Below are 72,089 nucleotides of genomic sequence, written 5' to 3'. Positions count from 1 at the left end.
AGAAATTAGGGAAGATAAAGATGTCCCGTTATTTTCTAATGGTATATATGGTCAAACAGTCAAAAAAAAAAAAAATGGACGCCTTATACGATTCGATTCACTTTGACTCGTTTTGTCCGATTTTTGTTGCCTCACTTACTAAGGTATATGTCCCATTCTCCCCCTATGAGGCGACACATATAAGTGTTTTTTAACCACTTTAATTTGAGGCACGCCTTGAGTTGTATGCCTCAACCGATTTTTAAAACCTTGTATATATAATCACCTTAAAAATCGTGTAGCTTAAATATAATCTTTTCTTAGAAAAGGCGAATAATCATTAAAAGTACCCAAACAATAGCAAGATGCTAAAGAGGGAAATATAATAGTCATTACAACAAAGGAAGTAGTAAAAGAAAGTAGAAATTAACATAGAAGCATTAGAAAGGGGAACAATACCATTCCTCCCAGCTTTTTTCGAATTTGCCCCTGTACCTACACCAATCATACGATTTTGTTATGATTTGGTCCGCTGTTTTACTTTGTGATACTTTGATGTTCTTGAAGATTTTGTCATTACGTGTCAACCATATGTTCCAAAATGTGGAGTATAAAATCACATTGATGATTTGTCTTTGATTAAAGCAATTTCCCCGGTTCTTAGCAAACTCAATTAGGGCTAACAATTCTCGACACGACACGCGACACGACACGAAATAAATGGGTTTTGGGTTGAGTTTTTCAACCCGCCAACCCGGTAACCTGTCAACCCGTTTATTAAACGGGTCATATATGGGTTTCTTAAAAAATAAATGGGTTGACCCACCAACCCGTTTATATTCTTAACAAAAAAAAATTATTATATTTTTAAATGTATTTATGTGTCAAGTATTAATATTAATAAGTGTTATATAATATATACAATTTATTTATAGACCATTTGATTGTTTTGACATTATTACTCGTGGTGAATGGTCTAAGGTTATAAGTCGTAACCTATAAGGCTAAGTCTGTAACATGTTTCTATGAATGTTTTTAATTTTTATTTGGATGTTTAAGACTTAAATATCTAAAATTTAGACCCACGAACCCAAATCTGACCCACGAACCCGCCAACTTGTGAACTCGTATAAATAAATGGGTTTGTGGATCATATGTGGGTTTATGTTCCAAACCCGCCAAACCGTGACCCGCCAACCCGTGACCTGTATATTTAAATGGGTCATGTTTGGGTTGACATATTTTGACCCGCCAACCCGCGACACGCCAACCCGAACACGACACGATTGCCAGACCTAAACTCAATGACGTCCCATACTTTTGTAAAATGGGTGTTTTGAAAACCGCACCACCGAGAAATCCACTTGAATACTGTTTTTGAAAAATTACACTCCACCAAAAGATGATTTGTGGATTCAAAATCCGTTTCACACAAGTGACAATTTGGGTGTGAGACGATAATACCCATGTGTGCTAATATGTCTCCCACTGGGAATCTTTCTAGAACTGCTCTCCAGATGAAACATTGGTTTTTTGTGTGGTATAAGTTTTGACCAATTGATAACGGGTCCAATGGATTGAATATGTTTTGAGTCTATCAGTCACCTCAATATATTAACCTATACAACCAGTCTGTGTGAAGATTCAGTTGGAATCCAAATTTTGAATATAGAATGAACTTGATTGATCCAAATAAGGAGTAAAATTCATTTACTTCCAATTTGTAGTTTTCAATGGTTGAGTTGTCATTCCAATTCCATGCAAAAACAGTACTGCAAATTCGATCCATAACTATGCATTTTCTTTTCACATTTTCTAACTTGTATAGGTTGGGAAATCGGGATTGAAGTGTAGTGTCACTACACCAAATGTCTTTCCAGAAAAGGATTTTAGTGTTGGATCTTCGGATGAGCGAAAAAAGGCAATTGAGATCAATGTTGTGATCATTCAGACACTTCACTAATTTGAATATGTTGCTCCACATGCTAGTAGCTCCTTTCCATGACAGATAGTTGGCAGCCTGTTTTCGAAGATTATGGATACTTTCAATAACATCTACCCATAACCGACCGTGTTCCTTTTTTAATCTCCACCACCACTTGACTATGAGTGTAGTATTCTGAGCTTGCAAAGTACCCACTCCAAGCCCTCCAAATTTTTTATCTGATACAACATTTGACCAATCGACCCAATGTATTTTCCGTTTATCTTCGTCAGGGCCGGCCCTAGAGGGTGGGCAAGCTGGGCAACCGCCCCGGGCCTCGCCAAATCTCGGGGCCCCAAATAGGGATTAATATTATATATATTTTTAAAATGATAAATACTACACGCATCCCAAAAATAACGAAAGATGCTTGTAGTTCATTTGGTTTGAAGCGCAGGAATGGTTGTGGTTGTTGATCCGTGTTCGAACCTCACTGCTCCCAAAAGAGGTCCTTATATATATATATATATATATATATATATATATATATATATATATATATATATATATTACTAAATGTTAAGGCCCCTCTAAAAAACATGGAAGAAATCACCCACATCAAACATTGCTATTGTTGAAATTCTATGTGTGTAAACATATCTTTTTTTTTTATTTTTTTTTCTCAAAAGTGCCCTCTTAAAACTTTCAATTCAACAACAAAATTTCCTATTATGTTATACAAATTCAAATGGAAAGATCATAAAAAATAATGAAGGGAATATTATTAGTTCATGTCGACAGCTTCCGAAAGGAAATTAAATTCTGATTCATTAACAAAACATTATTTTTTTTGTGAGCCTTTGCGTGTGGTTGATTTAATCAATTAGATTATGCTAGGTTTAGGTTTTATTCTATAAGGTGATTTTTACGATATTTTTTATTTTATTTTGTTTTATCGTATTAACTTTATCTTTCATACGATTAGTATTTAATACAACACGCGATGCAAAGGAGAACTCATTTGCAAAGTGGACTACAATTTATAAAAATAAAGTTTCGGTTCAAACAATTATGTATGAGGGAGTAAATAATAATTAAGAAATTATATTAATAAAAATGAAAACTATAAAAACGAAGTTTGTAAAGGATCAAAGACAATTTAAAAATAGTGTATTAAGTTTTTAAATTTAACAAAATTTTCTGAGGTGCGGCAGTGAAGGGCCTAACATTTTATTTTGCCCCGGGCCTCAAATCGTCTTGGACCGACACTAATCTTCGTTGCCTCCCCAAAGAAATCTTCATCTTATTTTTTTCCAAGGTGTCTAAAATTCCTTGAGGTGCCTTGAATAAGGATAGGTAATAAGTAGGTAGGCTTCCCAAAACTGATTTGATCAGTGTAAATCTACCACCAAATGAAAATGTGTTTTCCTTCCAGTTAAAGAGCTTGGATTGGAATTTTTTAATTATCGGGTCCCAGTGTTTTTTTGGTAACATGATGGTGCCGACGGGTACCCCAAGATATGTGAATAGGAATGAGCTCTTCTGACAACCAAGGGTTCTGGCCATACATTGTAATTCAGAATCGGTGGTACAAATTCCAAAGAGTCTGGATTTTTGGAAGTTAACTTTTGAACCCAAAGATATTTGGAAGCATTTTAGTATTCTCGAGAGGCTCCTGAGGTTGCAGTGATTCCATTCTCCTAAAAATATGGCATCATCAGCATAGAATAGATGAGATATCTCAGGTCCGGAATGAGGGAGTTTGATTCCGTGAATCAAATTTCTATCTCTTGCTCCTTTCATTGCCACATTTAATCCTTCCATAGCCAGGATGAATAGGAATGGCGATAGTGGGTCACCTTGTCTGACACCCTTAGTGATTTGGAATTCTTCTGTAGGTGACCCATTTACTAGCTCTAGAGCTAGAAAGACAGTCGTATATCCAATGCCTCCATTTTCCGCTACACACCATCTGTTCCATTATTGAGTCTAGATATCCCTAATTTATTGAATCAAAAGCTTTTTCAAAGTCAACTTTAAAGAAATAAGTTGACTTTTTGTTTTCTTTGCCAAAGTAAATAATTCGTGCATCACAAACACTACTAGAAAAAGTGTAATATAATACGGTTGAAAATATAAATATAGTACGTAGTTTAAGCCTGTATTAATAGAGGGGTGTATTAGATTACATGCCTAATAGAGTACGGCTATTTAACCGTACTCTATATGTATCCAATCTACTTTTTGCAACCATCGCATAAAAGAATCTATTACACCAGATATTAGCATCTAATACACCATAAACAACCGTACTTGATGTCACATCCCTCATTCCTGCAATCCATTCCTGATTGCATTCCAACCCATTCCGGATGTGCATTCCAACCTTATTCATCACCCAATTCCACTCGATGGATGCTGCTGTGAAACACATGGATCACCATTCCAACTGCAAAATTATTGTCAAACTCCTCCCGCTAACATGGACTGTTAGCACAAGAGCACTATTAATATCTCCACTCATTTTGACAATATCAATCTCTTGAAACATGTTATCACCATTTATAATGATGTAAAAAACTCATTGTTCCTCCTGTGTGAGTTGTGACCGAAGGATCAATCTCTACAAATTACGAAGTAGTTGATAAAATTTTCAAAGAATAATGTCTAAAAAACAAAAAGAAAAGTTGAAAGTACGATAGTATATATAATAAATTTGAAAAAAAATACAATGCCTTAATAAAATCTTGCACACAAGGTGCATTAAACAAGATAACATCGGTGACCTGCTATGGTTGTGGTAATAATATTCCTTATTTCTTATATATCAAATGAGTATTCTTAGTTATTTACTTTAATCAAAAACTATAATCTTCAGGATGTGTCTATGATCTTCCATCAAAGTAATACTTTTAATTATAGTGTAGAAATGGAAATATCAAAATCAGTTATTTACTTTGAATAATACCTTCAAAAAAATTTGCTATAATACAAATCAACTTTTGTTCATGAAATTAATAAATTTCTCTTTAAACATGCCATTGTCTCTGTTAGTGTATATTAATTAAAGATAGCATTCACCCTTTTAACTGGTTCCAAATTTATTAAGCATACATGATATTTACTAAAAAAGGTATGAAATGAAACCAAATAACTAGTTAATAAGAACATCACAATAAGAGCTTTTTCATGTCAAAAAAAATTAAAATAAAATAAAAATAAAAATAAACTCAAGAAAATTGAATAAGTTATTGGATGATCTTTTTCAAAGAGCTTATTAATTAACAAGCTTTCAATGATTTGGTGGATCTATGGGTTTTCAACTAATAGACAACATATATAAGGGCCCCATAAACAACAAACTAAAATAATGTTTCTATTGTGGAGATAAAATGATCTTTTTCGTTTAAAGTTTTATAATGCAAAAAATTCCACCAAAAAGCTCTCTTATTATAGATGTTCGGTAAAAAAATTTACATGCCAACATCATCGGCTTTAACTAAACAAGAATTAACTCTGAGACAAGGCAAAGAAACTGTTGTCTTCAACATTTTAGGAGCTTCCACTATGATGGTTGATGACCTAATCTTTAGTGATTCAAATGCTTTTGATGTGAGCCATGTTTTTGCTAGTGGCTCTTTTGATGAACACATGATTCTATGAACAAAACTCCGATTATTTTGGATGCTTCTGCACTATTCAAGAAACCATAGCCATCATTCAGTTCTAGAATGTTGAAATCAACAGTCAAATTTTAGTTATGCACTAAAATAAACAAAGTTAATTCCAAGGGATCTATACCACATTACCAACAACAATCTCCATATTAACAATTCTAATATTAATTAAACTCGATAAGGATATCAAAGTTAGTGGCAAATGTAACACAAATCTCATTATCCATTGAAAATCATTAGAATGAGAATACTCTCGTTCGTAATCAATATAATCAATTATTATTATCTACCAGATACGTAGATTCATACCAATCTTGGTTTGGCATCAGTTTGTTTGTTTCAATTAATTATTTCAATTTATAAAAAGATAGGTTATATTCAAACCATAGTGAAAACATGTAGCTAAAACCCAAAATTTTCAACTGGTCATGTAAAATGATGCTAAGAAAATCAAAAAATTAGGAACAATGTTAAGAATGAACAATTTCTTTCTCTTGGAAAATCCAATTGAAGAAATGTTGCTAAAGGAGAGGGGATTTGAAGCTGAGGAGATCAGAATCATTATTGAAATGTGCAGAGATGAAGCAGATGCCATGGGAAATAGTTACGGAAGGTTCTCTGATGAAGGTTGGAGATGAGGGTGAGGAACTTGAGCTGCAAAGAACGAACCATGTGAAGAAACGTAAGTTTCATGCATATACAGTTCTCAATGTACTCCAATAGACGGAAATCAAATAACCAAATATGCAATGAATGAATAGTTTGAGCACTGAATTAGTTCTATCAATTGTTAATGTATTGCGACATTAATTAAACAATTGATTAGAAAGAATACCTGGTTGTTCAATATTGAAGATTCGACGAATTTAAATCTGAAATAAATTTTGAATCGGCGGTGAAGATACATACACGAATCTGAAATCGATTTTGAATCGGCGATGAAGAGACACTGAATTAGTTGGATTGACAATGAGTTTTGAAGAGGTGCTCGCCAGTGAAGAGAGGTGACAAAGTATGTCGATCGATCCATCAAGAGAGAGAGTGATCATTTTCGCAGTTGATGTTGTCGTTCATCGATGCTTTGATAAGTAAGCTGCTTCACCAGAAAAGAGTGAAGGCGATCTACAGGGGCAAAATGGGAAAAATAAAAATGAACGGTCAATTCAATTTTGGCGTTGCGTCAAATGAACATCCAATGTTTTGTTAAACATTCTGGTCGATGCAAAGGCTAAATTTTGTTAATAACTATAAAATAATAAATTTTAATTAGAAATATTATCTAGTATACCTAATTAACAATATTAGATTTCTTCATTTGTGTGTATTAGATTAATTTAAGCTTTTATAATACGGTTTTCATTACAACCATATTAGATGAGGGTGTATTGTATTACCTATTTTCTAGTAGTGAAGTGGCCTGTCCAGGATATTTCTAACTTCAATGTCAGCAAATTGTACTTCATCGACAATACAATCGACAACTCCTTTCAATCTATTTGAAAATAATTGGAAACAACTTTGTGTAGACATCCAATAAGACTAATGGGCCTGTAACGGAGATAGGATCCTTCACTTTAGAGACAAGAGTGATAAATGATGAGTTGCATCCCTGTGAAAATGTTCCAGTCATCTCAAAGTGCTTGATGTATCGGAAAATATCTTCTTCATGATCCCCCATTTGTTTTTTATGAGTTTAAATATATAATCATCTAGTCTCGGGGCTTTTTTAGCTCCACACCCCCAAACAACACTTTTAATTTCCTTGATGGAGATGCTTTATTCAAGGAATGAACTCTGGTTGGGAGAAAGTTGTTTGAATAAAGAGCTGATTAGCTAAGGTCTGGAAGGCCACGGGTCATGAAATTTCATGCAATAAAAGCCAAAGATCTCTTTTCTAATGGAGATTGGATCCTAAGACCAAGTTCCATTAATATGTATACCATGAATCCAGTTTTTCTGATGTTTGTTTTTTAGAATCCCAAGAAAGAATCGGCTGTTTTCATCCTCATCGCATATCCATTTGACTTTGGCTTTTTGTTGAAGATCAAGTTTTTCTATTTTCTCGAGTGCACAAATTTCGAGTTTAGCGTCCCTCCTTTGAAAGATTTCAGAATCTGAGAGAGTACATGATTCAGTGTTAAAATTTCGGGGTATAGATAAACTTGGATCAGTGAGAGTTGTGAAACACTTTCAGATTAAAGCATTTCGAGGGTACACTCAAAATCTCTAATCAGATGAAACTCACTATTTTTCTAGAATATAGAATGAAGAAGATGTTATGAATCTGTACCCAAAAAGAGAATCCGAAATTGATCATATATAACAGAAAACTAACTTTCTGTCTTAAAATTGCCATATGGTAGTTATATATAAATAACTTTATGTCCAAAAACGGCCATATTACCTATCATAAACTACCATAAAACCGGGTCTATAAATGGATCACAAAACCGGGTGTCATAAACTTCCTGTCCAGCCCGACCCCAGCTAGGGGCTGCCGCCCCTTGGACCCCGCTCCCAGGGACGCTGCCCCCGGACCCCCGTCAGTTCAGGGGCTTCGCCTCTAAATAGCAGTATACTTTCAACAATGACAAAATCAAACAAATGTGCACTCCGCACCATACTAATTTGTTTGATAATTGTCAAAGTGACATTGATCAACAAATTAACCCCATTACACTTAAATAATATTAGTGATATAAAATCACCAACATTCAGCCTTCAATTCCAGGTTATCTACTTTTCTAAGGGTTTTTAAGGACCCGGATTCATTCAGTGCTACTACCGGTCTCCAATCTTTTAGTGAGTGTTTGAGTTTTTCCATTAAGTATCTATCAAAGGCACCAAAACCACAAAAGTTGTTCCAAGCATAGTCAAAAACAGAATTGAAATCATTGTGTAGCCTCCAGGAGTTCATGAGTCTAAAAGGATGGCGACCAAACTCCATGTTGGAAGGCTTCAAGATTACCAGTGAGTGATCAAAATGTTCTCGTGGAAGAATAGTCATTGTAGTAAGGGGTTGAATGTTGACAAAGTTCTGACAAACTAGAAATTTGTCTAATTTACTAAACTTCAGACCAACATCTCGTAGGAAGGTATATTTTCTACCACCTGCATTGAACTCATGTAGACCAGTATTTGAAATAAATCTATTGAAGTCGTTAGTTGTATATTGGCAGAAACTTGAGTTTAATCTTTCACAGGGAGCTCTGACGACATTAAAATCTCCTAAAAAGACCCATATGCCATTTAAACTCTGCTTAAGCTCTTCTAGCTCCTCCTATAATTTCCATTTATCTATGATCGTTTGTGGTGCATATACATTAACAAGTGTGGTAGTACCTGGGAAGCCCTTCTAATATCCTGTTGTGGCGATGTAGTTTCTTGTTGAGACTGTTTGTGATTTACAAAGGTTCGAGGCATCCCACAAATTTAGAAGTCCACCGGAACCTCCTGTAGGGTTAATGTGATCACAGTCAAAGTTCATTAATCCCCAGCATCTGATGGTGTCAATTGAGCCAAATCGGTCACTCTTGTGAACTTGTTTCTTGATTTCCAATGAAATCCACCTTATGCGTGTTTTTTAGCCTTCTGATCCAATCAGTTTATGAGCAACACTGATGCCTCCACCTTCTATTGCTACAACCGTTCTTTATATTTTTCCACTTTTCCACTTTTTACCCTTCCACTTGTAATCCCTATAGTCACATTTATACCGATCTTTTTAAAAAATCTCATAATGCCCGCAACAGCCAACCTTACATCACTTCTTGTCACCACATCACATATTTTCACTACCAGTTTTCTTACTTTTAGTGGAACATCGTTTATCTAATGGTTAATTAAAAAAAACATCTTTTACTAAAAAAGAAAATAAACCCATATTCAAAAAGTATTTTATATAGAAATTAGGATAAATCTGACATTTAGAGTTTCTTCTAGAATCTTGGCAACTTCACTCAATTTTGGGGTGTCATCTTCATCCATGGCAGCTATTAATGGTACCCAGTATTTCCAAGAAACAAATTATAAATTTATCTTTTTTGTAATCCAAATTGCTTAGACTAGCAACATAATTTACCCTTTTTTACCAATATAAACAATGCACTTTATATTTCTACCCCTACAGACAGTTTACTTTAATAAAAAGACCTTACATGTTGCTATTTCATTATTTTTCAAGTGTTTAGAGTAATAACGATGATTATGTTTTGGTAAATTGTAGGGAAAATATGAGAAGACAATGAGTGAGAAATATGGCCCCGACCCTAGTCAGCATCACCTAATGCTGAAATATGGGAGCATTTTGGTGGCAGAGAAAAAAGAGTTGAGTTTACGGGGTAGGATCATCAGATCCGGGCTACATTATGTTGGGGACACCTTACGACTGTGACTCATCCTCCCATGATTACGCATTATCTCAAAAGAAGGTATATTGATTTACTTATTGTGTTTTCATCAATAAAAAATTAAGTATATTGATATTATGATAAAAATAGTAAAGTAAGTTACTATTAGGTACAAAATGTGTGTATATAGTATGTTCTTATAAAAATGTATGTACACTGACTATATTGGTAAAAAAGGCAAAGTTCATTATTAATATGTAGAAGATTTAAATTTGTTATTAGTTAAATTATGTTTCCATTATGGATGCATTCACTATATTGTGGTAAAACATAGTTAAGTATGTTCTTATTATATATATTGGTTTAATGAAGGGTTAATATGTTCTTGTTTCCATCTCTATTTTATATTAGTTATATATGTTTGTTGGAACATATTTTAGGTAAATGAATTAGAGAGCATGATGGAACGGGAAGTGAAGGAACAAGAGGAAATACAAGCCCGTCTTGATAGAGATGTAAAGTTACAAGAGGAGATAGAAAGTCGTTTTCTTGGACAAATGAGTAAACTTTTGAAGCAATACAAGCATGACAAATTTTCCTTGTTGAATATGTAATTATTTTTAATTTTTTCATGAACATTTTAATTTTTTATAATGCCAAAATCCATCGCTAAGCTGTCACGACATAAAATATGTCGGTAATCTGTTAGTGATTATGCGGATACCGTCGATAGTTCGTTGCAAAAAATATTAATGTGGGTGATCGGTTACTAATAACAACGGAAAAATCCATCAATAAAATTTATCTTAGCCGTCGAAAATCCGTTACAAACAATTGGCAACAAGAATATACCGACGGATTTTGGTCTGTTGCAATTCCCTCAGTAAAAACAATTACCGACGGTTTTGCCGTCGGTAATGCTCTTTTTTAAATAGTGGTATGCTCACAGGGTATTAGATAAATTGTCTTCATCAAGGGTGACATGAATATGAATGATGATGAGCATCCTTTACGCCACCACGAGGTTCTGTCTTTGCGAATAGATTCATAAAATAAAAATGGTTTTGTTCTGTTTGTTTGTTTTTTTATGTATTATTTATTTTTTTGTTATGAAGGGTTCACGGAAAAAAGAATAAGAACTTCATCAATAAGTACTTTTATTATCATTATCTATTTTATCTTTTGATTTCTAGCTGCTTGTCATTAAGCATTGCGTAATTTGAAAACATCTTAACAAATAGTGAAGAAGGAATGAGTACGAAATGCATAAACTATTGGTTGTCGGCTTTTGGTGGAAGTGAGGCCACACTTATCTATGTTTTCTCTTTTTTTTGTTGTGATACTAATCATCTAAATGTCTAATACAATATTCTTGTGGCTACAAAGTGATTAAAATAGTTACCCGATTCACACAAGATTCACAAGATACATATGGAAAAAAAATTAAATCTAAAATATATCTTCATTTCATGTTATATCTTCTTTTCTTTTAGATTTTAACATTCTTTTCTTACCAATACTAATGATTAATGAACACATGTGCTCTTATTTATCCTTCAATTACAAGAAATAGCAATGTACTTTAATTGATTTGATTATTATAGCATCTTACTTCTATTTTCTTATATTACCACATTAAAATTTGAAGAATCTAGCCAATTAATGAAACATAAGTGCATAACAATCTCAAAGTAAAACTTGTTCATGTGTTAAACTACTTTAAAGTCTTCACTCCTCATCACCATAAAATGTTTAATAATTTAAAAAAAAACTAAAATAAATATTTCAAATAGTAGATTGCTACCAACTTTTGACCGATATTTAGCCTGACCGAACTTTATGCCCAATCTTCATTTTGCAAGTCATTAGACCTCCGGCTTAGCACCTCAGTGCCACCTAGGTGATAGCCTACAATAATTTTAACAACATTGGAGGGCAGTAGAAAATAAACAAGAATGCCTCTACAGTCAAATTTGTGTTATGCATTTAAACCCACAAATAGGTAACTCCCAACAAACAGTAAGATGATAAGAATTCACGAAGATAACCAGAATATGATTGCTTGATTGAAATACTAAAATTACAAGATATGGAATAGCACTTTGAGAAGCGATCACTCTCCACGGGAATGTTCTCACAATAATCGGCTCCCTCTCAACATGGATACGCCACTTACCTAAATAGAGATTATTCTGGGGCTAATCCCTATTCTGCCCTTGGTCATCCCATATGGTTCCAAATTGTGTCCACGTCATTTTCCATTCCACTACTTGTCGGCTTTGCCTTATTCCTCCTTTTATAGGTGACAATATGGTTGGGTATATTACAATTTTGCACATAAGATATGTGACTTATAGTCATTTATTCGTATCCAGATACAGGTGGTTGCATTAATTTTTTTTTTTTACAATTTTAATTGTAATTGTAAGACGATTATTCAAATATACAGTCCATAGACAACCATAAAACCGAAGTTTTACTTTAGATTTAATCCATCCATGTCTCCCTTGATTATAAAGACTCACCAAAGATTCATTTTTGTGAATCGACCGAGGATGGTTTCATCTTCTTATCTTGAAAACTTGTGTAAACTAATGCTGATCAACAAAAAAAAATGTTGTGTCAGCAACCCATATACTTTTATGTAGACATCCTTATTTTTCCCTAAAAAGATGTCCATATTGCACTAATTGATAAAAACAATATTCAAACATACTTTGATTTTATACGCTTCCTTAAGTTGGAATGCAACCTCAGCAATTTTAGGTCGTTCCTCCCGAGTTTCTTGTAAGCATTGATATGCAATAGCTGAAAACATGCTTAATGTTCCTGAATTGATATCTTTCTTTATTCTTTGATCAATAATCTTATCCAACTCTCCATTTTTGTAGCAGGTTCGAGCCAAATGATGTAGGAATCGCCACTCATCATGGTAACTGGAAACACACGCCAACCTTCCACACAAAACTTCAAACAAAACCACACCAAACGAATAAATATCCGACTCTTTTGTTAAAAACCCTGTTCTTATGTATTGTGGGTCAGTATAACCATATGTGCCAGCAGGGTTAGTGATCACAAAGGTGTTAAGTTGATTTGCTAAACCTATTCTAGCCAAACCAAAATCCGAAAGTTTTGCATTCCAATTCTCATCCAATAACACATTCGCACTTTTCACATCACGATGTATTATTCTGTGTTTCTCAGCCACGTGGTTATGAAGATAGTCCAACGCATAAGCAACACCAATACATATTTTATGGAGTTGTGACCAAGATAGCCCACCCGACATTCTAGTGTCACTTAAATATTTGTCAAGGCTTCCATGGCTTGCATATTCGTAAACAAGGATCATCTCCTTGTTATCATCACAAAATCCGATAAGTTTTATGATGTTTTTGTGTTGATACTCTGAAAGCATTGTAACCTCTGTTCGGAACTCCTTGCTGCCTTGAAATCCGGAGACATCTAGCCGTTTTACAGCAACGAGTTGGTTTACATGATCTGCCCAGGTGAGGATTCCCTTATAGACCCTTCCGTAACCACCCTTCGCGATGAAATTTTTTTCGTTGAACTCTTGTGTACAATCTTTTATCACATGGAAGGGTATTTTGAGGTCTTTCGGCTGATTCATTGGAACATAATCTAAAATAATTAATATTCAACAAGTCTCACACAACTTTTATATATATATATATATATATATATATATATATATATATATATATATATATATATATATATATATATATATATATATATATATATACCGGTTAAGTTAAAGTTTTTATACATGTTACAAAACAGTTTCTACATGGAAGAAGCCATCAACTATACCCAAAACAGTTTTTAGGTGGAGACGCTGTTTTAAGAGTACAGTTAACAGAAAGAAATAGCAATGTTTAAAGAATCCAACCAATATATCAATGTCAATAGCATATAAAGCAACTCTTTTGGTATTAATCGATATATATGTTAAAAATCGTCTTGATGAGAAAAAACTGTAAGTATAATGTTCAAATTTATTAGATTTTTTAAAAGTACAACTCCTTACTAAGTAAAAGAATGAAACCTACTTCTTGCATTTAGTCAAACTGGTATTTTTATGATGTCAGTAAATGAAACCCACATCGAGCTTGTCCATCCGGTCTAAATATTTTTGTACTTGGTCTTGGACCTTTTACTCACAACCTGACTTGGTGAAAATTGAAAGTTGGTTATATATAGCAATATAAAGGTCCTTTATCTACATAAAATAATTTGCTTTGTGGTATGCCTAATTTTACTCAAAACACATGATAATGATAAGGATATGAATCTGATGTTTTTCTTTTTTTAATATATGTACATAGGCCATTAAATTAGATATACATTAATTAATATATACGACAATCTATGGTGAAAACTATTATAATATAGGTAGTTATTTATGTATAATATGATTTTGTATTTTCAAATATATACTTTGTTTATTTTTGTATTTAGTTTTAACATGGAAAGCATCAAGTCCAAACACTATGATTTTTTTTAAAAGTTAAGACACACAGATTCATCTAATCATGCTCATAATTATACACCTTTTTGTCCACCACATGAGTTGCACACTCGACCACTTCCTTCACATGACAACTGGATATTGCTAACACAAAAGCCTTTTTGTCCAAATAGATTGATAAACTAAAGATACATCATAGATTTAAGTGATTAATTGTTCATCGGGGGTTGCTTCGATGTGGATCCCAAGTCTTTGTGGAAATGTCCCAAAGAGTTAAAGAAGGTGCGTAAAATAAGATTATTGACCTGATTGGTACGAGGCATAGCAGCAACTTTGGGGAGGTTAGGAAAGTAACGTGGCCGTTGATAAGGTTCCTCTACAACAACAAAATTTTTCCCATGTCTCTTTAACGCCTTTTCAACATCCAGCTTTTGCTGCACCCACACATTCGCATGCAAATTATAACTCCACATCCCTCAAAAATAAAAAACCTTAATCACAAATATTAATGATTCTTGAAACAAAAGTAAACAAAACTGAAGTACTTAAGTACCTGCACGATGTAGTGGGACACAAAACTTTGTTGTTTAGATGTAAATTAGGCATAACTAATGCATTTAAGATCTAGTGATTGATAAGAGTGATGTCGTGATTAATGTAGTTTAGGTGTTACAATCCTTAGGACACCCAAATTCTCAAAATATTTCGAATGTAAAACACTAACATGAAAATGAACTGATTCGACATTTTCATTTATGTACAAATTTGGTTTCTTTAATCATATTTTGTAAATTCATGGATTGCAAAGAAAAAATACATACACTCACACAGGTTGACTAAAGGAAATATTAAATACTTAGGGAGTACACATTAAGTATTTGTGGATGAGAGAGAACATTAGATAGTTGGGGTACACAAGAATGTGACAAATTTAGCCATATCGGATGTCTCGTAGGAATAGGACTAGTACATGTTAAATGGTTGAAATCAATTACGATGACTTAAAAATGTACGGAAAATACTTTGTTTTCCCATTGAGTGAAACTAAAATATAAGTGACTTAGATAGAAAATTAGTGGACGCCATGTTATTAGGGCTGAACGTTGAAATCGGTTACCTATTTTTGGAAGACCTAATGCAAAATCAGCAATTCTTGAATCGGAGCAGATGGAATCGGTTCTTGTTCTTGACATTTTCGAACTGTTACTACCCACTTTGTATATATCTTAACACCAAACTCTATTTTCAGATACTTATAAAAACAAATGTTATTTGTTTAGACTTTTATTATGTGGTGATGATTAATACAAAATAGTGAAAATAAATTTTTTCTTCCAAATTGCAACATTAAACTAACATTTCAAAAAGATAAAAACTATAAAATCCGTTATCAATAAAAACCCCATAATCGTATCTAGATGGTGATCGATCGTTTAAATAAAGTCAAAATTTCATTATGTTTTTTAGCAGCCGTTGCAACCTTGTAGGTGTATTCAAATTAAAACTTGCACCGAACAAAATCATAAATAAAATAAACAAAATGTAGCACTTTTTCTTAACATTTTGAGATGCTTTACCGCATTGACATGCCCATTTTAAAGCGAACATATTCAACCATTTTGAGGATTTGGAATGAAGAAAAAATTAGCAAGCACATCTAAAACATAAGTTTTGACATACTTTGTTTATTTTTGTATTTAGATTTAGCATAAAAAGCATCAAGTCCAAACAGATTGATCTTTTTTTTCTTTCTTTTTACAACGGATAAGACACAGTCATCTAATCATGCTCCTAATTATACACATTTTTGTCCACGACTGGACTTAAACCTTCAGCCACTTAAGGGGGGACACATTTCTAACACACCTGAATAGTGCTAAGCCAAAAGTTTTTTTTATCGAAAACTGGTTTAGCTGTCCAAACATATTGATAAACTAAAGACATCATAGATGAGTGATTAATTTTTTTTATAGGGGGTATGCTTCGATGAAGATCCCAAGCGTTTGTGGAAATGTTCTAAATAGTGAAAGAAAGGGTGTCAAATAAGATTATTGACCTGATTGGTAAGCGGCTTAGCAGCAACAAAATTTTTACCATATCTCTGTAACGCCTCTCTAGCATCTTGCTTTTGCTGCACTTCCCACAAATTTTGCATGAAAATTATAACTCAATATCACTTGAAAAAACCCTGAATAATCAATGATGATTCACGAAACAATAGTAAACTTGTATACATATCTTTGTTATGTATTTCATATTTGCATAATGTAGCAACACACAAAACTTTATTGTTTAAAATTCATTCGATGTGATATCTAGTAATTGAGAAGTGTAAGGTGTAACTAAAGCATTTGAGGTCTAGTATTGGTAAAAGTGATGCGTAATTAATGTAATTTCGGTGTTTCAATCCCTTGTACACCCATATTCACAAAATGTTTGGAATGTGTGAAACACTAACACAAAAATGAGTTGTTTTTACATTTTCATTTATTTATGTATAAATTTGGTTTGTTTAATCATATTGTGTAAATTTATGAATTACATGGATACATATTTTTCAATAGTGAATAGGGGATAGTAGCGATGAACTACATATATGCTATGTAGCGATAGCAATGAAATAGTGTTCGTTATTTCATGTTTAGCGACAAGTTAATAGTAAATTAAATATGCAAATACCATAACTATGTTAGCAATTATAATATAAAAACAAGTAAACTATAGTCATTATTATCTAAAATAAATAAACTTTAGTCATTATAATCTAAAAAATGTTGCTTTAAGTTTTTGGGTTTACATTCACTGAGCAAACATAATGCAGTGCAGACTTTAATACTTAAAAATATGATCCGTTTTTTATACTTTAATAATTTAAAATATCATCCACTCGGAGAATCAAATATTCTTTCTTATTTGAATGCATGAAATTAGATAATACCTTATTTGAATGAATGAAATTAGATAATACTTTAATAATTAATACTTGAATAGAAGAACCATAACATATCGTATGCCACTTGCCAAACTCTAATAATAGTTGTTAGTAAGTAAAGAGGATAATTCATGAAAGTACACACACAAAGACACATTATTTATGTAGTGCGATCAAGGTTACCTACATCCAAGGGCAAGAGGGAGTATTCTTATTCAAGAGTTCTCAAATAAAGATTACAAGTACAACTTAATAAAGATCGGCCTACTCACTAAGTATTCAAGATACAAAGATACCAATAAATGACTTAGTAGACATCCATATTTACAAACTAGGGATCATACCAAAAACCCTAATGGGCCAAGTCCATTAATCCATAATTCCATGAAAGGTGTCAATCAAACACAATCTTTCATACAACTTCTTCAAGAACCTTCAACCTTGAGAGACAATACATGAGCTCCAGCCATTCCCATGGAGTGCACCATGATGCCACAAGAGTGCATCATTCTCCATGGGGCATCCACCTTGAGCACCTTAAACTTTCGAACAACTTCGGACTTCCTTCAACACCTTAGCGTACCTCACAGCTAGAGGGGTACCTCATCCAAGCCAATGACGCAACACGTGACACCAATGACGACTTATGTGTCATGATGGCACACTAAGCCTGTTGGTGGAGCACCATCCTTCCGGTAGTACATATACAGCATATCAACACTAAGAAACTCATCAGGGTCACCAAAGTGGTGCATCATGACCACAAGGTGGCACACCTTGACCAAGAATGGAGCACCTTGTGCCTTTGGCGGTGCACATTGTCACTTAGTGGCGCATCATGTACACGGTGCTTCTTCTAATGCTCTAGTGATATGTCAGATGCTCTATCCTAACGTCAAATGCTCCATCTAGATGCTACATTAAATTTCTAGATGCTTCATTAAATTTCTGAATACCCCATTGAATATCTAGATGCTCCTTTTAATTTCTAGATGCTCATTAAATTCTAGATGCTCCATTCAATTCTAGATGCCCCATTAAAAAAAAGATGCTCCATTCGATTTCAAGATGCGCCATTAAATATCTAGATGATCCATTTAATTTCTAGATACTCAATCGAATTGTCAAATGGTCCAACTCTCATTTCAGGTCTTCAACTCTCAAGTCACATTTAACAATCTCCATCTCTACTTGAGCATTTTCTGAATAACTCCAAAAACCTAAAACTTCCTTTCTCATCCCGCTATCTTTCCCCAAGGGGACTTAACACCTACGAAATTCAACCAAGTTTAAACAAAGCTTGAACTTCAATCTAGGAATCAACCTTGTAAACATGTCGTCTAGATTATCCTTGATTTCAATCATTTCAAATGTAAAACCTATCACAAGACATGATAGGTTTCTCCAATTTCAAACCAATACTTTGAACGAGGCCATACACCACTGATCTTCTTATCACCAAATCACCATCATGGTCTGAGTCTACTAATCTAGCCAAGTCAGTATGTCGAGTGTTAACATGATACACCATACAAACATCAAATGGATCCTTCAAGTGTTGCAAGATACACTTGACCACTTCCCAATAAACTTTCCTAAGATTATATTGAACTACCAAAGGAGTACCAATAGGTTTGCAGTGGTCAAAATAGAATGACTGAAAGACTTTCTCAATGTAGTGAGAAATGTATAACCATACCGCTCTTCTACCCCTTTAAATCTTAGTCCATTATATCTTCTTTTTAGCTCCTAAATCCTTCATCACAAACTCATTCTTCTTAAACTCCTTTAAGTTATCTTTTTCGACATCACCATCTCTAGACCCTTCTTCCATAGGTTGTACACGGGATTCCTCACGTCTATGATGTTCTTGACAAAACAGTGTGGGGTTTCTTTTGCCAAATCCACCTTCTAGCTAAGACCCCAATCATTCCCTACGACACTTGTACCACCTCCTCTCTGGTTATACATATAAGATTCATCAAAGGTCACATCTCTACAAATAAATGTTCGGTCTATATGCTCAATTATCATTTTATAATGATGATTTCCAATAACATATAATCCTACAGGGTCACACCTTTAGCAAGTTATCATGTATTCAATATTTATTAAGAATTTTATTATTAATAAATACATTCAACTCTTGTATTTAATTTTGTAGAAATTGTTATTTTTTGAAATAAATATTTTAGAGACTATAACTTGTTATTAAATCATATAGTATGATTTAATATGGTGTGTACATTATTTTGGACATTTATAAGCTCACTAGATAAATGTTGTACAAATGAGAGTTAACGCTTAAAGTGTTAGACACTTCACTCCTCCCTTCTCTCCTATCAAATCAATGAGATTCAATGAGCTATGGTAGGTTGGTTGTTAACTTCCCTATTACACAAGACATGTTCCTTATAAAGTTATCAATTTGCATTAAATAGAAGATCGTCCTTTAAGACCTATATGTTTGTGAATATAAGAGAGTTAGAGGATTTCATTTTAGGATTGCTTATTTATTTTCTTCCTCAAACCCAAGAGCTCCCTAACCCCCCCCCCCCCCCCCCCCGTCTCTCTCTCTCTCTCTCTCTCTCTCTCTCTCTATATATATATATATATATATATATATATATATATATATATATATATATATATATATATATATATATATATATATATATATATATATATATATATCTTATTTCTATATTTTAAACTGTAGTGAAGATAGTAAGTTCTTAAGTGGTTGTCCCTTAAGAGAAAATGGTGTTTAGTTCTTAAAGGCTTAAAAAGTACTTAATGCAAGAAGAGAACTAACATTCTTAGTGACACATACATGTTGGTGATACCTTTAGACAAGATGAAGTTTTTTTTTTGTCTTTTTCCATCTTCATCAACTCCCCAATTGCCAAGTTGGATGAAAGTTTTCAAAGCTTTCCATCTAAACATCCTATCGGTGTTTATAATATTTCTAACTCATGTAAATGTATCACAGGGTTTGTTTTAAAATGGTCTTAAAATAATGGTTATTTTAAAGTCGCTTCTATTTTCCGTAATAAGAAAAGTATCATTTTGAGGTATAAAAAACTATCAGTGGTATCAGAGCCTCTTTTACATGTTAACATATTTATTATTATGTTTGATAACCTTTTGTTTTGGAAAATATGCTTGGTATTTCTTTTGGAAAAGAAATGACCAAATATATTTTCTATGGAAACTTGTTGTTTTATAATTGTTATTTTATGCTAGCAATTTTTTCATGCATTTTGGTTGCATAAAGTTGCCTTAGAAAAACCAAGTGTTTGTTTGTTTGTTCTTATGATGATATTGTGTATAAACAAGTCATTAGGATGCTTCTGTTGTTTTGGTTGTTATTTATTTATTCATAAAGATGTATTTGATAAATAGGTTATTCTTCATTTGTTTAATTGTATGTAATAATTTTGTTTAGACTGGTTTTATTCTTTTTTACAAATATAACAAGATGAAGATATTACCAAGTTTGGAAGATTGTTCCATGTTTTAACCACTTATGAGTAATCCTAACTTGAGTTTGTATACTTAATTATGGTCTTAATGGTGTAAGTCTAATGTCATCACAACACATGGAGTCTTGAAGTCTTTTTTGCTAGCAAGAGTTGTTTTGGCAAGTGGGGACTAGAAGACTTTTTGAAATCTCACTTAAACTCTATATGAATGACTTAATAATTATTGTGCCAGTTCACAAAAATTATTACTTGTAAATGACTTGGTTTATACATCATTTGATCCATGCTTATGATATTTATTTTATGTTAATGCTATGTGTATTAAAAGGATTTTTGCATTATAAATAATATTTTATCATAAATTAACATAACTTGGAGTTTGAGAATTAAATATTTTGAGTATAAGGTGAGATGTTTAAAAATGAGGTTTTTTTTTAAAAAGTATTTTTTAAATGTTTAAAATTGAAATTTTTTATTGTAAAAGTCTTAATAATTGAAAAGTTGAAAATGGTTTAAAATATGTTTTAAAGTAAATCTAAACTCCATGTATTTTATAATGAAAGAATGTTTTATTAAAAATACTAAAATTTGATTTACAACTTTATTATGTAAAGCAATAATATTAGATATTATTTTTATGTCAACACTATATATATATATATATATATATATATATATATATATATATATATATATATATATATATATATATATGATATTGTGTTTTGAAACATAACTCGTTATGATGATATTATGTTTATGCATACTGTATATGATTTAGAACATAATTACCATCACATGGTTTTGGTTTCTCAAAATATGATTGTTAAACATAAGATGTTAAAAATGAGTTATATTCTACAAATTCATCACATCAAAAAAAATTTGATTACTAAAAGGAGATTTAAAATAATGATTTTAAAACTCATCAAAACTCCAAGTATTAACAATAAAATGAAGTTTTATTAAAAGAATATAATTGGTTTTAAATGCACATAATCACTAAACCTTAAGATAAGATATTAGTTTGTACTTGATCGCGACTAAAGGGTTAAAAAAATGAAGTTTTATTTTGAACCAAAAGAACATTATATAAGAATTTTTATTTTTACAAAAGGTAACATGAATATAAGAATTAAATTTTTTACAAAAGATAAAATGATTTGTTAGATGCATGCAATATTCATGAGACCATGTTTTTTAACTAGATTTACGAAACATATGTAAAATGATTTCTTAAAATGCAAGTCAATGTTGTCCCTTTTGAAGAACACTCATGCGTCATTTACATGGTCATCATGGGCGATGTGTCACCTAACCACTTGCCTTTTTCTTAAGATGACCGAGGTTGTTTTTATTTTTATTTTAGTAGGACAAAGGTCATATAATTGCTAGTTAAATGTCGATGCCATACATTTTTCAAGAATGATGACTTGATCGAGAATCTTGTATGATAAAGGTCACAGAAGCATTAGAGGCCCAATGCGTAAATGGGATCAAAAAGGTTATGTTAAACAACAATTGTTTTAGGATCCTTTATGGTAAGAATTACTTTTAGTGAAATTGGTAACCATTGTCTACCTCGTTGGATCATGCAACATCCTAAAATTTAAGACTATGTTCCTAAAGTAATAAAGTAAATAAATGAATATATATATATATATATATATATATATATATATATATATTACCATGGAATAACTATATCATTAATTTATATGAATTTTAGATAGTTAGAAGTGAAAAAATAACATTTTAAAGTTAAACGGTCAAAAGTGTCAAATTGCAGAGTGATTTGACCAAAGGTCGACTCAATTATTGGAAAGGACTACAAAAGTTATACAATGGAGGGATGAGGGCTCAGTATGTCAAAAATAAGTTAAAATCGAAAAATATGTTTTTATGTTGGAAATTGAAAAAATAAGCAAACTTGAAGGACCAAATGGTAAACTTTTAGGAAATAAGATGTACAATTATTCTCTTATGGAAGAAAAACATGTTTGAACTCCATAATTCCTCCTCTAATGGTGATTTTGACCTCAAGAGCTCCTAGGGTTGATTCAAGTGGAGATTGGAGTATTCAAGGAAAAGGAAGAGGGATAAAAGGCTTAAAAGGTATAATTTCTCTCCCTTTCAACCTAGAAATCGATTTTGTGAAGTTGGTTAAATCCCAATGTTAAGGTTCATGATAAATATTGATTTGGGTTTGGTTTTATAACCTCTCTTGATTGGTTTCCATGGTTTAAATCTCAATTCAATCATCCTGTTGATGGATTTGGCAATTTCGGCAAAAAGTTCCATGAACCCTATAAAACCCAAATTGGGGATATTGCAATTGATGATGAAATGATATTGGATTCTATGACCTAGATGGTGTTTGACAAAAATAAATCCAATTGGAATGATCAAACTCATCCATGATGGTAAAATCATGTATAAGCTTGGATTCAAATGGATTTGGGGACAATATGATGAAAACAATTGAATCCTATGTAGTTGAGGAATTGTTGAGAAAATGAATTTCATAATCATAAATGGATGCTATTAGAATGATTTTGATGAAAAATACTAAATGTTGATTGATTATTGGATGAATCCATGGAATTTGTGGTCATAAGGGCATTTTAGGAAACCTATGGATAACCACATAATGATTGACATCTAAGAAGTTAAAGACATTCATTAATGAATTAACACTTTATAGATGATATTGGAGCACAAAAATGAAGGGATACTAGTAAGGTTCTCGCTCTAGTGATTGTTTTGGCCTAAAGGGAAATTTGGGAAACAAGGAATGGAATTGAGGATTTCATTGTTGGATTAAGTAGTTGCAATGACATTAGTGGTGGTTTTATGTACTTGACAACACCCAATGATGTATTAAATGATTTGGAAATAATTCATATCAGTTAAAGAGTCTTTTTGAGCAACTTGAGCTCTTAGCCCTTTCATTTGAGTGTTTGTATACATTATAAACTTACAATTTTGATTTAGTACTTAATGAATTAAGTTGAATGTTTTGACATGATAAAACACCCTGTAGTATTGCTTAGAAGCCTTTAAAGGTGTTACAAATGGTTACCTAAAAGACCAAAACCACCCAAGTTTAAGACTCAAAAAGTGACTTTTTGGGTGTGTTTGGGCTGTTTCACGACTCGATCTGCATGATCAAGCATGTGAACCACACACATGTATCAGAGTGCCCAACTCGATTTTCTCCTACATCCATAGTTTTTCATCAGGAATGGTTTGAAGCAATTGAATTTAGGAATGGAATCTTTGCGGGGTATTTTGGTCATTTTAGTGACTTATATCCATATGTAGTGTAGGTAGCATTTAAAGAGGATTGATCTATGGAAAGGAACTAGAAGAGAAATAGTTAACCTACGTGTGATTGATGTGAGTATGTGTTGGCATTTTCCCATTTTGGGGTACAAGAAAAATGATTTTATGATAATGAAATGCAATGCTCTGATATATGAAACGTTTTGAAATGAAATTGTTAATTGTTTTTTAAAAGAATGTTTTGAAGGTAAGAATGTTTTGAAAGTAAAGAATATTTTGGAAGAATGAATGTTTGGTATGTGAAATGTATCTTTTCAAAGTATATCTTCCTAATAACATATGATACTAAAAATGATGATATGAGTATTGTTAATGTGGAAAGTGAAAGATGAAAAGAAAGTAAAAAAGGAAAGAAAGCAAAGAAAGAATTAAAGTTGCTCGGTCCATAATGCCTCATAAGAGGTCTAGAGGAATCTAATGGGGTGGCACATCCCCTTCACGAATTATATGTCCCAGTTTGCACGATGCCTTAGTGGATTGAATTGTTCTTTCTACCTAGGTATACACTTGGGGGTACCCTAAGTAAAAAAATAGAAATTGTTCAATACCGGAATTATCCCTTAATGATAAAAGAGAATGAAGTGTGAGAAGATGTCTTTTTAAATGAAATGAAAGGAAAAGAAATGATAAGATATGAAATGATATTTATGACATGTATGAAAAGAGTTTTCCTGGAAAATGATTGAAAATGTTTTATGGACTAAAACTATGTTATGCTATGTATGAAAAGATTTTCATGTAAATTCTTTCAAATGTTTTGGGTCACAAACCCACGTAGCTCACGAGACATTATTGTAATACGTATCTCTTTTTAATGTCATGTATCTTAGGTTATAGTCAAGGAGAAAATTGATAGATGGAAGTTAAAAAATTGGAAGATAGAGAATGGATTGGAAATTGTTAAGTTCATCATTTAATGTTATTGATGTAATTCATATTTGCTTGCTATGGTTGTATTGATGTTTAATAGTAACACCCAATGTTTTAAATGTAAATATTTCTATCGGACCGGTTTTGTTAAATGTTGGTTAACACCCGAAATCATTTTATAACCACAACTTTGAAAAAGTTTTAAGAAAAAAATTGGGGTGTTACAGATTAACTGGAAGAGATAAATATCACCTAACCATTTACTTGTTTCGTAACTTGGATCTTTTACGTTAACTAATTAATGTTTTGGAAACAGTAAAAGCTTATTAATTTTTTAAGAATTAAATATTGAAAAATACTAAATGAAATTTTGTCAAATTATGTAGATGACTGTTAAAGCCACTCTTACACCCATGTACCACCTTTTCTTGTTGATTTATAAGACACAATAACATTCAATGATTATAATTTCTACGACTGGTATCATGCCGTGAAAATTGTTCACAAGAACGAACAAAAATTATACATTCTTAAAGGTCCCGTTCCTAAATAACATTTTCCAACAAGTCTATATGATCATGATGCTTGGTGGAAGCATTAGTGTGATACTCTTGACGTGTCTTACATAATACAAGGAACAATGACCCCTGACATGCAGAAGGTCTTGGAAAATTACGAAGCATATCAGACGTTTTTGTCAAGTGAGGAAGATATTCATTCAGAATAATAGAACCTGGTTCGAACCTGTTCACGCATTGGATAATGGCATGGTGAAAGAGAGTAACAATGTGTTTCGTAAGAGGCATATGATTCATAAATGGGAAAGAGAACATAAAACCAACAAATCAAGAAAGCACCACAATGATCAGTCTTGTTTCTGTTGTTGAGAAACAAGATACTATAAGAGGAACTGCTTATCTTATATCTTTGAGTTGAGGAAATCTGGTACAACTAGCAGTTTAGGGATCTGTATGATAGAACTATTTAAATTTCACTATACACTTGAGTATATGATACTAAAATGACACTAATGATTGATATAATGTGTGGATGTTTAGAAGACATAAGCAACTGATTACACGTAGATTGGTATTCCATGCTGCAGACAAGAAAATGTTCTTAAAACCGAGGTTGTCAAGACCGAAATCCTATGTAGGATCGCTTTTGGGTTTACAAGACCGGGATGAGATCCAAAGATCCCATAAAAAAATTCACTTATAGGTTAAAAACATGAAAAATATCTCCAACATTCATTTTTTCGTTCAAAACCTATAGATACTTCAATACGTTAGTCACCAAAAAAAAAAAAGATAAACGGTAAACCGGTAAAGAGTAAAAGTCGTAAATTGGTAAATTCAGTTTTTTTTATTGTTTTAATGTTTTTTTAAATTTTTTTCAAAAACTAAAATCAAGGGAGGGTGGATCGGATCGAATTCGGATTCTACAATCCTATCTACGATCCTATGATCTTACTTGCAATCCGACCCTAGATACGATCTGACTCATTTTTTATACCTAAGATCATACGATCAAGATCGCGATTTTGACAATATTGGTTGAAAAGTGATGGAAGTCTTGATTACCAAATAGTGTGTATTTGATTATAAGCAATAGTTGTTTACTTCATGTTATGACTAAGAATATGTAGTAATTGCAAATTTTGAAGCAATCTAGAATGAAAACGTCTAACGGATGTTTATATTCATGTTCTAAAACAATGTATTATATGTTAAGTATATGTTCTCATAATGTTTTTTATGAAGTTAATATATATGTTTTCATAAGTCTAAAGATAAAACCAAAGTAATCAAACGATATTTGATTCAATCTTATCTATGACATTATCATCTTAACCATATAAATAAGAAACACATAAACCAACTTAGAAAGATGTCATTTTGATGGCAAATGAGTATGATTCATTATGTATATGTGAATCCTATTTATATGGAAAAATGATTTAGAAGCTTCTTTTCTAATGGTAGTGAAAATGCAAAAGGTTTGCTAAAGAATTATACATAGTGAAGTATGCAGTCTTTTCAATCCTATAAATAGATATGGTGATAGATAATTAATTAACTTTACTAACGGCTTCATTTTTTTATTATTGAAACTTTTGAAAAGCTCAAACTATTTCATAGTGAAAGATTAAATGATCAACTCAATGAGAGCATAAAAAACCTTTTACTCTAATAAGGAAAATGAGTTTTAAACGAAGTCTTCTTCGATCATCTTTAGGAGTTGTGGAATTGGATCACAACTCATTCCACTTCGAACATCTTTTTATGTTCAAGATAATGAATCAAACCTTATATGATGTGGTTTCCTCTATGACGACTTGAAGAACTTTTTCCTTTAAAATTTTGGAGTCATGCTCACCGCAACATATATATTTTGAATATATATATTTCCATCCAAACAAGTAGATCAAATAAATTAATAATACTAAGGATGAAATTTTATATCTTTATCTAAAAGGTATAGAGTTATGGAGCATATGTAAGACATGAAGCTTAACTCAACCTAACATCTTCTAAGAGCATTTATGTAGAATATCCAAAAAGATTGTATAAGGTAAAGTTTCTACAATCCTACTATCGTCATTCCAGAAGACATATCCTTAGAAAGTTTCTCTAAGTGGGAGCAATATGTAACTTTAAAGGTTAAAGAATCATAAACTAAATGCATCATAGTTGGTAATAGACTTAATTTAAATGTATATATTGTAATCTTTGTAAATCAGGAAGTCAGTTGTATTTTTCCTATATATTGTTTAATGCATAACTCACCAAATCAAGGTGATTATTAAAAATCTAATATGGTATCAACCATCTAAACCCCACCCGCAACACTCCTCTTATTATTGCTCTTTCGTTCGTCGATCACAATTTCTGATAAAGAAGATTCTCCTCTTCCCCTCTCCACCGTGCTTCACACGCTCACCATCAAACTATCATCTACAAATTACCTTCTATGGACCAAGAAAATGCTTCCTCTCTTAGCTTATCAAAAACTCACCGGCTATATGGATGGGTCGATTCCCAAACCTTCTGCCACTACGGGTACTCGTAATCAACAAATCGAAAATCCCGCTTATGCACCATGGATCGCTGCAGATTAGAGGGCTCTCATCCTTCTTTAATCTTCGTTATCCGAAGAAGCAATGGCCGAAACCCTTGGCTATGACACATCTCATGTCGTTTGGAAAGCCCTTGAAGCTACATATCGACATGAATCTCTCGAATGTACTCACACTCTTCAAGATTCATTACGTCATCTTAAAAAAGGTAATTCTCCTATTTTGGATTATTCTCGCAAGTTGAAGGCTATTTGTGATCAACTTGCAGCAATTGGTCATCCTCTTGATAATGATGACAAGTCTCATTGGTTTCTTTGTGGTCTGGGTTCTTCGTTTGAGACTTGTTCCACAACCCAACGGCTGATCTCTCCACGACCATCCTTCCATGATCTTGTTTCCCAAGCTAAAAGTCATGAGATGTTTTTAACATAAGTCAATGATTCCACTGTTGGTCCTGTTGCTTTTAACACCATTGTCAATTATAATCAGTCTTCTAACCGGGGTCGCGGTGGCGGTAGTCGTTCCTCAAATTGTGGTGGTAATTCTTAGAGAGGTCGCGGTCGTGGTAATGGTTCTCGAAGGCCTCCTCATTGCCAACTATGCCAAAAAGATGGTCATTATGCCAACCATTGTCCTGATTTGCACATCTTTGCAAGCCGACCTATTGATGCAAACCTTGTTAAGGCTTTTAATTCTCAATGCCACCTTTCTTCACCTGATTGGTTTTTCGACACTTGAGCTTCTTCGCACATGACTCCCATTGCCTCGCACCTCAATACGACTGTTCCTTATAATGGTAATGCATCTGTTTTTTTCGGTAATGGTACTGATACCAAAATTTCTCATATTGGCACCTCACATATATCTCCTAATATCTCATTATGTGATGTCCTTGTGGTTCCTAATCTCAAAAAGAGTTTATTATCTATTGGGAAACTTACTGAGGATAATGAAGTTGATGTTGTTTTTTCTAATCCTGTATTTACTATTCAGAACCATCACTCAAAGGCGACACTAGCTTAAGGCAGGCATAAACATGGACTTTATGTTTTAGAGCATGGTCAACAAGTTTTTTTGGCAGCACTCTCATCTAGGTATTTACAAGCTTCTTTTGAAACTTGGCACAGTCGTTTAGGCCATGTGGCATATGATATTATTTCTGTTTTGAACAGACTGGTTGTTTAGTTACGACTTCTATTTTACCTAAACCAAACACATGTTCTTGTCATTTATCCAAGAGTAAATGCTTATCATTTGATCTTAAATTTGCAATGATCTCTACATGTTTTGGATTTAATACACTGTGATTAGTGGGGACCTTCACCTATTACTTCCTTTGATGGTTTTCGTTACTATGTTATATTTGTCGATGATTACTCCAGATTTACATGGTTTTATCCATTGAAGAAGAAATCTGATTTTTATATTGTGCTTGAAAGTTTTGTTGCATTGGTTTAAACACAATTTACATGCAAGTTAAAGGTTTTTCAATCAGATGGAGGAACTGAATTCACTAATGGTCATGCTAAATCAATTTTCAACTCAAATGGCACTCATCATCGTATGTCATGTCCATACACACCTCAACAGAATGGCAGAGCTGAATGCAAGCATCGACACATTACTGAAACCGGGTTAGCAATGATGTTTAATTCTCATGTCCCCGCTACATTATGGACACATGCTTTCAGTTTTTCATCCTATATTATCAATCGGGTTCCCTCCAAGATTCTTGGCAACAAGTCTCCCTATGAGCTTCCCTTTGATACTCAACCATCTTATGGAAATTTTCGCATCTTTGGTTGTTATGTGTATCCATATCTCAGGGATTATTCTTCTCACAAATTATCTCCACGAAGCACTCATTGTGCATTTATCGGCTATAACACACAATATAAGGGTTATCAATGTCTTCCTCTATCCACATGGAGAATTTATATCACTATGCATGCTCAATTTGATGAGACTTCTTTTCCTTTTTCGGATACTCAATCTTGTGATTCGTCGGCTGCTCTTCTGCTTTCTACATATTGTGATGATTATACCATGCCTTCACTTCCTTCTATGTCACCTACATCCACAGCCGATCCTATGATGCTTACTTCCTCTCCATGTGCTCTGTGTCCTACTGATGACCCGCCGACAGCTCCTCCCTTACCGGTTGTTACTCCGGCTGCCACGCCTGTTGGTTCTCATGTGCCGACACCACCAGAAACACCTCCATCTTCGCCATCTCCTCCTGTTGGTCATCCAATGTGAACACGTGCCAAGGCTGGTATTTTTAAACCAAGACACATTGCTAATGTATCTTACTTTGACACTTCCTCTTTTCATTAAGCCTTATTTTCTTCCAAAGAACCCAAGGGTTTTAAATCAGCATCTAAAGATCCAAAATGGTATGCTGCTATGTGTGATGAAATGAAAGCTCTTCATCTAAATTCCACTTGGGAACTCATTCCACGGCCTTCTCGTGCCAATATTGTTGGGTCTAAATGGGTGTTTCGTACAATATTTCATGTCGATGGTTCCATTGATAAACACAAAGCGCGTCTTATAGCTCAAGGTTTTACTCAAATCCCTTGTTTGGATTACTCTACTACCTTTAATCCAGTTGTGAAGGCATCTACTGTGCGAATTATTCTTTCTCTTACTGTTCTTCATAAATGGTTATTACATCAACTAGATGTTACAAGTGCCTTTCTCAATGGAGATCTTTATGATAATGTTTATATGGAACAACCATCTAGTTTTCTTGACTCACGCTTTCCTAACCATGTGTGTCGCTTAAAGAATGCTCTTTATGGCCTTAAGCAAGCTCCTAGAGCTTGGTTTCAAAAACTCATCTCTTTTCTAATTAGCATTGGGTGTTCTTGTAGTAGAGCTGATCCATCCTTTTTTGTCTTCAAAAAGGATAATATCCTTCTTTATTTATTGGTGTATGTCGATGATATTATTCTCACTAGCAATGATGCTTCTCTTATTCGTCACTTCATTGCTCGTTTAAACAAGGAATTCTCCATCACTGATCAATTAAACTATTTTCTTTGTCTTGAGGTCTCTTATCACTCAAATGGGTTATTTCTTAGTCAATCCAAATATGCTCATGATATTCTTGCACGTGCTCATTTACTAGATGCTAAACCAGTTTCCACTCCTCTATCTACCTCAGCTTACTTTACTAGTCAAGGCATTCCTTTTTCAGTTCCTACTTTGTATCGCTCTCTTGTTGGTGCTCTCCAATATCTCACCATCACTCGTCTTGATCTCTCATATGTTGTTAATCAGGTCAGTCAATTTTTGCATGCACCTATGGAGGATCATTTTCAAGTTGTTAAGAGGATTCTTCGTTATGTTAAAGGAACCATTTCATATGGCCTTACTTTCTCTCATGCTACTACTCCTATGATTTTGGGCTACTCTGATGCTGATTGGGCTCGTTCCTTTGAGACACGTCGTTCAACATATGGTTATTCTATTTTTCTTAGTGGTAATCTAGTTTCGTGGAGTGCTAAGCAACAACCTACCGTGTCTCGCTCTAGTTGTGAATCTGAGTATCGGGCTTTGGCTAATGCTGCTTCTGAAACTATTTGGATCACTCACTTACTTCGTGAGCTATATGTGCTTCCTTCTGGCTATCCGACACTTTTATGTGACAATTGCAATTCACTTTTTCTGAGTCCAAATCCTATCTCTCATAAGCGTGCAAAACATATTGATATCAATTATCACTTTGTTCGTGAACTACTTTTATCAGGGAAATTCCACACTCACTATGTTTCTACCCATTTGCAAGTTGCTGACATCTTTACAAAGAGCCTTCCAAGACCATTGTTTGAAGATTTTCGAACCAAGCTGCGGGTTGGACTACCCCCTCCTTCGCTTGTGGGGGGAGGGGGGATACTAGACTTAATTTAAATGTATATATTGTAATCTTTGTAAATCAGGAAGTCCATTGTATTTTTCCTATATATTGTGTAATTTATAACTCACCAAATCAAGGTGATTATTAAAAATATAATAGTTGGAACTAACAAGTCAAGAACAGTGTATTAAACTTGTTCAAATGGTTGATTGTACACTAATAAAACACAAAGTGTTCGTGGATATGGTAGAATTCATCTAAAGCTAGAGAAATTTAATTTCTCATATATGATGTTGAAAGTTTTATAGTAAGCACTTCAAACTACTAAATTACTCTATCGGATTCTAAACCTGACAAATAGATTAAAGCCATGAACACACAGAGATGCATTCATGTATGATAATCAAGTATAGGCTTTATTAATCTTCCCCTAAAATGGTTATAAGGAGTAAGTGAGTTTCCAAATGAAAAGCATACATGGATTTAAATCTACTTAGACTTAAATTCAACATCTCATATTAAAAATCTTCATTTTATAAGAAAAATCACAAAGTGTGATGTCATTATAAATTAAGATGACTCTTGTTTTTTATTTGAAAACTAGTGGTAGCGTAATGAATTTCCTATTCTTGTATGTAAATAGCATATTAAGTCTTGGAATATATATATATATATATATATATATATATATATATATATATATATATATATATATATATATATATATATATATATATAATGGAAACTTAAAGGATGACGTAAAACTACATTGATTGTCAAGATCATGAAATTTTCAAGATATAAGACTTTAAGAGAGTTTTTCTATCGAATACCACATACATGATTTTGAGCATGCCTCAAACTCCTAGCACAAAGGTGAGGAAGAGAGAATGATTGGATTCCATATGATGTTTCAATTACATTCATCATACGCCATGTTATGCATATAAACTGGATACACCGTATGCTTTTAGCATGACAAAAAGACACTAGTGTAATCCGAGAATAAGTTATAGGATGACTTTAGCGAATATTCTAGAGTACTTACGAAGAACTATATACATATTTCTTATTTGCGGAGTATTTGAAAGAAAACGAAGTGTAAATTGGTACACATACACCAACTTCTAAATAGATTAAGATCATCATCGATCACAATCAGGCGTGTACTCATTATAAATGAAGGAAATGTTGCATAGAAAGGAGCTCCAAGAAAAATTTAGTTGCAATCACACTATAGAGTCAGAATAGATTGTTGTTTAGGAAACCGCGTATGATGATGCTTGGATAAAGAGTTCATTTATGACTATGAGTAGTCCCATTATGCATATACTGGTATCAAAGTCATATTTAAGCATCTGAAACATTCTCGAGAGCTTTCTCTTATATATGGCATATGAATAAGACGAAAAATGTTAGTATTCGCAAAATTTGTACATATCAAATTACTCAAATCCACTTAACGAAACCCATTCACTAGCTAAATCATGAAAGTTACGCTAAATCTATAGGACTTTCTTATTCTAGTGATTGGATTTGATTGAAACTTAGTATTTGGATACTGGAACAATATAAGAAATAAATATTGAAATATCTTGATATATTGGATATGATATTTTCATTAAATACTTGTTGTGTTCTATATTATTGTGACATCCCCAAGTTCACGGTTATTTTAAAACTTTTATTTATGCTTATTTGAAAATCAGAGTATTCATTTTAAATAATAATATTGCGGAATTTGTTCCCAAAAAACATGATAAATATATTATCAAAGCCTTTCTAAAGAAATGTATTTTGTTTATATTAAAACTTTGGAATGTCATCATCAATACAGAAACATAAGTATAAACAAACCTTACATTCATTTACACTAACGATCTACATCTCCTTTTAATCTCTCAGTGCAATGTGTCCTCGTATCGATACCTGTGATACAAATAAACTGGGTGGGTCAGGTTGGGAAACCTGATGAGTACAAAGGGTTTTCAACCCACAAAAATAAAGTTATTCTGTTTCTTTAGCAAATAATTAACCCAATTACTCATCCCCATTATCTTCTTTATTTCCTACGGATCTACCCTAAATATCATCTGTCATTCACTCATTCATTCCTAAGGAATAGGCAGGATGTCCATCGATGTTAGGGTTTATCTAACAGGAACTAATTCGATAGCTGCCAAGGTTCATTTGTAGGGTACTAATTCCATAAATATCAAAGTTAATCTGTAGGGTACTATCCATAGCTACCAACATTCATTTATAAGGCACTAAGTTTATAGTTGCCAAATGTCTGTGTATGAGGTACTAAGTCCATAGCTGTTAGGGTTTTTAGAGTACATCTGGTGAACACATCATTCACAAGACCTACAGGTTGCAAGACTACTAGTATTCCACCGGACTCTCTAGAATAGGTTGTGGTTGTCATCTATACTTTACTACATGACTGGGCGATCGCTTGGGTCATCGCATCTCATCATCTTTTACCTCGCATCATCTATATCATCTTTCATCTCTCATCATTGATCTCATCTTTCATCTCTCATCTCATTTCATCTCTAATCTACTTATCTTTGCCCATCATAGGTATAAAATAAATATACAGTTTAAATTGAATAAAACATGTATAATTTGTTCATCCAACATAGATATCAAGAACATAAATAATACGCACAAATAGCACGTAATTTATATTAAATACTTCATATCTATGTGTAAAATGAAAGTAACTATGCACTCACTTGTTAAAGTGATGATTCCAAACTCGGGCAGTGGTTTGCTTCTAACAATTCTATTTTCCTTCAATGAAACCTAGTATCATTATCCATAGATTTAATAAGTGTTAAACAATACTTTTCAACCATTATGTACAAACAGGGGCCAGACATGAAACACCGGAGGGCATAACCATTTTGGCATTATAGCACTTCTGTAATCCAAGAACCCTATGCGGCCCTTCAAGCCAGATTCTTCGTACCATAAGTAGTTAAAATATATTATAATAACACTTTTTATATTATATTTTATATATATATATATATATATATATATATTGTTTATAAGTTCATAATAACAAGAATAAACTTAAACATAGGTTATACTTAGAAGAGGGTAATCATATGTCACTTACCGGGAGGTTCGGCTAGGAAGCAGGCTCCGCGGGGGCAGAACTTCCGAGTCGAAAAGCTCTTTTTCTCGGAGCCTTCGGGCGCTCTGGAGCTTTCCTCTAGCACCTTGAGGTTACTAGGGCTTTGGGAGGGTTTTGTGAGGCTTAGAGAGAAGTTAGAGAGAGAAGTGAAGGGGTTTTGGTGTGAGAAATGAAGGCACTCTCACATGATATTTATAGGCTGAATTTTGGACCTACTCGTTGAGTTGGTGCCACATTTCACCCTCTGGTGGCAAGGCTTGGGGAGAAAAGCAATGTCCAAATTAAGCCACATCACCCCTTTCGCGTCAGCACCATTTCGACTTCTAAATTCCGTAACTTCTCATATGAGCTCCGTTTTCAATGTTCTTTATATCCACGTATAGGTGGAGACGTACACAACTTTCGTTTAGACATCGTCTACTAATTCTCGACCGATTTTGAATTTAACAGTATAAGAAGATTACATTGTTAACGACTGTGTAAAATTCATAACTTCTACACACTGACTCTGTTTTTGATTGTATTTTTATAGTTGAGCTCCTAATAATGAGATCTTAAATTTTTATTTAGGTTGTGTTGGCTAAAAATCGCTTGATCTGAAATTCGAATTCCTGACTATATATTGTTATGCGAAATCTTAGAAAAATCATAACTTCCTCATACGAAGTCAGATTTTGATGTTCTTTTTATGCATGCTCTAAGTTTAACCTATATTAAAACTTTCATTTAGATCTCTAAGGCTAAAAAATAGTTTATAGAAAATATACTTTTTACGATTCCCAGTGTCGTGCCAGTTTTGCCATAAAACTTCGACAGTCATAACTTCTTCGTTATAACTCGGATTTTGGCATTCTTTACATGTACGAAACCCTTGTGACATATACTATAACCTGGTTAAGATTATTTATTTTAAATAATATTCTATCATAAAGTCATTTTTAACGCTTATTGTCTCTAAATTGATTAGCCCGAATCTTAGGGCGTTACAATTATCTCCCCTTAGGATGATTATGTCTCGAAATCATCAATGAAATAGGGCTTGTATAATGACTCCATGTGTTATCTCTTCATCCTAGGTAATAACTGTAACCTCTATGTTCCTTCGAATGAGTATCTAACTCGTGGACTTCTTGACTGCAGGCGGTGCTCAATCTTGTACATGCTCTGCGTACTATGTTCGACTTTCAGTTGTAACCTTCAAGTTACAAAACCAATCCTTATTGGAGACTCCTACTTCTTCTTAAACAGACTTAACTATATAGAATTTCTTTACTTTCATTATCATGACAGACGGATGGCTCATGTTCTCATAACCTCTCATCATATAAAGGAATGCTTCAGGTCTTTTAGAGTCAAATTCCATAACGTAATATACCTTCCTTCATGTTCTAATGTGATATAATCACATTCTAGCATGTGGCAATTCTAGCTACAAGCTGCTTTCTTTAACAACGATCACGACACTTCTATTGATCTCTTCGATTATCTTTCACTTCAATCTTCCGGCTTAAGTCAGATGCTACATCGAACTTGGTTCTCTAAATCGCGTAACATACTTATCTAAGTCGAACTCGATTTGATATGACCACTAGGGTCGGAATAACAATCATCTTCTTAGTCATTATCGAAACAATGGTAATGACATAATTCAACAAAACGGAACCAATTACAAGCTTCTTAGTAACCTTGTGACTTTCCGTGATCCAAGTGTGAGTCCTGTGCTTCCGGTACTATAGACCTCTATTACCACTCACACCTACTCATAATCATCCCAATTATTGTCTCGCAGTCCCCAAGTTCTTATTTCCTAAAATTCACAAAACAATTTAACACATACGAATATGTCCAAATAATCATAAAAAAATCCCTAGACTCTAGTAGGACTTCTTCTATGCGTATCTTAAATCATCAATTCTGCTTCAACTCGGTTGGTGGTTAAAAATTCCAGGTGATGACATAACTTCATGGATTATACCAAAATTCTTTATTTCTGCCAATCGAAAGTGTACTTCTCCCGTATCAGACGTATTATCTATTTAGATGTATTCTAAAGGCAAGATACCTCTCTTACTATATCTCCCGACAGGTATCATTCACTATCGTAAGCCATCTCATTTCCTCCATCTGCTTAGTTCGCTATGAGTCTTCACCACGACGTTATGTTCATAGAAGCATGCGTTTAGCGTATCGGGATGAGAATATAGATAGAGAATGTTTAGACGCATATTCCCCCTTATTACTTCAAAAAGTTATATGTCAGTTCTAATATCATAATTAAACATTTATAAATCTGAACACATAAAGTTTCCAAATGCGGTCGGCAACAGACCATAGATCAAATCAAATAACGGCATCATAAATCATTTAGCATATAAAAGCATTTTAGGCATCTTCCCTGAATAAGCTAGTGCTTATGTCTATTTAGGTTACTACCTAACATATATTAGACACATTCCTCATGATCATCGCTTAGCACTCTAAGTTTAAGTCAAGAAATAAATCATTATTCCTAGTTCGCTTAAACTAATGCTCTGATACCAAGTGTGGCATTCTTAAATTCAGGGTCATTTTAAAAATTTTATTTATGCTTATTTGAAAATCAGAGTATTCATTTTAAAGAATAATATTGCAGAACTTGTTCCTAGAAAACATGATAAATATATTATCAAAGCATTACCGAAGAAATGCATTTTGTTTATATTAAAACTTTACGATGTCATCGTCAATACAGAAACATAAGCATAAAAAGACTTTACAATCATTTACACTAAGGATCTACATCTCCTTTTAATTTCTCAGTGCACTGTGTCCTCGTATTGATACATGTGATACAAATAAATTGAGTGGGTCGGGCTGGGAAGCCTAGTGAGTACATAGCGTTTTCAACCCACAATAATAAAGTAATTATATTTCATCAGCAAACAGTTAACCCAATTACCCATCTCTATTATCTTCTTTATTTCTTAAAGATCTACCCTAAGAATCATCTATTAATCACTCATTCATTCCTAAGGATAGTCCTAAGGAATAGACACAAAGTCCATCGCTGTTAGAGTTTATTTAACAGGTACTAAGTCCATAGCTGCCAATGTTCATCTGTAGGGACTAATTCCATAGCTACCTATATGCATATGTAGGTTACTAAATCCATAGCTTCCAATGTTCATCTCAATGGTACTAAATCCATAGCTACCAACGTTCATTTATAAGACACTGAGTCCATAGCTACCAAATGTTCGTGTATTAGGCACTAAGGTGTTGTTTGTTTTTTCAGAGGCAAAATATTTGTTGTCTGTGGACCATATCTGCAGACCTCTGCAGCAGAAGAGGTGAACCAAACATGTGCAGTCTGAAAAAAGAAGACTGTTTGTTTTTTTAACATCTGCGAGCTACTAAAATAAGCTAAAATCTAAATAAACTGATTATTCTAAATAAACCAATAGTATTGGTTGCAAAGTTATACCTAAACATTGTAATTGTGAATCAAAGAATTTGATACATAAATGGATAGAAATAAACTTCGATATTTTCAATTAAATCAATTAAAATCGTACCATAAATATTTTTCTAAGAAATTGACGATACTGTATTACATACTGTTTTATAAAACTTGGCACAAAAAATATAAGAATATATTATGATTTTTTTTTCATATTTATATAAACAACTTCAATGACCATTATTGTAATTAATTTTTATTTACAAATTTGTCAAAAATATCATGTTTGTGTCATCGAACATTTTTTTTAAGTATTGTAACTTTTTTTTTTCAAATTGTTTATCACTAATAAAGTTGGAATCAATATAAATTAAAAAAAAAACTAAACAAAATAAAGATATATGTGTTTTTTTAGGCTAGAAGATGTTTGAAGATGTTAGAAGACTCTGGTCCACATCTGCGCCAAGAAGAGGGCGCACATACATTTTTAGGTTTGTAGTCATCAAAAAACAAACAGTCTGCGAAGACTAATGTCTGTGCGTGGTCTGTGTCGCGTAGACAAAAGAGGCTAAGAAGATCTGTGGGCAAAAAACAAACACCACCTAAGTCTATAGATGCCAGGGTTTTTAGAGTACATCTGGTGAACACATCGTTCACAACACCTACAGATTGCGAGCCTGCTAGTGTTCAATTAGACTATCCAGAATAGTCTGTGGTTGTCATCTATGCTCTGCTAGATGACTGGGTCATCGCTTAGGTCATCGCTTCTCATCATCTTTCATCACTCATCATATATATATATATATATATATATATATATATATATATATCATATATTATCTCTCATCATTCATCCCATCTTTCATCTCTATTTTCATCTCATCTCTAATCTACCCATCTTTACCCATTATAATTATAGGTATAAAATACATATATGGTTTAAATTGAATAAAACATGTATAACTTGTTGATCCAGCATAGATATCAAGAATACAGATAATATGCACAAATAGCATGTAATTTATGTTAAATTCTTCATATCTATGTGTAAGATGAAAGTAACTATGTACTCACTTGTTAAAGTGATGATTCCAAACTTGGGCAGTGTTTTGCTTCTAACAATTATATTTTCCTTCAACGAAACCTAGTATCATTACCGCTAGAATTTAGTCTAATATTTATCGTAACTATTTACGAGCGATATTGTTTTATAATTGTTAGACAATACTTTTCAACCACTATGTACAGATAGGGGCCAGAAATGAAACACCGGAGGGCAGGACCATTTTGGCATTATAGCACTTCTGAAATCCAACAAGCCTATGCCGTCCTTTAAACCATATTCCTCGTACCTTGAGTAGTTAAAAAGATATTATAATAACACTTTTTATAAATTGTTTATAAGTTCATAATAACAATAATAAACTTAAACATAAGCTATACTTAGAGTATGGTAAGCATATCTCACTTACCGGGAGGTTTGGCTAGGAACGAGGCTCTCCAGGGGCAGAGCTTCCGAGAGAAAAGATCTTTTTCTTGGAGACTTCAGGCACTCTAGGGCTTTCCTCTAGCACCTTGAGGTTACTAGGGTTTGGGAGGCGTAGAGGGAAGTGTGAGAGAGAGAGAGAGAGAGAGAGAGAGAAGTGAAGGGGTTTTGGTGTGAAAAATGAAGGCATTCTCCTATGCTATTTATAGGCTGAATTTTGGACCTACTCGTCGATTTTTGGCCTCCAACTCGTCAAGTTGTTTCCACATGTCACCCTTTGGTGGCAAGGCATGAGGAAAAAGCAATGGTCCAGATTAAGCCACGTCACCCCTTTCGCAGCAGCACCATTCCGACTTCTAAATTTCACAGCGTTCACATATGAGCTCCGTTTTTGACGTTCTTTGTATCCACGCATAGGTGGAGACGTACTCTACAACTTTTGTTTAGACTCCGCCGGCTAATTCTCGGCCGATTCTAAATTTAATAGTATGAGAAGATTACGTTGTTAACAACCATGTAAAATTCATAACTTCTACATACGGACTCCGTTTTCGACTTTCTTTTTATTTTTGAGCTCCTATTAATGAGATTTTGAATTCTCATTTAGGTTGTGTCCGCTAAAAATCTCTTGATCTAAAATTTGAATTTCGGGCTGTATATTGTTATGTGAAATCTTAGAAAATCATAACTTCCTCATACGAAGTCAGATTTTAACGTTCTTTTTATGCATGCTCTTGGTTTAACGTATACTACAACTTTCATTTAGATCTATAAGGCTAAAAAGTAGTTTATCAAAAATTCACTTTTTACGATTCCCGGTGTCATGCCGGTTTTGTCATAAAACTTCGTCCAGTCATAACTTCTTCGTCACAACTCGGATTTCAGCGTTCTTTATATGCATGGAACCCATGTGACATATACTATAACTTGGTTAAGATTATTTATTCTAAATAATACTCTATAAGAAAGTCATTTTTGACGCTTATTATCTCTAAATTGACTAGCCCGAATCTACGGGCGTTACAATTATCATTTTTCATCCTTTAATAATCTAGTTATTCTAAATGTCTATAGTTGTTCATAGTTGTGGGAGCATCTATTAAATAAGACAAATATGAATTCGATTGGTTGATTTTCATGGAGATTAATATAACAAATGGTTGTAACCCAGTTCATATGTACTTGAACTGAGAATAAATATTAGCTGTGATCCACATCAAGATCACTTCATGGATTGTAGTTGTGAGTGATTTTTATCAAAGGTAGCATCTTTGAATTCTTCGACCTGATATACATATTGGGGACTCGAGTATATGAATTACAATTCTTTGACATGGTTAAACATTGTTCATAATCATGCAGTTACGAAACCATCATTGGGTAGTATGAACCATATAAGATACGTATGTAGTCAAGATGAGATTTGTTCCTCTGATTCATTTAGAGAAAAACATCTAAGCCTTATTGAATGTTCAACATAATATATTTAGCAAAGTGATAACTGATATAACACATTATATACCAATTATAGCTATGAGCTATTGGAAATTAGTAGTTGCTAGATGCCACCTCTTCATGTTTTGTTGGGGGCAGTAGTTTGTTGCTAGACTTCAACCACTGTCTATGTCAATCTATTATAAATCTTGTGCAAGAGGGAGATTATCGGATCTATATACTCAAGAATCATTTTAGAATAATGTTTTCCAATAACATATGATCATATAGGGTCACATGGTTAGCAAGTTGTCACTTATTAAATATTTGTTAAGAATTTGTTTATTAATAAATACATTCAACTCTTATATTTAATTTTGGAAAATTTACTAGTTTATGAAAATAATATTTAATTGGGAAATTATAATTTTATGAAAATAACATTTTAGAGAGTATAACAAGTCATTAACTCATATAGTATGATTTTATATTTTTTGTACATTATTTTGGTCCTTTATAAGTTCACTAGATAAATCTTGTACAAATGAGAGTTAAGGCTTAAAGTGTTGGACACTCCACCCCTCACTTATCTCCTTTCAACCCCATAAGCTTCCATGAGGGATATGTAGTTGCTTTTCTACCTCCCCCTTATAGAAGACATGCTTCTTAAAAAGCAACCCCTTTGCATTTAATAAAAGCATTGCCATTAACACATATGTGTGTGTATAAAAGAGTGTTAGAGACTTTCATTTTAAGGTTGCTTCTTTCTTTTCTTCCTCAAACCCGAGAGCTCTCTCTCCCTCTCGTCTTTTTATATTTTGAAGTGTAGTGAAGAGATTAAGTGTTTACATGATTCTCCTTTAAGACTAAATGGGTGTTTAGTTCTTAAATGCTTAATAAGTACTTAATACAAGTCGAGAACTAGCATTCTTAGTGACACATACTTGTTAGTGGATACCCTTAGAGAAGATCAAGCTTCTTGTCTTTTTCCATCTTCATCAAATCGCTAATTGCCAACTGAGATCATAATCTTTAAAGGTTGTCATCTAAACATCCTATGGTTGTTTATAATCTTTCTAACCCATGTAAATAGATCCTTGGTGGTTTTGTTTTAAAATATTCATAAAATAATGGTTATTTTAAAATCACTTCGATTTGTCGTAATAAGAAAGAATATTGCTTTTAAGCTATCAAAAAACATCATAACAAATTTTGGAGTCTTTCATTTCTCTGTACATCACAGACAAACATTTACTTTAAGATGTATATCCTAGAAATATGCATGGTATATCCATCGAATCCATCTTACCACCATTCAAATTAGCGTAAGAAGGGCATCTAAACATTCATAAACCATAATAATCAGAGGGTTTCCTTAACCACACCTCTTGAGTTTTCTTACAATCAATTACAGCTAATAGAGATCTATTCACCAGATAGCAAGTAATATTTACTTCCGCCTAATTATTTTTTGATAAATTAACAAATAGTCGGATGCTCCTAGCATGCTACATCAATGTTTGGTTCATTTGTTCTGCCACCCCATTTTGTTGTGGTGTATGTCGTGCAGTGTGATGCCTCACTACACCTTTTGTTTTATAGAAGTTATCAAATGAATTCTTGGAGAACTCGGGCCCATTTTTTGTTCTAGGTGACACTACCTAGTTCCCATTCTGCTTTTTTAATCATAGTCTTCTACTCCTTGAACCGCGTAAACACTTTATCTTCATCCTTTGTCTTCAGAAAGTACCTGAAACCTTTATTGAGTAGTTCACAAAGTATTGGCATCCACCATGAGACTTCACTGGAAGGGATCCCATAAATTTGAATGAGACTACTCAAGGATCTCCTTGCTTGATTGTTGAACCAAACTAAACTTCACCGTTTGTTGCATTTTGTAACACCATAAATTTCCAAACAAATTTTTCATATAAAATTTCATAATTCTCATAACACATTTCACAAAATTCTCACATTTGTTCTGATATGCAGGGCCTAATAAGAAATAGGGATGTGGAGCATGGGAAGATAAACTTGATCATGGGAAATAGAAGAGTGTCGTCTGTCACGAGGATTGGAGTTTACTCTTTAGTGCTTAATAATGAATTAGGACTAGATTTAAATAACTTCCGATAAACTTCTAAACCCACATGTGAATCCCCTACCGAAAATCAAATCTAGATGTTTATGCCAAAATGAATTCGTGATTAGAAATCTAGAAACTTCAGGTGAAGATTTACTTCCGATAGATTTCAAATTAACCTTCAAAAGCATCAGGTGAAGAAATCGAATCAAAATTCAGTCATCCTATGTTGATCTTCTGCGAAGCAATCGAAATGGGGTTTCTGAAATGGACAATGGTTTCTGGATCACATCGATTTCTAAATAGTGTTTAAATAATTAGGGGAATGCAGCGATGATGGTATAGTGACTCCGATTCACATCATCTGCGGTGGTCCTTCTCCAATTCACGATTTTTTAAAAAGGTTGTTGTGCTTCAGTGTTGATGTGTTGTTGTTGGTAAATTAACGAAGTTTTTGTCTAGTGTTGTGGGATTTCTCTCGTGTAGCAGTGATGCAGGGGATTGAGTAGGTGTTGATCGAACGTAAATGAGATGGTGGATGGGGATGAAACGAGGATTTGGAGGGGGGGGGGGGTCTTTCGTTTTTTTTTTAATTAAAAATGATAAATAAATAATAAAAAATCAACAAAAAAATTATTAAGGGTAAAATAGTCATTTTGTGTTTGATAGGGACCAAATGCGTAACAAAAATACAATTGAAGTACCTTCCGATTTTAAAAAAAAAATTATTAAGGATCAAACGTACATATTGCCCTAAACCACAGGGACCATTCGTGTAATTTACTCAATTATTTTATAGACATTTTTTTATTACTCCTTTGCATTTGTAAAGCTTATAGCGATTTACCGTTATTATCAATATTATTATTCAATTACTAGCATAATTTCAATTTTAAAATCATTACTTTTGGACGGATAACGGATTTATAGTCTATAGTATATTAATGTGTACAGTGTATTCTGTATTACTCTTCACTCGCTCAAATCTTATAAAGTAATATTAATTGACAAGTTTATGTTGAAATCTTATAAAGTCATATTAGATAATTGACAGGATTATGTTTATGTGTTGTTAATAGTCCAGCCTTAATTGTTTTAATAGATTAAGACAGCAAATAAAACTTGTTTTGTGTAATTTATCTTGGTAATAGTATTATAATCTGTGACATTCGAGTTACATCATAAAAACTTTGATTGAAGATTCAAATGTTACTATCTACAATTTAATTTAATTTGATAAAACCACTCGTGAATTCAAAGTTGTGAAAAAGATGGTGTGAAACAGATTATGGACCTGATTGGTGGGAGACCGTTGATAATTGTCCTCTACAACAATAAAATTATTCCTATGACTCCGTAACGCTGCTCCACCATCATCCCTTGGCTTAAGATTCCAGAAATCTTTTAACGAATTAAAAGGAAACATCCCTCAAAAATAAAACACTGAATAATGAATAATGGTTCCTGAAACAATAGTAAACATGTATACATAATGTATACCGGAGTCAACAACTAAAAAAGTAAAGGGGAAATTACGGAGAGAGTACCAAATTGAAGAAACTATTACTCAAAACGTAGTTGTAGAACACGAAGTTTCAGCGTTTGAATTGGTAAATTTTAGTCAAGAAAGTCGACGAAAAATTTATAGATAAAAAAAAGATGATTGTTTGCGTAGTGATAAAACCCAAAACGACCAATGAATTTCCTATTTAACCTGGTGAAGTAATGAAAGAATAATTAACGGAATTAAATAATGTTAGAGAACAAGCACTAAGAGATATTGGGGGAGGGACATGATACTTGCTGGGTGATTCGTTTTTCATTTGATCGGTATCCGACTCACAAGTCACAACGGCTCAAAAATGAATAATTTATTATAGGGATGTCAAAAAGTCCCGTGGGACCCCGTTCCCGTGGGGGCTCCATCCCGTTTGGGGGATTTTTTTAAAAACAAATCGGGGGCGGGGACGGGGGTGGGGTCAAGGTTAACCCCCGTTTTAATTTCGGGGGCGGGGGCGGGGGTAGGCAATTCCGTTCTGAACTCCCCATGGGGACTCCGTTAATAAATTACACATATATTTACATATATTAATTATATAAATATAATAAATTATAACATGATTTTGAGCTTCCAAAATTCATCAAAAAACATGTTTTTAAGTTGTTAGTATAATTTTTTAAAATGTCATAACTTTTTTATTTTTAACATATAAAATTTTGTTATAAATAATTATTTGTTACCTAAAAAATAGCTTATTTACACTAATGACATTACAAAAATAGCCAAAAAAATCGAAATTACAAAATTAGCCAACGATTTCGCAGATGAAGATGCCCCATCTGCGAAATCAGCATCTCATCTGCGAATGTATAAGCACCTAAAGCACAGCTGTGCTTTAGGTGCTTGTACATTCGCAGGTGGTTTTATTTATTTGTTTTTTAATTTTTTTCTGTATATATAGGGGTAAATAGGCCCATTTGCGATTTACTCTCACTGTATCTGCGAAATGGTGGATTTTTTTTGTATTTTCTTTTTTTGTATTTTTTTTTAGTTTGACTATGAAATGAATTGGTTTGACTACGAAATCATGTTGCTATATAAAAAGTTTTGTAGAAAAATATCATTTTGGTTGTTATTTGTTTAGGAACTTTCTCTACAATTTGCTCAAAAAATGATTGAATATTTGGTTTGTCTTGTAACCGGTGGGAGATGACAAGTTAATGGAACTAATCTGGAATACATATGTCCACAGGAAGGTATTTCTGAACTTGCTTTGATATTTTCTGAGTATATTAGTTATAGTGATTTTGTATCTTTGGTAAGAAGCAAAATTGGTTTGTTAGACAAATATAGAATTAGTCTTGGTTTCCACCATCCTGAATTAAATTATTATATAGCTATAGTTGAAGACATGGATGTTAGGATGTTGATAAACATAATTAAATGTAGTGGAGGAAGGGCTGTGAAAGTGTTTGTGGTAGTTGATGAAGTTGAGGAGGTTAATGAGGGTGGTGAAATTGGAAACCAGCTTGTTGGTAATTTATGCAGTTATAAAGGGAGCAACGATCCGATAGGTACTTTCAATACTCCTAGTGTACCTCAGTTTCACAGTGTTGCTGAAAATGTTAATGTTAATTATTCACCTATTCACTATGTGGATTCTAAGAATTACAAGCATGTTGGTGATGATGATGTTGGTACTTATCTTGATGATGTGGGTGGTCGTTGTGATGATGTTGCCGAACAAGAAGTTAAAGTTATAAGTAGGCGTGTGGTAGATAAAACTAAAAAGAAAAAAAATTCAAGTCAAAAAAATGAAAAAATCATGTTTACGGGCATTATGTTGATGTTGGTGATGTATGTTTAGATATAACCGAGCTACAAAGCAATTCCGATAGAGATGAGTTGGGTGATGAAGTTAAAGCTAAGTTTCCTAATAACCTTTTTCACGGTATGCCCCCTGTACCAGCATGGCCAGTTGATATTAATGAAGATATCCCAACACAGATGGTAGACATGAATCTTCAAAAGATTCAATGTGAGAGTATATTTAAGAACAAAGAACTTTTAAAGCGATGTATTGGTAAAAAATGTCTTCGAGAAGGTTTCCAGACGAGGACAAGTAGATCCACCAAATCAAGGTATGAAGTTGTGTGTGTTTCGAAAAATTGTTCTTGGTTACTAAGAGCAAAAGCAATTAAAAATTCTAATGGACTTTTTGTCACACCCCAAAAATCAAAGGCGGAAACATTTCCGAGGTGGACTACCACGTTGTGTATCAAATCCAATGTACATAGTAAGCAAAGTAAACAACCATTACATTACATATCAAAGTTTACATTTGTTCAAAAGTAAAGTTGTACATTTGTAATACATAATATATATGAACAAAAGTAGAGACGAGTCTTCTGTACGCTCCGTCTTCTCCAAAAGATTTGCCAGGTACCTGTCTAATGTGGACCTGAGAATACAAGCAATTTGAAAATCAGCATAAAGCTGGTGAGTTCATAAGATGTTTGCTTTGTGAAAATGTACGAGTTTCTTTTTGTTTATTGAAAAGTTGTTATCCAAGAAAATCCCATATTTTCTTAAGAGAGAAGGTTAATTTATTGTTAGGTTACACGATTCTGGTTATGTTTAACTATGAACCCAGGAAAGTCCCATACTTTCCTAATTGTACATTACTAGTTGTGAAATATGTAATGTTATTCAGTTTGCTACTCTTTCTAGTTATATAATTGTTACCCAGGAAAGCCCCATGCTTTCCTGCATGTTGGTTTCTAATGTGAAAGATGTTAAAGATGTAAAAGATGTACACGTGATTAGGTAATGTTTTGTTTTCCCCAGGAAAGTCCCGTACTTTCCTAAAAGTAATTGTTATTTATTGAACTTCGATATACTGATTTGTTTCCATTCGTACCTATTGTATTATCTAGTTATGCTGATATTCTAATGGTAATATTTCGGAATGTACTTAAATTCACATCTTCATATTCCTGTTCTTATTCTTAATTAGTTATGATTGTACTTATTCGTATTCATATTCGTATTCGTTACTGTATTCGTTTCCTTATTCCTACTCCTATTACTATTCGTATTCGTATTCGTATTCGCAGTCGTATTCGTATTCGTATTCGTAGTCGCATTCCTATCCCTAATCCTAGTCCTAATACTATTCGCAGTCGTATTCGTATTCATATTCGTATTCGCAGTCATATTCGTATTCGTATTCGTAGTCGCATTCCTATCCCTAATCCTACTCCTAATACTATTCGTATTCGTATTCGCAGTCGTATTCGTATTCGTTCTGTTCCTAATTATAGTTTCGTTATCCATTCTGTTCCTAGTTATAGATGTGTTATTCGTTCTATTTTCTAGTTATAGTTTCGTATTCGTTCTATTCCTATTTATAGCTTCGTGTTCGTATTCGTATTCGTAATTTGTTATAATTGGGAATTAGTATAAGTTATTCGTATATTATGAAACATAGTTTAGATTAGAGCATTTTATCGAGAAATCTATGATTAGTTTGAAAGTTAAATTCGTAATTCGAACTATTTGATAAACACAGTTTTTGCTATTAGAACATACAAAATGAAAACGTTTAAACTGAAAACAATGAGTTTGAGTAAAAGATTTCCTTGTACTTTTGCTTGTATTCCCCCCCTAAAAACACTGAAAACAGTTGAAAAAGGGTAGGGGTATGAACTCACCGGATGAGAAATGTGGCGAATTCGGATGCTAAATGTTGGTCCGGGGCTTGCAAACACACGAGGTTCCTAAGTATAATGTAAAGATACACATTTGTATCTAATTAGGACCTAGATTGATTATTTGATAAGGACTATTGCTTGCAATCGCGGAAACACTCCATTACGAGTGTTTGGAGGGACCCGGGTGGCGTTTAAGGACGGGAATTGAAGCGAGGGACTTGGGACTTGAGTTTACTCCCCATGAATAAACTCATACAATAGTTTTTGGTCCAAAACACCCATTCCCCATGAGTTTACGGCCGTAAACTCATGGTAGGGTGGTTTATGGTGCAAATTTGGGTCATAAATGGATATGGACACTTGGAAATGCTTGGATTAATTTTTCTTAAAGCTTGGATTGAATTAAAAACATTATTTACAATACATAAGGGAGTTTACGGCCTAGGCATGGGGTCTTTGGCCGTAAACTCTCAAATCTCCAAGATTTAGTGTTTTTAAGGTGTTAAAATCAATCACATGTGATTCTAAAAATTCCCACAAGCCTAGAAATGAGTTTAGGGCACCATTTGACACCCTTTTATGAGTTTACGGCCATGAGACATGTTCTATGGCCGTAAACTCTCAAATGTGGGGTTTTGATGTTTGTAAGGCCTTAAAACTATTTTTGGTTGGTCCTTTGATTTATTCCAAGGCTTTTGGTGGTGTTAGATGGCTTTCAAACACCCTAGAATTGGATTTGCACCATGTTTCATGGAGTTTACGGCCCAAGCACAAGCCTTGGCCGTAAACTCATGTAAGTCCCCCAAAAATTGATGTTTTAAGTGTCCAAATGCAAAGATCTATGTTCTATAATTCATAACTAAGACATATGAGTGGTTTGGAAGGGTTTAAGGGCATGAAAACCCTAGATATATGAGTTTACGGCCCAAGAATGATCCTTGGCCGTAAACTCTTTCAAACCTCACAAAATTCATGTTTTAATTGTTTAAAGTCCATATCTTGAAGTCCCTTAGCCATATCTAAAGTCCAAATGAGTTTAGGAAGGACTTTAAGGGCTTAAAACCCTTCAAATTGGTGTTTACGGCCTAGGCTTCCTGGGCCGTAAACTCATATATGTTGTCCCATTTCATGATTAAATGTCGAATTTGGAAGCCAAATAAGCCATACAATGAGGTTAGGAAGTTACCTTAAGGATTTGAGGCCTTAAAATTGAGATTTGGACCCTAATCTTGGATTTTAGGAGAGAGGTTAGAGAGAGAGAGAGTAGAGAGAGAAGGAAAAAGCTTCAAATGAAGGGTTTAACACGTTTATATAGTTCCCAAAACTTGGACGTGGTGGAATTCTACCCGATACCGACATTAAACGGGGCTTTTGGTCGCACCCGATTAAGTTACCGTCACCCGGCGGGAATGTTTCTAACTTTTTGAAATGAACACTTTTGGGTTAATTTTATGAGTTCCAAGAGGTTTGGACACTCAATCAATTATAATAACATATAAATTTAAATAATTAACCCGAAGCGAGAACGAAACAAATCGATTGACGGCGAAGTCTCACGGGTAGAACAAGTTTTCGACGATGGAAAACTTCGAGTTGTTACATTATCCCCCCGTTAGAGGGAATTTCGTCCCGAAATTCAAAGATTTGGACTCAAATTGCAAGTTGAAAAGAAAATCGTGGTTGAGTTTACTGCTTCGGATCTTCACGCTTCCACGTGGAATCGAGTCTCCACTAGACGTTCCAGTGAACCCTCACTATCGGGAAGCATCTAGGTTTCGTTGGGTAGATATTTCTAAAAGACCGAGACGTGACGCACCATAGGAATGTCTCTAAGTTTCGAGGTTAATCGAAGTTTGTAGGTTACGGGATCAATCCTAATGAGGATTTCAAAAAGTTCTACGTTTATGGAGAGATTCGAATGAATAGATAACAATTTATCTTTCTAGGTTAGAGTTGAAAACGAACTGCAAGCGAAATGATCATCGAAAAAGAATATACCTGGGGCAACTGTGGGATCGGTGGATGTCTCACCTTGTCCTATAGCTAGGACTCTTCCAGAGTTGCCAGCTGTTGTTGCATTGGGGCAGTTTCTCTTATAATGCCCGACCTTTCCGCAACCATAACAGACTTGATTAATGCCCGCTCCGTGAGCTTGATTTGTTGGTGTTCTACAATTCCGCGCAAGGTGACCCTCATGGCCACAATTTTTGCAAAGTTTTATACGACAGGGACCGGGGATATAGTGGTGGTAACTGCACTGGTTACACCACGGGAGGACACCGTCATATCCGGTAATAGGTGCTCGAGCTGAGGAACCGATGACGGGTACAACAGCAGGGGTAGTGCAGCGTGGACTGTCACCATTTGTTGTTTCTTCGAGTACTCCTGGGAAGGCTGATATTTATCCCCTGCCTCCCAGTACTTTCTTTTCTCACCACTTCTTTCTGTCGTCTCAGGAGTGGTGGCTGCTTCCTCTACGTCCTCACTATGGTCAATCAAGATTTGCGCTAGGCATTTGGCGCTGTCGTATGTATCCGGCCTCGCAGCTAAGACGTTCCCTTTTGTTGGCTGGGTTAATCCCCAGATAAACCTCTCAATCTTCTTACTTTCAGGGGTAACCATCCCTAGACAAAGAAGTGCTAAGTCATCGAATCTGGATGTGTAGGCAGCGATATCGGAACCTTTCATCTTCAGATTCCAAAGTTCATGCTCCAACTTCTGGATTTCACCCCGATGGCAATACTCAGCGTGCAGAAGTTCTTTCATAACTTCCCAACCCATAGCATTGGCTACAGGTAGAGTTAGAGATTTGACTCGGCTGTTCCACAAAGTCAGGGCTTTGTTGGTGAGAGTGCAAGCAGCAAACTTCACTTTGTCGGATTCTGAACAAGCACAGATCTCGAAGATGGATTCGATTCTTTCTAACCATCGAGTTAGAGCAATGACACCTCCTGTGCCATCGAAGAATGTAGGTTTCGCATGCATAAAGTCTTTATAGGAACACTCCTTTCGGTGTTCCTGGCTATTTTCCTGGTTTTGAGGTTGGGGACCACCTCCCGAACTACCGGGGTTTGTTTGCGACACGGCTGCTGAAAATGCTGCAGTTAAAACTGACTGAAGGGTTGCCAGGTCGATTTGAAGAGAAGGTGGTGTTTGAGGAGGGTTGTTGTTGTTCTGCGAGCTGGGTCTCTTTCTTGGAGGCATCTTGATCTAATAAGATCAGGAAGAGAGGATGATAAGCCCTCTAAGTTGAATCAAGAGATATGATACAATGGATATCTCTTTATGGCATACATAGAATTCTATTAAGCGATAAAGCAGGAAGGATTTATCAAACAGATAAATTATCGCTAAAGAAATGATTAAGGAGTAACGCTAGCATGATAAATTCTATAATGGATTTGGCTCGAGAAATACTCCCATAGTATTTCATGATTCGCTGCAGCGACGACTCATTGTTTGGGTATTGGGTAAGTCTTAGGCATGCTGCGTACCACAGTCACTCCCAAGCACATGTTGGCTGTGTCTTGCATGAATATAGTTGGCCAGGCTATATTGATACTAGACACGACTACATAACTGCCCAGGTTTAACCGCAGTGTACAACACCCATTTACTTATGTTATGTTCTACTTGTAGTTACGGATTTTCGACTGTCGGGTATACCTGTATACTTTTGAAAATATTTATATTTGAGGTATACTTTTAGTTCAGAGCACTTAGGCCCTTTTGTGTTTATAGTTTTATACCATGTAAGGTTTGGTATACTCCATTCACTATAAACAACGGCTCTGATACCAATCTGTCACACCCCAAAAATCAAAGGCGGAAACATTTCCGAAGTGGACTACCACGTTGTGTATCAAATCCAATGTACATAGTAAGCAAAGTAAACAACCATTACATTACATATCAAAGTTTACATTTGTTCAAAAGCAAAGTTGTACATTTGTAATACATAATATATATGAACAAAAGTAGAGACGAGTCTTCTGTACGCTTCGTCTTCTCCAAAAGATTTGCTAGGTACCTGTCTAATGTGGACATGAGAATACAAGCAATTTGAAAATCAGCATAAAGCTGGTGAGTTCATAAGATGTTTGCTTTGTGAAAATGTACGAGTTTCTTTTTGTTTATTGCAAAGTTGTTATCCAAGAAAATCCCATATTTTCTTAAGAGAGAAGGTTAATTTATTGTTAGGTTACACGATTCTGGTTATGTTTAACTATGAACCCAGGAAAGTCCCATACTTTCCTAATTGTACATTACTAGTTGTGAAATATGTAATGTTATTCAGTTTGCTACTCTTTCTAGTTATATAATTGTTACCCAGGAAAGCCCCATGCTTTCTTGCATGTTGGTTTCTAATGTGAAAGATGTTAAAGATGTAAAAGATATACACGTGATTAGGTAATGTTTTGTTTTCCCCAGGAAAGTCCCGTACTTTCCTAAAAGTAATTGTTATTTATTGAACTTCGATATACTGATTTGTTTCCATTCGTACCTATTGTATTATCTAGTTATGCTGATATTCTAATGGTAATATTTCGGAATGTACTTAAATTCACATCTTCATATTCGTGTTCTTATTCTTAATTAGTTATGATTGTACTTATTCGTATTCGTATTCGTATTCGTTACTATATTCGTTTCTTTATTCCTACTCCTATTACTATTCGTATTCGTATTCGTATTCGCAGTCGTATTCGTATTCGTTCTGTTCCTAATTATAGTTTCGTTATCCATTCTGTTCCTAGTTATAGATGTGTTATTCGTTCTATTTTCTAGTTATAGTTTCGTATTCGTTCTATTCCTATTTATAGCTTCGTGTTCGTATTCCTATTCGTAATTTGTTATAATTGGGAATTAGTATAAGTTATTCGTATATTATGAAACATAGTTTAGATTAGAGCATTTTATCGAGAAATCTACGATTAGTTTGAAAGTTAAATTTGTAATTCGAACTATTTGATAAACACAGTTATTGATATTAGAACATACAAAATGAAAATGTTTAAACTGAAAACAATGAGTTTGAGTAAAAGATTTCCTTGTACTTTTGCTTGTATTCCCCCCCTAAAAACACTGAAAACAGTTGAAAAAGGGTAGGGGTATGAACTCACCGGATGAGAAATGTGGCGAATTCGGATGCTAAATGTTGGTCCGGGGCTTGCAAACACACGAGGTTCCTAAGTATAATGTAAAGATACACATTTGTATCTAATTAGGACCTAGATTGATTATTTGATAAGGACTATTGCTTGCAATCGCGGAAACACTCCATTACGAGTGTTTGGAGGGACCCGGGTGGCGTTTAAGGACGGGAATTGAAGCGAGGGACTTGGGACTTGAGTTTACTCCCCATGAATAAACTCATACAATAGTTTTTGGTCCAAAACACCCATTCCCCATGAGTTTACGGCCGTAAACTCATGGTAGGGTGGTTTATGGTGCAAATTTGGGTCATAAATGGATATGGACACTTGGAAATGCTTGGATTAATTTTTCTTAAAGCTTGGATTGAATTAAAAACATTATTTACAATACATAAGGGAGTTTACGGCCTAGGCATGGGGTCTTTGGCCGTAAACTCTCAAATCTCCAAGATTTAGTGTTTTTAAGGTGTTAAAATCAATCACATGTGATTCTAAAAATTCCCACAAGCCTAGAAATGAGTTTAGGGCACCATTTGACACCCTTTTATGAGTTTACGGCCATGAGACATGTTCTATGGCCGTAAACTCTCAAATGTGGGGTTTTGATGTTTGTAAGGCCTTAAAACTATTTTTGGTTGGTCCTTTGATTTATTCCAAGGCTTTTGGTGGTGTTGGATGGCTTTCAAACACCCTAGAATTGGATTTGCACCATGTTTCATGGAGTTTACGGCCCAAGCACAAGCCTTGGCCGTAAACTCATGTAAGTCCCCCAAAAATTGATGTTTTAAGTGTCCAAATGCAAAGATCTATGTTCTATAATTCATAACTAAGACATATGAGTGGTTTGGAAGGGTTTAAGGGCATGAAAACCCTAGATATATGAGTTTACGGCCCAAGAATGATCCTTGGCCGTAAACTCTTTCAAACCTCACAAAATTCATGTTTTAATTGTTTAAAGTCCATATCTTGAAGTCCCTTAGCCATATCTAAAGTCCAAATGAGTTTAGGAAGGACTTTAAGGGCTTAAAACCCTTCAAATTGGTGTTTACGGCCTAGGCTTCCTGGGCCGTAAACTCATATATGTTGTCCCATTTCATGATTAAATGTCGAATTTGGAAGCCAAATAAGCCATACAATGAGGTTAGGAAGTTACCTTAAGGATTTGAGGCCTTAAAATTGAGTTTTGGGCCCTAATCTTGGATTTTAGGAGAGAGGTTAGAGAGAGAGTAGAGAGATAAGGAAAAAGCTTCAAATGAAGGGTTTAACACGTTTATATTGTTCCCAAAACTTGGACGCGGTGGAATTCTTCCCGATACCGACATTAAACGGGGCTTTTGGTCGCATCCGATTAAGTTACCGTCACCCGGCAGGAATGTTTCTAACTTTTTGAAATGAACACTTTTGGGTTAATTTCATGAGTTCCAAGAGGTTTGGACACTCAATCAATTATAATAACATATAAATTTAAATAATTAACCCGAAGCGAGAACGAAACGAATCGATTGACGGCGAAGTCTCACGGGTAGAACAAGTTTTTGACGATGGAAAACTTCGAGTTGTTACACTTTTCCAAGTGAATAAATTTGTTGATGTACACACATGTTCTTCAACATTATTGCAACCTAATCATTGACAAGCAAACAAATATGTTTTGGGTGAATATGTTGCTGATGTTTTGGCTGAAGACTATAGTAGAGTTTATCGGGGAAAAGAAATTGTTAATGATATGAATGCTCAATTGAATATCAATATCTCATACCATCAGGCATGGCGTGCGAAGCAATATGCATTGTTGTCGTTAAGGGGTACAAAAGAGGATTCTTTTACCAAACTTCCGGCGTATTGTCACAACTTGGCCAAACATAATCCGGGTACTGTCACACATATATTAAAACAGATGTTGATGATCGCTTTTAGTTTTTGTACATCGCACTCAGTTGCTCGGTTAGTATTATGATATTATATTAATTTTTTAATATTTATTTTGGTGTATTTGAATAGATATACAATGTATTGTAGGTACGCGCTTTTGTCAATTTTTGTAAGTCGAACCGAGTAGTAGATGGAGCTCACCTAAAGGGCGAGTTCAAAGGTACCATGTTACTTGCAGTTACTAAGGACGAACAAAACCAAATATTACCGGTTGCATATGGTATATGCAAAAATGAGTGTACCGATTCTTGGACATGGTTTTTACAAAAACTACGTGATTGCATAGGAAATATGCAGGAGCTTACAATTATATCTGATAGGTCTCCATCTATAGCAACATCCGTTGCCAACATTTTTCCTCACGTTCACCATGGAATATGTGGTGTCCATTTGTATTTCAACATAGTATCTAGATTCGGCAAGAGTAAGACGGTTAAAGGAATTTTTTGGGAGGCGTGTAGGGCGTACACGGTTGATGATTTTGATGCTGCCATGGATGTTATGAAAAAGACAAAAGAACCAGTATGGGAGTACATAAAAAGTATAAATCCAGAAACTTGGTCAAGAGCACATTTTAAAGGGAACCGATACAATCTTATGTCATCCAACAGTGCGGAGTCTATAAATGCATTATCTAAACACGCATGTAAGGTGCCAATACTTATGTTGATCGATTTTTTTTGTGCTACAATCCAACAATGGTGGTTTCAAAGACGTAACTTTGCAGGTATTAAGTAAATTTTTAATATTAATGTTTTATTAATTTTGATGTTATTGATCTTAACTTCTTCATTTTGGCTCTTTTTTTAGCGGAAACAACAACAACACTTACCCCTTGGGCGGATGAAATTGTAAAAGAAAACAAGAAAACTTTTACCAAATGGGATGTTCGCATGATCTCAAATACGAAATGCAAGGTCAAAAATGGGGCACAAAATGTGATTGTTGATTTCAAACATATGACATGTACATGTAGGCATTTGCAACTTGATGGGATACCTTGTGGTCATGTCATAAGATGTTTAACAGTGAACAATTACCAAGACTGCTCGAGGTATGCATTAAATGCTTACTTTACCGAAACACTGAGGAAAACATATGAGGAATCAATAAACCCTCTGCCAAAGCCATCCGAATGGGAGATCCCCGATGATTTGATGATTGTTAAGCCACCAATAATGGATAAACGTCAGCCAAGCTGGACAAGAAACACAGACCGCATTCCATCCCAAGGCGAGGGTCCAATTATAAAAGAGTGTTCTACATGTGGTCAAATAGGACACACGAGAAATAATTGTACTGGAAGGGCATCCAGTAGCGGAGCACGTCACATAATTTCTACTGCAGAAATGGCATTTAATATTGGTGGTTTAGTGAGTTGCTCACAAACCTATAACGCTGATTTTGATATAAAACAACCTTGAAATGAAGACTAATGACGAGTTGTTAACTTATTATGTATTGCAATATTTTTATTAAATCTTACAAGACATTGCTATGCTTTCATATTTTTGTTTAGTTTGTTGATTATAACAATTAATGAAGCCTTTATTTTATAAAATATAGTTTGTAGAATTTTTTTAACAATTACAACTTGTTATTTAAAAAAAAACAACAAACGATCCTTTAGCAACCTAATCTGTATCATGATAATATTACAACAATTTTGTAACTAATTTTTAAACTCAGGGAACTGCAATGGGTACTTCTCTTTCTCCATTGTTATATAGTCATCCCTAATTCTCATTTTGTCTTCCAAACGATCCCTTTTTACCATTATGTGTATCAACTGCTCATCCTTCTCAGCAAGCCGTTTTTCAGTCGTTTTGATTGCCTTCTTACTCTTTTTTATCCAATCTTTATGCTCTTTGATTTTGTTTTTATTGAGGTCTATCCTTTCTTGAGCTTGTTTGCATTCCGATGCAATATAATTAGCAAGTTGAGTGAGAAGTCGGGATGATTCTTTGTCCTTCTCTTGTTGTTCTTCAACCTTCTTCAATTCTTCAAAATTTTCATGTGACATATATGGCCCGACCGAAGAGGGTGTAAAAAAAGGGTCTACCGAATCACAGTAGTAACAATCTACTTCGTTGCATGAGCAAACTTCAAATTTTTGTGAGGAACTCATAATAAAGTCGACATTTTAATAAATTTGATCTATAAGCGGTATTTATACATACTAGACAGTAATGACAAGTCCAACTTTGAAATGACTAGACAGTAATGCCAAGTTACTGTAGTAACCTGCAAATCGTAGTGGTGCCCTTAAGTGACATGACATAAATGACAGTTTGACATGATAAATCACTGCATAAATGCTGAAAATTCTAGTCCAAATGTAACCATTTCATAGTCAAAGTTTTAATTCGTAGTCTATTTATTTATATAAATAGATGTTTAAGATCTAAAAACCAAACACCCAAATCACCTAAACGAAACGAACTCCCATTATTAGAAATGTCGTCGAATGCAGCAAGTTCTTCGAATGAAGTACCTGGTTCCAATTCTGAAAGGCCATGGACGACAAACGAGGTGTTAGTTCTAACACGTTGCTGGCTAAGTGTTAAGGATGGTGTATCGTTACTTGCTCCCCCGCATTGCCTAATTGGTGATGAATAGACTCGCATAACATCTTTGTTTAACCATGAGATGGGAAAAGGACAAAAAAGAGAAAAATCAGATGTTGTTACTAAGTGGATGGATGTAAAGGAAGAAGTGACATGGTTCAATTGAGCATGTAATTATGCGAAACGTAACAATGTTCGTTATCGGGATGAAGAAGAGTTCTTGGAAGTTGTTACAAATTTTTACATCTGTGAGCATGACGGCAGAGACTTCGAATATGAGGAAGTTTGGAAGGTTGTTAAAAATAAACAGTATTTCATGTAGACCGCTCTAATTTTTGTTAAGAATAACCCATGGACTTGTGTTTTACGTTAATGCTTTGTTCGTATTATGTCGTTGTTTTTCATGTAATTGTTGTAATGTTTGTAATGGTTCATGGAATCCTTGTTAGAAATGTATTCTAATGTATTGTGAAAACTAATGCAATGGGCATTTGTTAATTCAAATTAATCATACGAGTTGCTCACATAATAAAGTAAAATAGATTTTAAACAAATGAAATGCATACGAAATACATGAAAATAACCTAGTACATGAAAATAACCTAGTACACACATAATAAACTAAACTAGATTTTAAACAAATGGGATATATTTCAAAATATTCCAAGGTGCTTCAAACTGGAATTCCAACCCGTTACTTAATGACTTGTATTCCTCCTTAGCAGCTTCCAAGATGACATCCTCAGTAGCATTTAAACGGGTGTCGTCAATTTTGGTATAAAGATCGTTGAATAATAGAACTTCGGTTTTCATTTCATACCATCTTGCTAAGATGTCTAGTTCGTCACGATCGTTTCTTGTAGCCATTTGGTTTTCAGCATTGAAAATATTGGTTAAACAGCTCCAAAACATTGGATCGTTCAACTTGCTTGTCTCGTACACATGAATATAAGCATGTGTAAGAACCAAGAACTCTTCATTGCTCCATGATATAGAAATCATTTTGATTGAAACTAAGAGAGTAGAATATAAAAAACAATATTTGAACAACTGTATTGGTTTATTTAATAAACTATTTATGTAACATAAGGTCAATTTATAGTAGTTTCTACACAAAATCGCAGTCCAATCTTCTAATATGTCTGCAATTCATAGTCAAAATTAACTAACGAATGCAGTGTACTATACTTATAACACAATAGATCACTGTTCGAGTTGACAAGTCATCCCCGGTCGAATGACAACACAATACATTGCTGCTTGAATTGACAAGCCATTGCATCAGGAAAGTAAGGAGTCGTTATAAATAGATTTTAATATCCATTGTAGTTGTTTCTTATTACTTTCCTCCTTGCAATTATGGACTCACCACATACATGGAGGAACGCAGAGGAGGTCGCTTTGGTTCAAGCTTGGATTATAACTGTAGCGGAGGATTTTCCACCTGGTCCCCCACAAGTTCGTGCTAGATCATTTTGGTCTGGTGTCTGTCATTTGTTTCACCATTTAATGTGGCGTACTCAATATCGAAGAAGAAGAGATGTCAAAGCGAAGTTTCTGGATTTGAAAATGAAGGTGAAAGAATTTCAACGTATTTACAATGAGTTGGATAACGAACATGCAAATACGGATGAAGACATTCTACGGCAGGTGGCTTTGGAACTATACCATTTTGAATATGATGGTAGCGAGTTTACCCACTTAGATGCATGGAATCTTTTAAAGAATGTCCCTTATTTTTAATATGCATGTTGGTTAAGTTAATTGTTTTTCGTTATTTAAGTTGTTTGTTGTTGTATGTGTCACACCCCCAAACCAAGGATGGCGGAAACGTCTGGGGGTGGAGGACTTCATGTACAGTATCACAACAACGTGTATAATAGTGCTCAAAGTAAAAACAACCACCATAAATATAATTGCAAAAGTTACACCAAAGTATATGTTTACATGTTTCAAAAGCAATTACATTATGATGACAAAATAAATTTGTTGACGGTTTAGCGTCCCATCCTCAAAGCGATGAAGTTTGCCTGTTTCACTGACTTCCTGAGAATACAAGTAGTTTTAAAGAGTGTCAACACAAAGGTTGGTGAGTTCATAAGAGTTTTGTTTGAAGTAGAAACCGTTTTTCCTTGTAAAATCGATTTAGTTTGATTTCCAGAAAATCCAATATTTTCTTAGTTAAGTATGAATAGAAATAATCCTGCATGATGCATTAATGAACCCTAGAGTAATCCGTAGAGTTCCTCTATAATCGTCCAACATATATAAGTTATATAAGGTTTAACTTAGATAAAACGTTGAATATAGTGGGTCTGCCCCAGGTCCACAACCCAACGAGGAACAGGAGATGAGGCGGGCACCACCAATTCTAGGCCAATCAAGACTAAACTCTTATATGACTCAAACATATACGCTCAGCGACCATAGTTGAAGTCTAACAATTCTAGAGGAAATATAGTTTAATATCATAATAACTTTGTATAGAGACCCGGTACTTTGTATCTGTACCCCTTTTTGTATAGAGACCCGGTACTTTGTATTTGTACCCATAGAGATAAAAGGTGATTTTAAATCAACATAAAACTCATTTAGGTTTTTAAAAATAAAATCCCGTAAACTTATGGATTGTTCCCTATGTGAGCCGTTATAATCATACTATGACTATGTGAACCTGCCACGACGTTCTCAGTGTCGCGAAAAATGAAATGACATTTGTCACCCGTAGACCTGCAGATCCCACTGTAGCTAGCAGCGAGGTGTGGGGTGTCAATCCCAATATAGATCTATATACAAGTATCACGTTCTCCCTCCAGGAGATTCTGATTATAACTACCAGGAATTATATCCCGCACTCGGACGTACGGGGAGAGAGATAGAGAAACTCACAATATAGGATAACAAGTTTACGTGAAATGTGTGTGAAAATAAATATTTCTTGTATGAATGTACCCTTCTTGTACGAGTGCGTAGAGTGATGTATCATAAACTATACCTATTATAGTTTATCTAAAATGTATGTACTATGTATGAACTCTTTTATGGAAAAGTATTAGTGTAGTGAATTTATCGAACTCTTTTCATAGTTTAATAGTGCGTGTTCCAAAATGAATGAATAATATTTAATATGAATGTTTTAGTTTCAGTCTATAATGATAAACTAGCAAGAAAACTCATTCAAATATTAGAACTTATGATTATACACTTTGCTCAACATAATACAAAGTGTTATGATATTTACATGCTGTTGGCAAAATTTAGCAATTCTGCCCTGTTTTGGAAAAATCATAGAAAAATCATACGAAGTCGAAAACTAGATCCGTAAATTCTGAGAGTTCACAAAATGTGTCTAGTTTGCTCATAATTTTTATCACAATTTATAATGACCTCTAACTTGGGTGAAAAAGTCCATAATCACAGACTGGTCCGGATTGTTGTTTGAAATGATAGGCAGTTTTGTAAAAATCACCATAAATTGTAGAAAAATCGTATGGAGATGTGCAAGTAGCCATTTTAAAGCTAAAAACTTGATCTATTTGCACCTTGTACAGTTTTGAAAACAAAAATAGTTAAGATGCCCAAAACAGTCCGTGAATGGAGTTGAACTTTTCTGATGAAGGCTGTTAGAAAAATCTAGTTATGTTCTTAGTGTCTTAACTTGTATCCCCCCCCTGAAAACTTGAGAAAACATGAAAATGTAGGGGTATGAACTCACCTTGAGTGATTTCAGTAGATACGTGTTGAAGATGGAAAGTGTTCAACCCAAGAACACTTGAAGAATCACTTGAAGATTCGAAGCTCTAACACAATTATGAGAGAGTTTGTCTAAGATATCCATGATTTGAGTGGAAATAAATGAGATAATCATAAAGAGAATGGATTATGCTTACCAAATGTGGAGGAAAAACTCAAGATCAGCCCTTGAATCTCGAATTTCTAGAGAGAGAAAGTGAGAGAGGAAAGAGTTTGATCTTCTTGTGAAATGAGAGCAAAATGAGGGAAATGAGGAGAGAGGATGAATAATCAGTCCTCAAAAACTCGGGAAGAGGGTTAATTGAGTGGGAAAAGACGTTGATGTGACCTAGGTAAGGTGGGGAGGCATGGTTGGTCAGAGAGTGGGTGTGGGGCGGTTGCTTGTGACTGCGGATCAATAACACTACTTTGAATGCGAAGTTGGATTTAGCTTTGCTATAAGTTTCAATCGATTTTGAGAGTATTGTTCGCATTTGTATGAGTGTAGTCGATGAATTGATAAAGCTAGAACATATGAGTTTTGATTCGCAATTGGATTGATGATTGAGGGATGATTCGTGAAGAAAAACGCGAAGTCAAGGACTATGAAATTGTTGTTTTGCAAGAATTTAAAAAAAACTCGATTGTGGAGTTGTTGATGCTCATTTTGCGAAAGTAAAACAATCGAGTGTTCGCATCTATGAATCAACTTGAAGTCAATTGGGTTAATATTCGCATATGGGTTCAACATATGAATTTTTGATTTCGCAAGTTTAGAGTTCAAGAACTAAACTGTATTCGCATTTGGAATGAAAATTTTGTGAATCGCATTTGATTGATTAGGTTAAAATGCGAAGGGATGCGAAGGGTGTAAGAATGAAGATGCGAAAGTGATTAATGCGAAGGGATGCGAAGGGTGTAAGAATGAAGATGCGAAAGTGATTAATGCGAAGGGATGCGAAGTATTTCACAGTAGAATGCGAATTGGGGAAGAAAACAGAAGATTTCAAATATTGTCCCTGGAGTTTCGCATTTTTTTTTTTTTTGGAAATAAATACTCAACTTCGCAAATGGGGTCATAAAATGATGAAATTGCAGAAGAGTTTCGCATTTTTTGGAAATAAATACTCAACTTCGCAAATGGGGTCATAAAATGATGAAATTGCAGAAGAGTTTCGCATTTTTGGAAATATAAATGAGAATATATCTTTTGTTGTTTTAATTAAGGAAATAAATATTTTATATGAATACTCACCAGGAAAAACGCATATCATACATTCCCGATGAGTATGCATCATTGTTTTATCAGTTTGGCTCGCCACGTACTACAGTTTTTAGGTTAAAGAGATCTAGTTGTACGTACTTTTCGATTCATGTTTTCTTATTAGAGTAGTGGGTTGTTTAGTAAATACTGAACGTAAGTCCAAGTACACAAGGGTTAGTTGAGCTGAGAGGTTTGACTTGTTGACTTTATTTGACTTTGAATTGACCAGAATTTGACGGTTGTCACATCATCCCCCCGTTAAAGGGAATTTCGTCCCGAAATTTGCACTTCGAATGGGGATCCAGGAATTTAGAGGAAAGATGGGGATGACTTTTCGTAGTACGAGAATTTGATTATGGTAAGGAATAACTCGCCCGATGTCACATGATTACTACTATGCATGCTTTAATCGATGCTAGATTTAGCATATAGAGAAATTCGGGATCTAAATGTCGATGTTAGGAACACGTACTGATATTTGCGGGCAGTTCCGGAGTGGTTTCTCCTTCGGTGATTGCAAACACCCTCCCGCCACCACCAGCATCTCTTGTCCTTGGGCATTCCCTTATAAAGTGTCCCGTTTCTCCACACTCGTAACAGGTTGGGCTTGCTCCAGAGCCGGGTACCTGGTTGATGGGTCGTGCTGGTGCCTTACAGAAACGAGCAGTGTGCCCCTCTCTGTCGCAGTTTTTGCAATGCAACTTTCGACAAGCCCCAGTGTGATGGAAGTTACACTTGTTGCATTTTGGAAGTGTTCCTGCGTATGGTTTCATGGGAGTTGGTGTGGTGAGGGTTGTGGCAGCATGAACAGCAAGGATCTGTTGCTTCTTAGCGAGGCCTTGGGTTGATTGGTCTTTCTTGTTGTCCCAAAACTTTCTTTCGTTGTTCCCTCCTCTTGCTTGGGTATGGGTGGTTGCCATAGTGTCATGGCGGGCATGGTGGTCAATGAGTTGTTGTGCTAACTCCTTGGCGCTGTCGAAGGTAGTTGGTCTTGAGGCGAGCACGCTATCTTGAATTTCGGGGGACAATCCCCAGAGGTAACGCTCCAACTTTTTGTCTTCCGGGGTGACCATAGCGGGACAAAGGAGTGCTAGATCACAAAATCGGTTGGTGTAAGTTGTAAGGTCGGAGCCTGCCATTCTGAGATTCCATAGTTCTTGCTCCAGCTTTTGCACTTCACCTCTTGGGCAATATTCCTTCAACATCATCTTCTTTAAGTCCTCCCAACTTAACGAGTTAGCCACTGCAAGCGTAAGCGACTTAACTTTGCCGTTCCACCAAGTGAGAGCTCTTCCGATGAAGGTGAATGTCGCGTACTTGACTTTGCTCGCTTCGGGGCAAGCGCAAATCTCAAAGATCGCTTCGGTCCTCTCGAACCATTGAATTAGTGCGAGGACACCCCCACTTCCATCAAAGGAATCGGGTTTGCCATTTGTGAAGTCCTTGTAAGTGCATTCCCTTGTGCGTCCTGCACTATCCCCGTGGTTAGGGTTTGTGGCTCCAGATCCAGCACCACCATTGCTATTTGTGCCAATTTGTGACATTGCAGCTACCACGGCTGCTGTCACTGCAGCTTGGAACATTTCAGGATCAAACTGGGGAGGTGGCGTCGGAGGTGGTGGCGCTGTGCTGCCCGAAGGTCTGGGTCTTTTCCTTGGTGGCATTGTTCTGTCATGAGTTTGCAAAAAGGAAAAATGATCAGATGATAAGTTTCTACTAGTAAAGACAAGTCAGTTGTTATAGAATTTGATTTTTCCTGCATTTTTCTTCGATTTAAGAATTCCTTATATGTAGTTCATAAAGGAAGTCCATATGAATGAACTTCACGAGTTAGTGGGTTTTGTGGTTTCTCTTAGATTTTTCACGAGTGTGTTCAAGGCGCTTGGTGCGGATCGTATGTATTCTTGCATTTGCATCAACCTTTGCGATACTATGGAGAGTCGTTCTGCCCAGAATCTCGTTTCGGGCAACTCTATGGACCAGGATTGGAAAAATTGTATCTGTTTGAGCTTCCTTCGTTTATGTTGTAGAAGCTTCGTTCTCTACTAAACGACATATGTTGGTCTTGTTCTTTGCTCCAGGTTTCCAAGCCCTCTACCCAAGGAGGCGTCGGGCCTTGAAAAGTTGGACAAGGGTTAGGATTCGGAACAAGAGTCATCGGGGTTAAGTTCTCCACTTCAGGGTCGGAATCAGAACCATCAGCATAGCCTTCAGCTTGGTGGCCATCTACAGGGGTTGGGTAATCATTCTCTGGCTCCTCTCCGAGCCATTTGGTATTGTCGTGGTTAGGGTAGTACGGGTCGTCGTGTGGATGGAAATCCAGCCATGATATCTTCGCGAGAAATGGGGATATAAGAAACAATTAAGCAAACGTACTAATTAGTTAATTATACGATGATCTTTATCAGGTACTTCAACAAATTGTTTAGTGCATACTAATTATATGTATTCGGGACAGGATAGACCTTCGAATAAGCGACCCTAACTCTAAATCCCCAATCCAACGAGAACAGGAAGTAGAGCAAAGATCCACAGATTCTAAGTCTATGACGTCCTGGATACATAAAATTTTAATGTATCCACTAAGCAACTATTGACCTATTGATAAAGATCTATTTAGTTCTCACATATGTAATTTTAATAATGCCAAAATACCCCTATGGTATTTCATTGTGGTAGTGTTGGTAAATTTTTAGACTTGTTGCCACATCACAACCATTCTTGGGCATATGCTAATCACTCCTCGGACCAGCATAGTTGATCAGGCTATGCTATTCCCAAGACTGATCATACATCCCCAGGCTTACCTGTGATGTCCAACAATCTTTACTTTTGTTTTGTCCTAGAATGATGCTGACCTTAGTATGTATGCATGCATGTATACTTTTAACAAAAGTTATTTATTCTTAAAGGTATAGTGGTTTTGAAATCTTAAAATCAGAGACCTTAGTCCCAATGCATTTATAGTTTGTATATCTTATGTGGTTCGATATACTTAGTTCACTATAAACAATGCTCTGATACCAATCTGTCACACCCCCAAACCAAGGATGGCGGAAACGTCTGGGGGTGGAGGACTTCATGTACAGTATCACAACAACGTGTATAATAGTGCTCAAAGTAAAAACAACCACCATAAATATAATTGCAAAAGTTACACCAAAGTATATGTTTACATGTTTCAAAAGCAATTACATTATGATGACAAAATAAATTTGTTGACGGTTTAGCGTCCCATCCTCAAAGCGATGAAGTTTGCCTGTTTCACTGACTTCCTGAGAATACAAGTAGTTTTAAAGAGTGTCAACACAAAGGTTGGTGAGTTCATAAGAGTTTTGTTTGAAGTAGAAACCGTTTTTCCTTGTAAAATCGATTTAGTTTGATTTCCAGAAAATCCAATATTTTCTTAGTTAAGTATGAATAGAAATAATCCTGCATGATGCATTAATGAACCCTAGAGTAATCCGTAGAGTTCCTCTATAATCGTCCAACATATATAAGTTATATAAGGTTTAACTTAGATAAAACGTTGAATATAGTGGGTCTGCCCCAGGTCCACAACCCAACGAGGAACAGGAGATGAGGCGGGCACCACCAATTCTAGGCCAATCAAGACTAAACTCTTATATGACTCAAACATATACGCTCAGCGACCATAGTTGAAGTCTAACAATTCTAGAGGAAATATAGTTTAATATCATAATAACTTTGTATAGAGACCCGGTACTTTGTATCTGTACCCCTTTTTGTATAGAGACCCGGTACTTTGTATTTGTACCCATAGAGATAAAAGGTGATTTTAAATCAACATAAAACTCATTTAGGTTTTTAAAAATAAAATCCCGTAAACTTATGGATTGTTCCCTATGTGAGCCGTTATAATCATACTATGACTATGTGAACCTGCCACGACGTTCTCAGTGTCGCGAAAAATGAAATGACATTTGTCACCCGTAGACCTGCAGATCCCACTGTAGCTAGCAGCGAGGTGTGGGGTGTCAATCCCAATATAGATCTATATACAAGTATCACGTTCTCCCTCCAGGAGATTCTGATTATAACTACCAGGAATTATATCCCGCACTCGGACGTACGGGGAGAGAGATAGAGAAACTCACAATATAGGATAACAAGTTTACGTGAAATGTGTGTGAAAATAAATATTTCTTGTATGAATGTACCCTTCTTGTACGAGTGCGTAGAGTGATGTATCATAAACTATACCTATTATAGTTTATCTAAAATGTATGTACTATGTATGAACTCTTTTATGGAAAAGTATTAGTGTAGTGAATTTATCGAACTCTTTTCATAGTTTAATAGTGCGTGTTCCAAAATGAATGAATAATATTTAATATGAATGTTTTAGTTTCAGTCTATAATGATAAACTAGCAAGAAAACTCATTCAAATATTAGAACTTATGATTATACACTTTGCTCAACATAATACAAAGTGTTATGATATTTACATGCTGTTGGCAAAATTTAGCAATTCTGCCCTGTTTTGGAAAAATCATAGAAAAATCATACGAAGTCGAAAACTAGATCCGTAAATTCTGAGAGTTCACAAAATGTGTCTAGTTTGCTCATAATTTTTATCACAATTTATAATGACCTCTAACTTGGGTGAAAAAGTCCATAATCACAGACTGGTCCGGATTGTTGTTTGAAATGATAGGCAGTTTTGTAAAAATCACCATAAATTGTAGAAAAATCGTATGGAGATGTGCAAGTAGCCATTTTAAAGCTAAAAACTTGATCTATTTGCACCTTGTACAGTTTTGAAAACAAAAATAGTTAAGATGCCCAAAACAGTCCGTGAATGGAGTTGAACTTTTCTGATGAAGGCTGTTAGAAAAATCTAGTTATGTTCTTAGTGTCTTAACTTGTATCCCCCCCCCTGAAAACTTGAGAAAACATGAAAATGTAGGGGTATGAACTCACCTTGAGTGATTTCAGTAGATACGTGTTGAAGATGGAAAGTGTTCAACCCAAGAACACTTGAAGAATCACTTGAAGATTCGAAGCTCTAACACAATTATGAGAGAGTTTGTCTAAGATATCCATGATTTGAGTGGAAATAAATGAGATAATCATAAAGAGAATGGATTATGCTTACCAAATGTGGAGGAAAAACTCAAGATCAGCCCTTGAATCTCGAATTTCTAGAGAGAGAAAGTGAGAGAGGAAAGAGTTTGATCTTCTTGTGAAATGAGAGCAAAATGAGGGAAATGAGGAGAGAGGATGAATAATCAGTCCTCAAAAACTCGGGAAGAGGGTTAATTGAGTGGGAAAAGACGTTGATGTGACCTAGGTAAGGTGGGGAGGCATGGTTGGTCAGAGAGTGGGTGTGGGGCGGTTGCTTGTGACTGCGGATCAATAACACTACTTTGAATGCGAAGTTGGATTTAGCTTTGCTATAAGTTTCAATCGATTTTGAGAGTATTGTTCGCATTTGTATGAGTGTAGTCGATGAATTGATAAAGCTAGAACATATGAGTTTTGATTCGCAATTGGATTGATGATTGAGGGATGATTCGTGAAGAAAAACGCGAAGTCAAGGACTATGAAATTGTTGTTTTGCAAGAATTTAAAAAAAACTCGATTGTGGAGTTGTTGATGCTCATTTTGCGAAAGTAAAACAATCGAGTGTTCGCATCTATGAATCAACTTGAAGTCAATTGGGTTAATATTCGCATATGGGTTCAACATATGAATTTTTGATTTCGCAAGTTTAGAGTTCAAGAACTAAACTGTATTCGCATCTGGAATGAAAATTTTGTGAATCGCATTTGATTGATTAGGTTAAAATGCGAAGGGATGCGAAGGGTGTAAGAATGAAGATGCGAAAGTGATTAATGCGAAGGGATGCGAAGGGTGTAAGAATGAAGATGCGAAAGTGATTAATGCGAAGGGATGCGAAGTATTTCACAGTAGAATGCGAATTGGGGAAGAAAACAGAAGATTTCAAATATTGTCCCTGGAGTTTCGCATTTTTTTTTTTTTTTGGAAATAAATACTCAACTTCGCAAATGGGGTCATAAAATGATGAAATTGCAGAAGAGTTTCGCATTTTTTGGAAATAAATACTCAACTTCGCAAATGGGGTCATAAAATGATGAAATTGCAGAAGAGTTTCGCATTTTTGGAAATATAAATGAGAATATATCTTTTGTTGTTTTAATTAAGGAAATAAATATTTTATATGAATACTCACCAGGAAAAACGCATATCATACATTCCCGATGAGTATGCATCATTGTTTTATCAGTTTGGCTCGCCACGTACTACAGTTTTTAGGTTAAAGAGATCTAGTTGTACGTACTTTTCGATTCATGTTTTCTTATTAGAGTAGTGGGTTGTTTAGTAAATACTGAACGTAAGTCCAAGTACACAAGGGTTAGTTGAGCTGAGAGGTTTGACTTGTTGACTTTATTTGACTTTGAATTGACTAGAATTTGACGGTTGTCACATATGTGTGTAGTCGTCACTATTTAATAAACATCCATTTCTTTTAATGTATGTTGTTTCCTCAATAGCCAGTACATAATACGACATAAAATAAATAACTAATACATAATACGCCATAAAATATAAATGAGGTACATAAATAACTAATACATAATACGACATAAAATATAAACAGGGTTCATGGATAACTAATACGTAACACGACACTAAAATAAAAACGGGGTACATAAAAAACTAATACATAATACTACATAAAATATAAAGGTGCTAACAAGACCACCGTTTCATTTGGTATTTCCCAATGCACATGTGATGGTATAGTATTCCCCAACTCGGATCCATATGCAAGTCGATACACATAATTAGTGAACTTGTAATCAACCATTCTGTTAATGGATTCAGATGTACGGGTTCTTAGACATGCTATAGCGTGGGGACATGGTATACCGCTTTTTGCCATTTACCACAACTACATAACCTTTGTTCAAGTTGTACGTTGGTGGTGGCAAAATTGTCATCGACTTCAAATGTATCCCCATACAAACGTCTTGCATTCCAATTATAAGACTTGTTGACACATTTTTGAACCTTACTCTCAACGTAATGGGTCAACCCACCAGACAACCTCCCTGTAAAATTTGATATTTTAATAAAAATAATAGCACAATAAAAAAAACTAAATATAACAATCTCCCTTACCCGCCATTTCGGCCCGTTCAGCATACTTTGATTGTATCGACGTGGTGATTAACTCAATTATCATTGTTATAGGAAACTCACGTGTGGATATAATTTGCAAAATTTCAGGGACGTCAATCGATTTAACATTGTAACGTATTTTTGGGAAAAATGCTCGTGTGCATTTTGAAATCGGTATATCGTCAAGCCAGTAAATTGGACTCCTAAGCAAGGTGAAGAAAGGTGATTTCCTACATGCACTTTGCAACCTTTCCAAACATAAGTAAAAATCATCAACGCTATATGCATTGCATGAGTTCCAAAACAACGATTCGACTTCCGTATTGTTATGTCCGACAGAGTCACGTATCTTTCGAGCTATATCTTTAGGAAAATATCCATGATAGGAATCCGGGTAGGCACTATGAACACCACAGTCTATTTTATCACACAGGTTGCTTATGAAACCAACCTCTATGTCCTCACCTAAACAATCTTTTAACCTCATCATGAACCATCTCCATGATTCTTCACACTCTAAGGTTCCTAAACCAATTGCTAAGAGTAGTGGTTCATGATTTCCATCTAAAGCCACTGCGAAGTACATTGTTGTCAGATAGCTCCTAATAAGGGGTAAATAACCTACATATATCAGCGGTATCATGCACCTAAGGAAGGTACGAATCTACATAAAAACGAATACATATTAGTGATGAGTAAAAACTAATCGAGATACATTACCATGAAATATGATATAACTCAATAAAAGAAGTATGTTATACTACGCAACCTAAAGGCACAAAACAGAATTGAAAGCGGTTGGTATCGGTTTTCTTAATGGCTGTGAAGGTATTATGATTTATTCTTTGAAGGTTATGTAAGAAAATTGGTAGTTGAGGAAAGCTTCTTTCGCTGTAAGTACTCATTTTCAAAACCGATGAAAGTGCTCTACAATCATCACACAAATGCAATATCAATAAAATGCGATTATAAATAGAAAATATTGTATCTCTACTGTTCAAAATTCATAGTTTAACCTTTTAAATTAATAGTCAAACCAGTTCATTTCATAGTCAAATTTCACTGACCGACATGACAATACTACAGAATGTACTTGCCTGGATTTTGTAGTTCAACTTTTTAAATTCATAGTCAAACCATTTGATTTCATAGTCAAATTTCACTGACCGACATGACAATACTACAGAATGTACTTGTCTGGATTTTGTAGTTCAACCTTTTGAATTCATAGTCAAACCAGTTCATTTCATAGTCAAATTTCACTGACCAACAAGACAATACTACCGAATGTACTTGTCTGGATTTCGTAGTTCAACTTTTTGATCTCATAGTCAAACCAGTTCATTTCATAGTAAAAAAGAATTGTCTGTAATATGACTTCTTCTATAAATGGGTGTCACTCAGTATGAAAATTTTATCTGAGAAAGCAACTCTTATTTATAAGAAAAACAAGGCTACTGGCATAC

The 72,089-nt window shown here is 34.5% G+C and overlaps 2 protein-coding genes and 2 long non-coding RNA genes across 5 annotated transcripts; all 4 read right to left on the bottom strand.

The window, feature by feature from the left end:
• Nucleotides 1-11,678: 11,678 nt before the first annotated feature.
• Nucleotides 11,679-45,256, bottom strand: LOC145037457 (putative receptor-like protein kinase At5g39000). Of its 2 annotated transcripts, none has more exons than XM_078986108.1 (6): nucleotides 45,155-45,256; nucleotides 44,882-45,051; nucleotides 16,481-16,555; nucleotides 14,730-14,858; nucleotides 12,646-13,554; nucleotides 11,679-12,526 (listed from the first exon to the last, which is right to left on the bottom strand). In XM_078986108.1, the coding sequence occupies exons 2-6, from the start codon at nucleotides 45,011-45,013 to the stop codon at nucleotides 12,521-12,523; spliced, it is 1,251 nt and encodes a 416-aa protein (XP_078842234.1). In that variant the 5' UTR covers nucleotides 45,014-45,051; nucleotides 45,155-45,256; the 3' UTR covers nucleotides 11,679-12,520. The 2 variants fall into 2 exon arrangements, with proteins under 2 accessions (XP_078842234.1, XP_078842233.1); XM_078986107.1 differs by having other exon boundaries at nucleotides 45,135-45,251.
• Nucleotides 45,257-60,367: 15,111 nt separating this feature from the next.
• Nucleotides 60,368-62,790, bottom strand: LOC145034029 (uncharacterized). Its single transcript, XR_013677841.1, has 3 exons — nucleotides 62,347-62,790; nucleotides 62,172-62,256; nucleotides 60,368-60,502 (listed from the first exon to the last, which is right to left on the bottom strand). It is a non-coding gene; the product is annotated as an uncharacterized LOC145034029 (long non-coding RNA).
• A 3,801-nt stretch (nucleotides 62,791-66,591) lies between these two features.
• On the bottom strand, nucleotides 66,592-69,011 carry LOC145034028 (uncharacterized). Its single transcript, XR_013677840.1, has 3 exons — nucleotides 68,573-69,011; nucleotides 68,398-68,482; nucleotides 66,592-66,727 (listed from the first exon to the last, which is right to left on the bottom strand). It is a non-coding gene; the product is annotated as an uncharacterized LOC145034028 (long non-coding RNA).
• A 1,336-nt stretch (nucleotides 69,012-70,347) lies between these two features.
• Nucleotides 70,348-71,209, bottom strand: LOC145036149 (uncharacterized). The gene is made up of 2 exons (XM_078984619.1): nucleotides 70,624-71,209; nucleotides 70,348-70,553 (listed from the first exon to the last, which is right to left on the bottom strand). Exons 1-2 carry the CDS (start codon nucleotides 71,207-71,209, stop codon nucleotides 70,348-70,350), a joined length of 792 nt encoding a protein of 263 aa, XP_078840745.1.
• Between the last annotated feature and the right edge of the window lie 880 nt (nucleotides 71,210-72,089).

This window comes from Lactuca saligna, chromosome 3 (assembly GCF_052625555.1).
Source record: "Lactuca saligna cultivar CGN05327 chromosome 3, ASM5262555v1, whole genome shotgun sequence".
In the NCBI taxonomy this organism is placed as follows: Eukaryota; Viridiplantae; Streptophyta; class Magnoliopsida; order Asterales; family Asteraceae; genus Lactuca; species Lactuca saligna.
This window is presented reverse-complemented; position numbering and strand designations above follow the sequence as displayed.

Coding starts and splice junctions, on each gene's coding strand:
- LOC145037457 (XM_078986108.1), bottom strand. CDS start 45,013: ATGTTTCCTTTTAATTCGTTAAAAGATTTCTGGAATCTTAAGCCAAGG. Junction 16,556..44,881: donor AACGGTCTCCCACCAATCAG/GTCCATAATCTG, acceptor TGGGAAGTGCAG/CAAAAGCAAGATGCTAGAGA. Junction 14,859..16,480: donor CTAAGCCGCTTACCAATCAG/GTCAATAATCTT, acceptor GTGTGGGTGCAG/CAAAAGCTGGATGTTGAAAA.
- LOC145036149 (XM_078984619.1), bottom strand. CDS start 71,209: ATGTACTTCGCAGTGGCTTTAGATGGAAATCATGAACCACTACTCTTA. Junction 70,554..70,623: donor TGAACGGGCCGAAATGGCGG/GTAAGGGAGATT, acceptor CAAATTTTACAG/GGAGGTTGTCTGGTGGGTTG.